General features: G+C 46.0%; 2 protein-coding genes across 7 annotated transcripts; one reads left to right on the top strand and one right to left on the bottom strand.

Annotated features, from left to right (window-relative positions):
- Positions 1-26,043: 26,043 nt before the first annotated feature.
- PTP4A2 (protein tyrosine phosphatase 4A2) lies at positions 26,044-46,208 on the bottom strand. 4 transcript variants are annotated; one of them, XM_083879705.1, is made up of 8 exons: positions 46,069-46,208; positions 38,163-38,287; positions 37,718-38,066; positions 37,521-37,603; positions 35,902-35,994; positions 31,445-31,575; positions 29,719-29,793; positions 26,044-28,875 (listed from the first exon to the last, which is right to left on the bottom strand). In XM_083879705.1, the coding sequence occupies exons 3-8, from the start codon at positions 37,743-37,745 to the stop codon at positions 28,767-28,769; spliced, it is 519 nt and encodes a 172-aa protein (XP_083735831.1). In that variant the 5' UTR covers positions 37,746-38,066; positions 38,163-38,287; positions 46,069-46,208; the 3' UTR covers positions 26,044-28,766. The 4 variants fall into 4 exon arrangements, with proteins under 4 accessions (XP_083735831.1, XP_083735832.1, XP_083735830.1 ...); XM_083879706.1 differs by having other exon boundaries at positions 37,718-37,813; XM_083879704.1 differs by having other exon boundaries at positions 37,718-38,287.
- A 3,047-nt stretch (positions 46,209-49,255) lies between these two features.
- KHDRBS1 (KH RNA binding domain containing, signal transduction associated 1) lies at positions 49,256-69,683 on the top strand (the record flags this gene model as incomplete). Of its 3 annotated transcripts, XR_014591872.1 has the most annotated exons (11): positions 49,256-49,553; positions 55,746-55,873; positions 56,522-56,638; positions 57,555-57,701; positions 59,600-59,736; positions 60,687-60,903; positions 61,758-61,825; positions 62,052-62,110; positions 64,209-64,260; positions 67,379-67,445; positions 69,518-69,683. XR_014591872.1 is itself a non-coding variant. In XM_083879465.1 (10 exons), the coding sequence occupies 10 exons, from the start codon at positions 49,256-49,258 to the stop codon at positions 67,392-67,394; spliced, it is 1,239 nt and encodes a 412-aa protein (XP_083735591.1). In that variant the 3' UTR covers positions 67,395-67,562. The 3 variants fall into 3 exon arrangements, 2 of the variants coding, with proteins under 2 accessions (XP_083735591.1, XP_083735590.1); XM_083879465.1 differs by lacking the exon at positions 69,518-69,683 and having other exon boundaries at positions 67,379-67,562; XM_083879464.1 differs by lacking the exons at positions 67,379-67,445; positions 69,518-69,683 and having other exon boundaries at positions 64,209-65,140.
- Between the last annotated feature and the right edge of the window lie 522 nt (positions 69,684-70,205).

Raw genomic sequence — 70,205 nt, 5'->3', positions numbered from 1 at the left:
ATTATATTATATACTTAAATATAAAAATTATTGAAGTTTTTTTTACTTAAATTTTATTGAAGTTTTTTTATTTATTTATTTAAATTTTGTTGAAGTAAAATTTATTTTACTTACATTGAATTTGAGTTTGGAGCTGTGAGTGGATGGATATGAGAGAAAGGATGAGGGAAGGGGATGATAAAAGGGAGAAAATGGGATTTATTAAACATCTACCTCCTAACCCAGGTGACATTTCAGGCTGTGGTGACACCGCTGTCCCCACACCTGGCAGCTGGCAGAAAACAAAAGCACTGACACGTTTTGATCCAATTAACCGTAATTTATTTCATGCTCATCAGCACTTTCCTGCCGGGGGAATTCAGTCTTTTCGCCGGGAATGTACGAGCTCCGCTGGGAGACCCCAGCAGGAAACTTTTCCCTCTTCCCATCCTCGAGGGATGCAGGAATCTCCCGGGTTGGTTTTATCCAGGGTTTTAATCAGGTTTTTATTTGAACCCTCGGAAATTCACGCCCCATCAGCAAAGATGCTGTGGGAGTTTAGGTTTTAAATCCTGCGTTTTTTCGGGGAGTAAAAGTGGGGAAAGTGGAGATTTTTCCTCCAATTTTCAGTGGAATAAAACTGGGGAAAATGGGGATTTTTCCTCTGCTTTTTAGGGAATAAAACTGGGGATTTTTCCTCTGCTTTTTCTGGGAATAAAACTGGGGAAAGGGGATTTTCCCTCCAATTTTCAGTGGAATAAAACTGAGGAAAATAGGGATCTTTCCTCCAATTTTCAGGGGAATAAAACTGGGGAAATGGGGATTTTGCCTCCACTTTTTCGGGGAATAAAACTGGGGATTTTTCCTCTGCTTTTTGGGGGAATAAAACTGTGGATTTTTCCTCTGCTTTTTGGGGGAATAAAACTGGGGAAAGAGAGGACTTCTCCTCTGCTTTTTGAGGAATGAAACTGGGGGAAATGGGGATTTTTCCTTCGGTGAGAATTGTCCCTTCTCCATCTCAGCCTGGAGACGGGAAACCTGGCCTGGGGGAGCTGGGGATGGATTTTTCCCTGGGAATAAATTAAAAATTAATCCCTGGAGGTGCCATTCAGGTATCTTTTCCCTCCGTCCCCCCTCCTGTCTCGCATCTGAGCAAGGTGAGCAGATGTTGTTTTCCTCCTGGAGGTTTGAAATTTACGGCCGCGTCCTCCCTGAGAGGGAAAAAGAGCAGGATGAAGGTCAGGAGGAAGAGGAAGAGGAAGAGGAAGAGGAAGAGGAAGAGGAAGAGGAAGAGGAAGAGGAAGAGGAAGAGGAGGGAGACTCGGGGCTGTCTCCAAGGAATCATCAGGATCCATCCCTGGGGAGTTCAGCAGCCACGAGAAATTGGGGTGAAACCTTAGGGCTGGGCTGAGCACAGGGGTCTGACAGGCCTGGAGCAGCTTCCAGCCCCAAATCCCGCTGGGATCAGAGGCCAGAGTGGGAAAGTTGTGGGGTTGATGGGCATCTCTGGCTGATCCCAGTGGGATTTGGGGCTGGACGCTGATCCCAGGGTGTCTGGACAAGCCCATAGGGAGCTTCCAAACCCAAATCCTGCCAGGGAGAAGCCAGGAAGGGACAGGGGAAGCCGTGGGGCTGTTGGGCATGGCTGGCTCAATTTCCCACCCCCAGGGAACAGGGATTTCAGATTTCGGGGCATGTTTGATCCCTTGCCTGTGGAGGAGATTCCTTTGATGCAGGAGAGGCTCCAAAGCGCTTTAATGCAGAAAATGGTGTGAAGAAAGGAAGGAAAGGGGAAAATCTCTTCTGTCTACGCCACTCGGGGCTGTGCAGGGCTTCCCAAAATCCTCCCCTCAGTCCCATTATCCCAAATTTCCTGATGGAAAAGAATCCCAAAGGATGGGACCTGCATCCTGTCACCCTGGCTGGACTCCGGGGACAGCAAGGATGAGGGAAAATACCTCAACCACCCAGGGACCCCCCAAAATCCCCTTGTCTTGTCCTCAGTCCAGGCAGCTGGGGCATGGGGAGATGTCCTTTCTCCCCAAAACCCCCCAAATCTTCCCAAAACCCCACCAAATCCCTCAAAATCCACGAAAATTCCCCCAAACCCTCTTGCCCTCTTCTCAGTCCAGGCAGCTGCAGCGTGGGGAGTCCCTTTCTTCCAAAATCCCCCCAAAACCCCCAAGTCCTCCCAAAACCCTCCAAAACACCTTTGCCTTCTATTCAGTCCAGGCACCTGCAGCATCAAGAGAGCCCCTTTCTTCCCAAAACCCCCACAAAACCTCACAAAACCTCACAAAACCCCCACAAAACCCACACAAAACACCCCAAAAATCAAAACACCCCAAAACACCCCAAAAATCCTCCCCAAACCCTCTTGCTCTCTCCTCAAACCAGGCAGCTGTGGCATGAGAGAGCCCCTTTGACCCCTCAAACCCTCCAAACCCCCACAAAAACCCCCACAAAACCCCCCATTCCCCACCCTCCTCCTCCTTTCATCTTGCCCTAGGCTGAACTTTCCTTCCTCGTAATCAAGGCCTGCTATTAATGATGCATCAAATTACTCCTGATTAAAAGAACCTTTTCCAGAAGCAGCAGCTCGATGGGGAAGGGGGATCACAAGGGTGAGGGGCACCCACAGGGGGGGATTTTTGGGGGTTTGGGGGGTTATTTAGGGGTCAATGGCTCCACTCCCCAAATCTTCCCGGCCCAGCTTTAATTAAGGGATCAACAAAAATCATCACAAAAGTTGGTGGGCAGCAGGGATGGAGCCCAGAGGAGACAGCAGGGTGTCACCACCTGTCCCTTTAGGGAAAATATCTTTATTTTTTTAAATGCCATCACCTCAGAGAGGACAGGAGGTAGTAATCACCCAATCCCAATAGGGAAAATCTCAGGGATAGGGCGGTAATCGCTGCCACGAGCTCCCGGAGACATTCCGGGGGGGGAATTTTGGGATGTACAGAAAGGATTGAGGAGTCATAACCCCCCAAAACCCACTGGGAGCAGCAGAAGGGTCAGCCCCGGTCCACACCTGGGGAAAGGTGGGGTTTTTTCGGGGGGAAAAGGCTCAGGATGTAGATTGAATCCCAAATGTTTTTTGGGGGGTTATTTTCCCTCTCTCTTTTGGGGCTGTGCAGGACCTCCCAAAATCCTCCCCTGGGCCCCTTTATCCCAAATTTCCTAGTGGAAAGGGATCCCAAATGATGGGACATCACCCTGGCCACACTCAGGGGACACAGGGATGAGGGAAAAGTATCTCCCCAAAATCCCGATTTTCCAGCGTCATTCCCTTCATTTCCTGCAGGATTCTGGCTCTGGTTAATCCATAGAATGTGGGAATTCCCAGGAATGTGGCAATCCCTGATCCCACAGAGCCACTGCAACCCACAAATCCAACCCCAAATCCCAAATATTCCCCAAAATCCCATCCCAAAACAACACAATCCCTTCCCAAAACAAATCCTAATTTTTTTCTCCCAAATCCCACCCCAAAACAACACATAATTCCCAGGAATGTGGGAATCCCCTGACCTCACAGAGCTGCTGCAATCCATGAATCCAACCTCAAATCCCAATTTTCCCCAAAAAACCCCCACATAATTCCCAAGAATGTGGAAATTCCCAGGAGCGTGACAATCCCTGACCCTATAGAGCCACTCCAATCCTAAATCCAATCCCAAACTCATCCCCAAATCCCAATTTTCCCCCAAAAATTTGCATAATTCCCAGGAATGTGGGAATCCCTGACCCCACAGAGCCACTGCGATCCATGAACACAACCCTAAATCCCAAATTTTGCCCCAAATCCCATCCCAAAACAACACATAATCCCCAGGAATATGACAATCCCTGACCCCACAGAGGCACTCCAACCCCAAATCCAATCCCAAATCCAACCCCAAATCCCAGTTTTTCCCCCCAAAATTCCTTCCCAAAACAACACAATGCCAAAATAAATCCCGATTTTCCCCCAAAATCCCTTCCCCATGGAGAATCCACAGGATTTCATCCTCTCCTCTCCCTCATGGTGGGGGAAAAGGATTTGGGATATTCCAGGGAATAAAAAAAAAAAAAAAAAAAAAAAAAAAAAAAAAAAAAAAAAAAAAAAAAAAAAAAGGAAAAGCTGGAGAGGGAAATGTCCAGGCCAGAATTAATGGGTTTTACCTCCATTAACCACCAGGGCTGGCAGGCAGGAATTTTCATTTCCAGCTGAAATTTTTTCTCCTCATTTTTCAAGGAGAGAAAAATCCAGAATAAAAATTATCCTGGTCTCAATTAAAAAAATGAGTCTCGTTTTATTAAAACTAACTCTAATTTATCTCTTTTCCCCCCTGATGGGTTTTTCTGCCAGAAATCCCAACTTTCTGGGAAAATCTGAAATTGTGGCTCAGAGTTGGGGCATCTCCAAGATTTTGGGATCAGGATCAGGAGATTTAGGGTTTTTTTAAATTTATTTTTTCAGGCCCTTTGTGGATCATCCCCGTGCAGATAGCAGAGAGAAGATGGGGAAGTGTAAGAGAAAAAGGGAAAAAAATTAAAATATTCCAGGCTGGGAGGCAGTGAGAGGTCTGGGAAAAGCAGGGGAAAAAAATTGTATTAATTAAGTAATATTTAAATATTTATTTAATTTTGTTTTTTATTATTTATTCTTATTTAAATGCTTGTTTTATTAATGAAGAAATATTTAAATATTTATTAAATTATCTATTGCTATTTATTATTATTAAATGTTTGTTAATTTTATTAATTAGAAAATATTTTAATTGCTTAATTTATTTTATCTTTATTATGTATTATTACCATTATTTTAAAATTTATTTATTAATTATTTATACTTTTATTATTTAAATGTTTGTTTATTAATTAATTAACATTTAAATATTTTACTTTTTATTATTTAAATGTTTATTTGTTTTATTAATTAATAAATATTTCAATATTTATTTATTGCCCAGCCTGGCACGGGGAGGGGGAGATGGAACATCCCAGATTAATTTGAACCAAAAATCCCCCAAAATATTCAATTTTCTGGCAAATCAGAGCAGTGCAGGAATCTGCTGGATTTAAAAAAAAAAAGAAGAAAAGAAAGAAAGAAAGAAAGAAAGAAAGAAAGAAAGAAAGAAAGAAAGAAAGAAAGAAAGAAAGAAAGAAAGAAAGAAAGAAAGAAAGAAAGAAAGAAAAGAAAGAAAGAAAAGAAAGGAAGAAAGCAGGGAAATGAATATTTTAATTTTTTTTCAGCTTTCTAAAAATATATTTTTAAAAGAAAAAAATAAAAATTGTCCAGGCTTGGAAGGAATGGTTTGGCTTTGAGCTTTCAGGGTTGGGGTTTTTATTCTTTTTATTCTTTTTTCATTGCTGTGCCAGCAGCGAGTGCTCGTCCTGCCGGTGCCCTGCTAATAATATTCCATTGTAACACTTTAAACATTACACTTTTTTTTTTTTTTTTTCTGTGTTTAAAGCCTGTGAGGGAAAAGCTCCTGCTGCATATTCAGAGATGTCAGCTCTGCCTTTTGGGGTCTTTTGGGGGGCTGAGGATGGAACCGATGGAAAAATAATAATAATAATTTGTTTTTTAAAATTAAATAAATAACAATAAAAGGCCAAGTTTAAAGGAGCTGCTGGAAAATCCAAGCCCTGGGATGTAGATCCTGGAATGGGGAAAAATATTGGGTAATTGGGATGTAGATCCTGAAACAGGGAAAAAATACTGGGAAATTAGGATGTAGATCCTAGAATAGGGTAAAAAATGCTGGGAAAGTGGGATCCAGGTCGTGGAATGGGGAAAAAGTCTGGGAAATTGGTATCTAGATCTTGAAATGGGGAAAATTGCTGAAAAATTGGGATCTAGATCCTGGAATAGGCTAAAAAGTTGAGAAATTGGGATCCAGGCTCTGGGATGGGGGAAAATGATGGATAATTAGGATATAGATCCTGGAATTGGGAAAAAATGCTGGGAAATTTGGATCACGGCTCTGGAATGCAGCAAGAGTCTAGGAAATTGGGATCTAGATCCTGGAATGTGGAAAATGTTGGAAAATTTGGATTCAGGCCCTGAAACAGGGAAAAATACTGGAGAATTGAGATGTAGATCTCTAAATGGGACAAAATACTGGGAAATTGGGGTCCAGGTTGTGCAATGGGAAAAATGCTGGAAAATTTGGATCAAGATGCTCAAATGGGGCAAAATACTGGGAAGTTGGAATTTAGATCCTGGAATGGGGGAAAATTCTGGGAAATTTGGATCTGGGCTCTGCAATGGGGCCTTGTGCAATCACGAAGCTCCCCCTCCTCTTCCTCCTCCTCTTGTTTTAAGATTAATACAGAAAAATAAACTCCTTTTTCTCGCAATTTTACATCATTTTCCAGTCCAGAAGAACCCAGAGTTTGTCACTTCATCCCTTCCCAAAGAAAAAAATCCTAATTTCACCCCATGAGCCTCCCCCTCATCCCAGACCTCCTCCAGGAGCCGACCCGGCACTGCCAAACCAGCCCTGGATGTTTTTTGTTTTGTTTTGTTTTGTTTTGTTTTGTTTTGTTTTGTTTTGTTTTGTTTTGTTTTGTTTTGTTTTGTTTTGTTTTTCCCATGGAAAACATCCCAAAACAAGGAGATGGAGCAGCTCCAGGTGCAGGATTTGGGACCACGGGAAAGGTCCTTCCTGCCTCAGCTCCAGTGTTTATCCAGCAAGCTCTGGAACTGCAAAATCGTTATTTAAATCATTTAAATAATTTAATATCTTAATAAATCCCATCACTGGAGCTGTTGGAGTCACCCCAGGGTGGGATTTGGGGGAGTTATTCTGGCCGGGAATGGGAGCAGAGCATGGCTGGGCACCCCAGAGATGAGGGGAAGGAGCAGGTTTGGATCCAAAACCAGGTGAGGTTTTGGTTGGGGAGGCAGAAAAACATCCCAGAAACCCCCAGGAAGGTGGGGAAATAATCCCAGAAACTCCCAGAAAAGTGGGAAAAACATCCCGGTAACCCCCAGAAAGATGGGAAAACATCCCAGAAACTCTGAGAAAAGGGGGAAAGCATTGCAGTAACTCCCAGGAAAGGGGGTGGATTTGGGAACCCAATGGAAAATGGGATTTTCTCTCTTTCCTCGCCTCCTGCCGAAGATTTTAAATAAATGAAAAAGTATTGCGTCAGTGGGGAGCAGAGTGAGGATCACAGGTGAGCTCGGAGCCTCAGCGCCAGGTCTGCCACGGCCCCAGCGCGGCGGGATGAGGCTGAAATCGCTCCTGGAAAAGTTGGGAATGAAGGGAATTGTCGGGAGAATCGCCGGGAAGCAGCGGTTTAACAAAGCCTGGCGTTAATGACCCGCAGTGCAGGCGTTAATTAATGGATGCTGCTCCCATCGCTCACATCTAGCCCCGGGTTTCACCCTCTGCAGCAGGTCCCGGAGATCCCAAATCCCAAATCTTGGGGCTGGAAGGTTGGGACCACCTTCTGCACCCCCCAAACCCTCCATTGCCAGGACCTCAAACTCCCAAATCCCTGTGCCAGGACTCCGAACTCCCAAATTTCCCTGCCAGGACCCCAAAGCCCCGTGCCAGGACCCCAAACCTCCCTGCCAGGACCCCAAAGCCCCGTGCCAGGACCCTAAACCTCCAAATTCTCCTGCCAGGACCTCAAATCTCCATGCTAAGACTCCAAATCCTCATGCCAGGACCCTCAAACCGCCATGCCAGGACCCCAAATCCCCAAACCCGTGTGCCAGGACCCCCTAACCCCCAAATCCCACTGCCAGGACCCCAAGACCTCCTTGCCAGGACCCTCAAACTCCCATATTCTCCTACCAGAACCCCAAATCCCTATACCAATATCCCAAATTCCCATGCCAGGACACCAAATCTCCCTGCCAGGACCCCAAAACCCCCAAATCTCCCCGCCAGGACCCCAAATTCCCATTCCAGGACCCCACGGGGCTGGCTGGGTGATTGACAGCTGTCACTCAACGCCGTCTCTTCCCGGCACATGAATATTCATGGCATGTTTTCCCGATGCTGCTGCGGGCCCCTCCCGTGGGTTCTCACCATTAACTATTCATGGAGCACCAGGAAAAAAAAATAAATTAAAAAATGCAAATTCCAGCAGGTTTGGAATCGGGAATCGGCTCCTCTAGGCCTGGGGAGGCCACCCTGATCCTCCAGGTGCAGAAAATGCTGGAAAAAAACAGGAAAATGTGGATTTCTGCCTTCATTTTCCGCTCTTCCAGGGTGCTGGAGACAGCCAGGGACACCGGAACACCCACGGGTGACCTTGGGTAGTCACTGCCACCACCCTGGATGTCCACAACCCTCAGCCCCTTTGGAATATCCCTGGAAGAGCCCAGAGCTCCAGCTGGCCCTGCCACAGGGATGTGCCCCCGTGCCCTGTAGAGCCCATTCCAGGATCTACATCCAAATTTCCCAACATTTCCCCCACTCCAGGATCTATATCCAAATTTCCCAGCATTTTCCCCCATTCCAGAGCCTGAATCCAAATTTCCCAATATTTTCCCCATTCCAGGATCTACAACTCAATTTCCCAGAATTTTCCCTCATTCCAGAGCCTGGATCCCATCCTGAACCCTCCACGATTTTGTCCTAAATCCAGCACCACATCCTGAGTCTCCAGGGCTTCATCCCAAATCCAGGGCCCCATCCTGATCCTCCCAGGGCTCCATCCTTGATCCAGCACCCCGCCCTCATTCTCCAGGGATTCATCCCTAACTCAGGGCTCCATCCCTGATCCAGCACCACATCCTGGACCCGCCCCCCTGTCCCCGCCCCCCCAGGGTTTTATCCCTAATCCTGGGCCCCATCCTGATCCCTCCAGGTTTCATCCCTAATTCAGCATCCCAGATTGAGCTTTCCAAGGTTTCATTCTTCCAGCGCCACATCCTGACCCCCCCCCAGGGTTTTATCCCTGATCCAGCACCACATCATGAGTCTCCAGGGCTTCATCCAGAATCCAGGGCCCCATCCTGAGTCTCCAAGGTTTTATCCCTAATCCAGGGTCTCACCCCGATCCCCTCAGGGCTCTACCCCCATCCCAGCCCGAATCCTTCCCTCGGGTGTTTTCCCATCCACGCTGGAACATCCCAAAGGATCCGACCTTGGTGAATCCCTGCCGGCCCCGCGACCCCCATCCCGAGGGGGCACAGAGGGGCTTGGAGGAAGAGGAGGAATCATCTCGGCCCTTTCCCACGCTCACTCCTCCCCGGCTCACCTTTCCCGGCACGTTTTTGATCGCGGAGAAGTCTCGGAGCGCCGCGATTCCGCGATTCCCTCCTCCCACCCTCCTCCCGGCTTCTCTTAGTTTAAACACACGGACGCATGAAAAATAAATGTTGCCGAGGAAAGACAGCGGCAGAGGGCTGGGAAGCAATTAGCATCCAAAGAGGCGTAATTAGTGCTCAGAATGCGAGCGGCAGAGAAGAAATAAAAGCGGCGTTCGGATGCGATCAGGGTCGTGCCTGAATTACAAACCGTTAACTGAATCGCTAATTAAGCGCAGGGTGTGAATCACGGCTTATTAAGGGCTCGGCGCGGGCTCTGCCAGCGGGGACTGTAAGGGGACAGAGGGACAATAATGGGACAGAGGGACCGTGATGGGATGGAGGGACAATAATCGGGACAAAAGGACAATGATGGGACAGAGGGACAGTGTTGGGGACAGAGGGACAATGATGGGACAGAGGGACTGTGATGGGGACAGAGGGACCATGAGGGGATGGAGGGATAATGATGGGACAGAGGGGTAATGATGGGACAAGAGTGGGACAGTGACGGGACAAGGGTGGGACAGAGGAACAATGATGGGACAGAGGGGCCATGGTGGGGCAAAGGAAGGTGGTGGGATGGAGGAACAACGATGGGACAAAGGGACTCTGGTGGGACAAGGGGACCATGGTGGGACAGGAGAATCTGCTGGGACAGAGGGTCCACCATGCGACAGAGGATGTGACATCCCTGGTGGTATGGCATGATCCTCAGTGACACTGTACCACCCTCAGTGTGGTGCGGTCCCTGATGCCATCCTCAGTGACACTCTGTGACCTTCAGTGATACTCTGTGATCCTTGGTGATGTGGTGTGACCCTCAGTGACACGGTGCCACCCTCCGTGTGGTGCTGTGGTCCCCAGTGCCATCTTGTGTCCTGCCTCCCACATTCCCATTCCCTGAATCCCAGTGTCCTGCATCCCTGTACCCCTGCACCCTCACCCCTCATATCTCCAGTTCCCAGCCCTGTTCCCATCTGCAGTTCCCATCCCCATTCCCATCCCAATTCCCAGCCCCAGTTCCCAGCCCTGTTCCCATCTGCAGTTCCCATCCCCATTCCCATCCCAATTCCCATCCCCATCCCAGTTCCTACCCCAATTCCCAGTCCTCATCCCTGTCCCCAGCCCCAATTCCCAGGCCCATTCCTAGCCCCACTCCAATCCCAGTTTCCATCCCAATTCCCAGCTCCATTCCCATCCCTGTTCCCATCCCAGTTCCCAGCCTCAATTCCCATTTCCTGCATCCCCACTCGGAGCAGGAGCGCCCAGAGCCCAGCCCAGGGCTGGGAATAGGGCCAAGGATTAATTAATAAATTAATTAATCAATCATTCCTGCTTTATTCACCCCAGATACGTCTCTCGAAAGGCCTGACGAGCTTTTCCTGGGGGGGAATCAGCTGCCCTCGGTGTCCTCCTTCTCCTTTGCTTCCCAACCTTTTTCCTTTTTTCTCCTCAGGATCGTTTTCATCTCCACCTTTCTCTTTCCCCTATTTTTCCCGTTTTACCCAGGAACGTGAAGCGTTTTCCCCGGGAATGTGAGGAGCTTTTTTACCCGGGAATGTGAGGAAATCTCCAACTCGAAGCAGGGATGAAAGGCAAAGAGAAAAGGTCCTGGGCGATCAAAGGGAGCCTCATCTATTTTAATGAGGCTCCTCCGAGCATTCCAGAGGGTTTGGAAAAGGAAAGGGGCTTTCCGGAGATCAAAACTCCGCATGAGGAGCTGAGGGGGGCTAGGAGAGGGAGAGGAAGAAGGGGAGGAAGGGAGGGGTGGTTGGGAATATAAAGATGGAGCTGCGGATACGAGAGATCCGTTTGGAGCTTCCCGATATCCGTGATGGAGCTGAGCATCGCGGAGGACTCGGGCAGAACCACCAAGGAACATCCCTGTTGCCAAATTCGGTGCCTTTCCCATCCTGCCACTCCCAAATCCGGGAACAGAGGGCTGGGGATGGGCAGGGACACGGGGACATGTCCCCACTTGTCTCTAGAGGACACCGAAAGAACGACACTCACGCAGTCAGGTCGTCAGGGCGAAAAGAGGGAAGTTTATTTTTCAACCTCAATTTATACAGATTCTGGACAATGACCAGGGATTGGACAAACGAGGTTGACACCTCTTCAACCACACTGAACCAAACTCGAAGTCCATCAATTGTCCCTCCTCCAGAGAGGAATGATAAGCAAGAAGAACAGTTTACAATGACATCACTCTGTTTACATGAAAATCTGTGAGAAACTCCACTAAAAAAAAAAAATGCAAACATCAGAAGGCTGAAAAAGATCAGGGTGACAGCCACTTGTCACTCTGGGAGGATCAAAGAGCTACTGGGATGATCACAGGAAGGGACAACCTAAAACCCCCCTGTCCACCAGCACATCCCACAAATCCCCAAGATCCAACTCCAAATCCCAGCTCTTGTAGGACACCAGAGCCAAGGGATGATCGCCAGGCTGGAATTTCTCCACCAGTAGGAAAAAAAATCCAACGGGAACAGAAGCAAAGTGGGAGAAAATGAAGACATGAGGAGCAGTTATCCCTCCCCAGATCCTTTGGAGATGAAATCTTTTCTTCTTTTATGAAGGATTTATCAAGTTTAGTTTGAAATCACCGAGGAAGATTCCCTGTTTGGATAAGCCTCTGGCTTGTGCTGGATTAATGTCCTGAGCTGGGAACTGGAGGATGCTTGGGAATATCATAATGAGGAACAGCAAACAGAAACGAGGAGAAATGATCTCACTGATTTTCTAGGGCCAGGAATTCCAGGGTGAGGCCTGGCAGGGACTCCTGGAGCCCTGGCTGACCCTTGGGATGCAGGAAACTGCTGGAGTGATGAAGATTCCTCGGGTTTTCTGTAACTTTGGGTTGTTTTTTGGGTTTTTTGGGGTTTTTTGTTTGTTTGTTTGTTTTGGTTTGTTTTGTGTTTGTTTTTTTTTTGTTTTGTTTTTTTTTTTTTTTGTTTTGTTTTTTTGGTTGGTTGGTTGGTTGGGTTTTTTTTTTTTTTTTGGGGGGGGGGCGTCCAGAGGAGGGAAAATGGGAGGAATCCCAGCACTGCTGCAGGTCAGATACCTGGAGCTTCCCGACCAAGGATTGTCACGGGAATAAAGCAATTCCCAGCTGGTGATCCCTCAGGCCTTTTCCCAGCTCAGGATTGTCATGGAATAAAGCAATTCCCAGCCAAGGATTGTCATGGAATAAGGCAATTCCCAGCTGATGATCCCTCAGGCTTTTCTGGGAATGTCACGGCTCAATCCAGCAGGGAGAGATAAGGAATAAACATCCCCAGGGAAAAGGGGAAATGCTGGAGAAGGGATGGGGAATGTGGAAAAGGGGATCCCCACAGGGGGATGCTGCTCCCACTCCCCAAGTCTGGTGTGTCTGTGCATGGGAAGATCCCAGGAGACCTCCGGGAATTCCAGGGGTTCATCATAGAACCTTGGGATGGTTTGGGTTGGAAAGGATCTCAAAATCCATCTCATTCCATGGGCAGGGACACCTCCCACCATTCCAGGGTGCTCCAAGGTGGCCTTGGACAATTCCAGGGATATGACAGCTTCAGCTTCTCTGGGAATTCCATCCCAGCCTCTCCTCACCTTCACAGCCAGGAATTCCTTCCCAAAAATCCCCAAATCTCCCCTTTTCCAATTTAAAGCCATTCCCTGTGTTTCGTCCCTCCATTCCTTGTCCCAAATCCCTCTCCAGCTCTCCTGGAGCCTCTTTAGGCTCTGAGCTCCCCCTGGACCCTTCCCTTCTCCAGGTGAACCTTCCCAGCTCTTCCAGCCTGGCTCCAGAGCAGCTCCAGCAATTCCACATCCTCCTTTTTCCAGGGAGGAGCCGGCAGGACCCTCAAATTCCAGGGCTGCGCCCTTCCTCCTCCTCCTCTTCCTCCACGATCCGCATTCCGCCCGCGGATCCCACAATAAGCCGCTGCCTGCAGATCTTGGGAAAAAATAAATAAATAAAAAATTAATCCCAATTGCTGCGAGCGAGGCACGGCGCGCTTGTAATTGCGGCCCGTTAATTAGGGCGCTGTAATTGGATCCGGCGCTCCCTCCAAATCCAATTACCTGGGATTGGAGCCGTGCCAGGGCACCGAGAGTGGGATGCGGCCACGCCAGGGTCTCCTCCTCTCGTTCCTAAAACTTTATCCCTGTCCTGTTTCGGAGAGGAAAGCTGAGAAAGTCTCCAGCTCCCTATCACAGCCCAAAAATCACTCCCCCAATCCCTTTTTTTTTTTTTTTTTTTTTTTTTTTTTTTTTTTTCCTTCCTGCTGAGCTGGGAAGGGTGTCCAGCTCCTTATCACAGCCCTAAAATCCTTCTCCCGATCCCTTCTCCCATCCCAGGGAGGCTGCCAGAGCCTCCTTTATTTAATAAAGATTAAATAATATGTATTTAAAAAAGGAAAATATTGAACTACACGGAACAATCGTCCCCTTTTAAAATCCACAGATAAAACCTGGAATTGTTTCCTGAGGAGAACGGGGAAATCCCGGCTATGGTTTTATGGAGTCGCTGCTCTGGAGTCTTCTGGAAGGTGGAGCAGAGGCTGGGCTGGGAGGAAGGAATTTGGGATCATTTTAGTTAAAGGCAGGTGGAGGGAAGGGAAAGGGAAATGGGTCACATCCCGCTGTGCCCACGCCTCTCCTGGGGCAGGAGGTGACAGATCCGAGCCCAGGGAAGCTCAGCCCCTGTTCTACTTCAGGCCTTGAATTTTCCCCCTGCCACAAACCCCACGGGAAGCACTTAGGAATCCAAACCCCACCCGGAACTGCTCATCCCCCGTCCCAGTGCCCCCCGAGCCCGCGGCAGTGCCCGGGCAGGCTACGGTGCCGCCGTGCCCAGCCCAGCCTGCTGCTGCCCTCTGCCGCGGGGAAGCTACTGCCGGGGAATTCCTCCTCCCGGGAAAGCCGCTCGCTCCCCGGGGAAAAGCTCCTGCCAGGACGGACCTGGTCGGGGCGGACAGCGCAGAGCACCCCGCTGGCTCTGCACCCAGAACAAAGATGCTCTGGATCCCAGGACAAAGATGCTCTGCACTGCAGGGTCAGGGATGTTCTGGACCCCTGGATAAGGATGTCCCACTCTGCAGGACAAGGATGCTCTGGACCCTGAGAGGAAGATGTTTTGGATTCCATGGTCGGGATGCTCTGCATCCCAGGACAAGGCTGCTCTGGATCCTAGGACAAGAATGCTCTGGGATCCAGGGTCAGGACACTCTGGATCCCAGCACTGGGAAGCTCTGGATCCCAGCACAGGGATCCTGCCCCACAGTAGCTTCGGGAGCCATGCATGGGGCAGGAGGGGTGAATGTCCTGGGAATCTCCCAGTCCCAGGAGAGGCAGCACTGCGGAGGGGGCGGGGGGCGCACAGAGGCAGCACTGCGGGGGGGGGGGGGGGGCGCGCACAGGGAGCACAGCAAGGGCTCCAGAGCTGGGGGCACCACCAGAAAATCCCTGGGGATGGGAAACTCCATTCCTTGGGAGGGGATCAGCCTCATCCCACGAGGAGAAGGCCACAGGTCCCCACCAGTCCCCTCAGCAGGGACAGGGTGAGGTCACAGCCCTCAGCACCCCCAGGAACCCATCCCCAATTCCCTTCACTCCCAATCCCATCCAGCACCCGCTGTGCCCATTCCTGCGTGTCTCCCCAGGGCCTATTAACATAATTAATTAAGCCAGAGGACCCATGGATGATCTAATTACAAACGAGCCCAGAACTGATTTCCCTTTTAATTAATTTGTATTATTTACACCCAGCTGCAACCCGGGCACAGCCACAGGAAATGTCTGCAAAGGGACAGGAGGTGACACTTTGGCGACGCTTTGGTACTTTGGTGATACTGAGACAAGGCAGGGACCCCAGGAGGGTGTGGGAAGGGGGGCACAGCTGATTTGGGACCTGCAAGGGGACACGGAGGGAGCATCACCAAGTGCCAACATCCCGCGGGGATGTGATGTCCCCAAAGGGAGGTGGGGGTGCCCTGGGGACCCCCAAGGGACACGTGGGGACCTCGAAGGGTCCCGGCCGCAGGACCTCACTAGAGGGCAGCAAAATGCTGCCGTTCCCAGGGCTGGTGGCACGCGACCACCCCCCCTGTGCTGGTGACAATGTTACCCTTGGGAACCTTCGGGACTTGGGGGTGGCTCTTCCCAGAACTCCTGGAAGTGCCATTGATTCACCTGGAATAAAATAATTGTCACCGGGAATAAAACCGGGATCACTTGGAATAAAACAGGGTTCATCTGGAATTAAACAAACAGGGGTCACCTGGAAAAAATATTTATCATCTGGAATAAAATAATTGTCACCCTGGAATAAAACGGGAATCACTTGGAATAAAATAATTGTCACCTGGAATGAAACAAACAGGGGTCACCTGGAATTAAACATGCACAGGGCAGGGGAGCACCTTGGCCAGGTTGGGTGACACCAAAGTGACATTGTCCCCATGGCTGGGGACCCTGGGCACTGATCCAGACCCCCACTCAGGATGAAAATTCCTCTCCCAAGGACAAGGATCCATCTGGACCCTGCACAAGGAAATGGGATCACCCAGAGGAGGAACTGGAGCCGTGGGAAGGAGATAGAACCTGGCCACGGCTGGATCTGGGATCCTCCCTGCTCGGAATTCCCGTGGTTGGGGCAGCGAAATTCCAGGAAAACCCTTGGGACACGAACTCAGCTGGTCAGCAGCAGCAATCAAAGCTGATCACCTGGAGTTAAATAATTGTCACCTGGAGTAAAACAAACAGGGATCATCTGAAGGGTGGCACAGGATGGTGGAGGTGGCACAGGACAGACAGGGGGTGGGTGACACTGGACAGTAAGAGGTGACAGAGGACAATCAGGGAGTGGCACAGGACAATCAGAGGGTGACACAGGACAGGATTGTCCCTGTCCCTGAGGCCACCACTGCCCTTTGCCACCACACCCTGCACAGGGATCAGGAACTTTTCCCGAGGGATGGATCCGTGCCCATGGACCGGCACAGATCCCACCTAGCCAGGAGATTCTCTGCCAAGGTCGGTGTCCTGCAGGGACATTTACCTTCCTTGCTGACACTTCCTTGGTGTCCCCCTCTCCAGAGGACTCCCAGATCCAACAGCTGCCGGATTTTCCCTTGGAATAATCCTGCTGAGATTTCCCTAATCCCTGGGTGACTCATCTGCCTGCCTGGATGTCCTGCCCTAATTACCAGCGCCCTCCTCAGCCTCGGCTCTCCCCCTGCACAGCCCCATTTTCCAGCAGGAAATTCCAGAGTTTTCCTGCTTTCCTAGACCTGGGATCACCCCCTGCCTCTCATTATTACATCCCAAAAGTTCCCATTTTCCACAGAACATTCCCGACTATTCCTGCTTCCCCAGACGTGGGAATACTCCCTGTTTCCCATTATTAACTCCCAAAAATCCCCATTTTCCAGCTGAAAATTCTGCCATTTCCTTCTTCCTCAGATCCAGGAACAATCCTTGCCTCCAATTACCTGCAAAAAATTCTCATTTTCCAGCAGAACATTCCCAAGTGTTCCCACTTCCCCAGACCTGGAAGTGCTCCCTGCCTTCCATTATTACCTCCCCTAAAAAATCCCATTTTCCAGCAGAAAATTCTATCATTTTCCTGCTTCCTCAAATCTGGGAACACTCCCTGTTTCCCATTATTACCTCCCATTTCCCAGCAGAAAATTCCAGAGTTTTCTGGCTTTCTTAGATCTGGGATCACCCCCTGCCTCTCATTATTACCTCCCCTAAAAATCCCTCATTTTCCAGCAGAACATTCCTGCTTCCTCAGACCTGGGAATACTCCCTGTTTCCCATTATTAACTCCCAAGGACTCTCATTTTCCAGCAGAACATTACCAAGTGTTCTCGCTTCCCAAGACCTGGAAGTACTCCCTGCCTCCCATTATTACCTCCCCTAAAAAAAATCCCATTTTCCAGCAGAAAATTCCAGCATTTTCCTACTTTCCTAGATCTGGGAATACTCCCTGCTTCCCATTATTACTTCCCAAAAACCTCCCTAAAAATCCCCGTTTTCCAGCAGAAAATTCCAGAGTTTTTCTGCCTCTCTAAACCTGGGAACACACCCTGTTTCCCATTATTACCTCCCAAAAATTCCCATTTTCCAGCTGCAAATTCCAGGAATTAAGTCATTTCCAAGGCAGGAGCTGGATGTGGAGCAGGAGCTCAGCCCCAGCCCCAATTTCCCTGGAGATGAACCCCTCACAAAGTTCCAACACGGAGCAAAACAAGGCCAAACTCCTGGGAGAAGCTCCTGGAGCCAAGAAATCCAAAAATCCGAGGAGAAACAGATGTCCACAGGCAGAGCAGGGGGATCAGCTTGCAGCAGGACAGGAATACAGAGGGAAAATACCCTCAATTTTTTCCTGTTTTGGGGAAAATTTTCTCAGGGATGGGAAACTGGGAGCTGGAATTTGGAATTAGGGTTTGGGTAGGAAAGGGGAATTTCTCCCAGAGTTTTTAGTGGGAATAATTGGAGGTTAAATTCCTGATGGATCCACATTAAAGCCATAAAACCCAACCCAAGGGATCAGAATCAAGGACTGTGAGGATTTGTTTTCCCAAAAGGCTGGGTGTGAACTGGCTGGTATGAATCCCAGAGTTATCCCAGGCCCTGCCTCTTCCCCAAATCCTGCCCCCAACAGTGCTGTCCCAATCTCATCCCTTCCCTGGCAAATCCAGGTCACCATCTGTTCTGCCTCCAGCCTCTGGCTGGGCGACAGCTCCTGCCTCTGCAGGAGATCCAGGAGCTATTCCCACATTCCCCTCCAGCCCTCATAATCCCCAAGGACACAAGAGCAGAGCATGCTGGTAATCTGTGGAATAACCAGGAACATCCTCAGGAGATTCCCAATTTCCAATTCGTGGAGGAATTCTCCCTGCTCTGTTTCCCAGATTTGTTTTCCATCTTCCACCCCACAGCGAAAGGGACACAGAGGAGACTCCCAGGCCTTCCAATCTCCACAATTCCAGCCTCTGGAGGAAATTTTTCAGGAGTTTTCCAGCCTTTTAAAGGCTGGGAAAAAAAAAAAAAAAAAAAAAAAAAAAAAAAAAAAAAAAAAAAAAAAAAAAGTAGGGAAAAGCTGTTTCCCCTCTCAGGAGCCTCCCGGGCCTGGAGCAGCTCCAATCTGGCTCCTTTCCCATCTCCTACTGCTTCCTGACAGTTATTCCTAGGAAAAATAAAGAAAGCTGTTCCTGAATGTTTTACCTGCTGGACAAGGCAGGTCTGGCCGTCCCTGAGTAACTCCTTCCTTGTCCCATCAGTGACAGCCGAGGGTGACACAGCAGGGGCCAGGATCCACATCCCAACAGATCCCATCCAGGAATCCCCTCCTGCATTCCTGCACCTGCCTCTGGCTCACAGGAGAAGGTTTTAAAGAATTAAAATTCAGGTTTGATCCGAAAGCTCCTCCCAGGGGTGGGGAAAAGTGAACAGACACAAATCCCGAATGTCAGCGAGGCACAGGGGCCGTTGTGGGGTGGAGGAAGCACAGGGAGCTTCTTCCTCGCTGGATGGAGCAGGAACTGGGATGGATACTGCTCTCCTGCAAGGTGTCCTTCAGCTGGAATCCTTTATTCCATCTGGAACCTCTCTATTTCAGCTGAAAGCCTTTATTCCACCTGGAATCTTTCCTGGAACAGCCTCATTCCAGAAGGAATCCTTTTATTTCTGGATAGAACCCCTTTATTCCACCTGTAACCCCATTATCCCACCTGGAACCCCTTTATTCTACCTGGAACCCCACTATTCCCTCTGTAACCCCTTTATTTCAGTTAGAACCCTCTTATCCTAGCTGGAATCCTTTTATTTCCTGCCAGAATCCCTTAATTCCATCTGTAACCCCATTTTTCCATCTGCAATCCCATTCTTCTATCTGTAACCCCATTATCCTGGCTGTAACCCCTTTATTCCAGCTGAAATCCTGTTATTTCCTGCTGGAACTCCTTAATTCCATCTATAACCCCATTATTCTATCTGAAACCCCTTTATCCCACCTGTAACCCCATTATTCCACCTGTAATCCTTTATTCCAGCTGAAATCCTTTATTCAATCTGTAACAGTTTAGTTCCATCTACAACCCTATTATTCCACCTGGAACCCCACTATTCCTTCTGTAACCCGTTTATTCCACCTCTAACCCCTTTATTCCACCCAAAATCTATTATTCCACCTGAAATATTTTTATTTCCTTCTGGAACCCCCTAATTCCACCTTTAACCCCTTAATTCTACCTGTTAATCCTTTATCCCTATTGTCACCTTTTATCTCACCTGTAACCCTTTATTCCATCTGTAACCCTATTATTCCACCTATAACCCTTTTATCCCACCTGTAACCCTTTATTCCAGCTGAAATCCTTTATCCCAGCCGGATCCTCTCGGTCCCAGGTGCCCCGGAGGCAGCAGCAGCTGTCCCCTCTCTGTCCTCAAGGGTGACACTTTCCATCCATCCCCTCATCCCGCCGGTTGCCGTGGCAACTCTTAGGCAGAAGGGAGCTTCATTATCAGTTTCTCTACAGAATCCATTAAAAAAAAAAAAATCCTCGGATGAAATTTTGTTTTCTCCCTTGCTGCCGTGAAATGTCACGGATTTGTTCTTGATCCTTCCCAAAGTGAATTTTTTCCAGGATTCTGAGAGAATCCCTGGGATATCGACTCATCCCAGCCTCGGGAATAAAGCAGAGAGAGCAGCATCCTGCGAAAAAAAAAAAGCAGAAAACCTCCTCTAGGCAATTCCCGAGCTTCAAGGAAGGCGTGAATCGTTAATTAAACAGCAATCAGCTGTTTCCAAGGGGGAAAATAACCTTCCCTGAGGAGCAGGGGTGCCCTGGAATCAATCCCGCTGAGCAATTCCCGGACATCCAGGATGAATCCCGGGAATGCAGAGCAGCAGGTTGATGAGTCGGGCGGAGGAATGTGAGAAAACCCGGAAGGAAATGCCAAACAAATCACAGATTCCCTTTTTTTTTTTTTTTTTTTTTTTTTTTTTTTTTTTTTTTTTTTTGTGGCGCTGCCAAGGCCTCATCCCACACAGGCCAATCCCACTCTTTCCCCTCTCATCCAGAGTTTTTTAGGATCTATTCCCACCTCGGGCTGACGTGTTCCCTGCAGGGTGTGACTCCAGGAACACTCCAGAGCTTTTGAAAACTCACTCAGGAAGAGGGAGCTGGGAAAACGGGAGAGTTGCAGCATCACTGATCCCTCTCTCTCCCAGGGCAGGAGATTCCTAGAAATGCCCATCAGCCTGGAAATCCCATCCCAGGGAAAAAAAAAAAAAAAAAAAAAAAAAAAAAAAAAAACCCACACTGGGAAGGAGTCAGCAAATCCTCGTGTTTCATCACGGTGGAGTGGTGGAGCAGAGCACATGGAAAAAGGGCCGGGATGAGGTTTGAGAAAGGTCATTGCAAATCCCGGGAGCGTGGTGGGGTTGGAGAGGGATCCCAGGAATTCTAGGTGGGATTGGCACTGTGCTGGGGACAAGAGGGCAGGGAATAGGTCTGGGAAGCAGGGAGGGGACTGGGAGCAAAAACTGGAAGCGGAGAGGGGACAGAGAACAGGGAAGGGACAAGGAACAGAGTTTGGAAACATGAGGGCACAGGGAGCATTTGGAAGCACAGAGAGGAGACAGGGAATAGGGTGGGGACAGGGAAAAGAGAAGGGACAAGAAACAGAGTTTGGAAGCAGAGAGGGGACAGAGAACAGAATTTGGAAGCACAGGGAACAAGGCTGGGAAGCAGGGAGGGGACAGGGAATGAATGGAAAGGGACAAGAGCTTGGAAGCTGTGAGGGCTCAGGGAGCAGAATTTGGAAGCAGGGAGGGCACAGGGAATGGAGAGGGGACAGGGAACAGGGCTGGGGACATCCCCTCAGCCTTTCTTGTATGGCCATTCCCAGCTCTCTGCTGCCTCAGCTCCACCACAAATGCCCAGGGAGACTCAAATAACGCAGATTTTTGTGGGTAATGCAGATTTTATAGAGCATAGACCCACACCAGGATGACAACTAAGCAGGCAGAGCTCCGTGTCCTGCCAGGAAATCACTTCAGGAGGCTCCAAATCCATTCTTCCCCCTCCTCCTGGGAGGTCCTGAGGAGGCCTGGATCAATCAGCTGTTGGATTTTGGGAGCAGCAGAGAGCTCCCATCGATGAGGGAGAGGCTCCTGCTGCATTGAAAGCCCCGTGGTCACTGTCAGGAGCCCGCCAGGAGCAATTCCTGGCTGTGTGATTGCATTTCCAACAGGAGATTGATCCTTGGGAGGTCACATTTATTTCCCAGCATCTAAAATTGGATGAGTGACAGCAAGGGCACCGCAGGGATCTCTGCAATAATCCCAGGAAGAAGAGGATGGAGCAGCAGGGAGCCTGTTGGTTTTCCACAGGGATGGGAGGGATGAGGCTCCTCTCCAGGGAGCTGCCAGATTTACAAAGCACTGGATAAAAGCACAGGTAAATCCTGATGAGGGAAGAGAAAAAGATGGAGCAGCATCCATCAAAGCCTGTCCTTCTCCAAAATTCTCCAATTTTGGGGGAATTGTGAGTTTTGGTTTGTCCCAGAACAGGGGAGGGCTGTTTCTGGCAGTGCTCAGGCAGTGGATACTCCAAGAGATTTGTGATCCAAGGCCTCCACCTGCCTGGAATGGTGATTCTCCATCCCCTGGGATTTGCAGGGAATAAAAACTGGTAGAAAGAAAAAGGAAAAAAAAAAAAAAAAAAAAAAAAAAAAAAAAAAAAAAAAAAAAAAGGAAGGGGTGTGAGGAAGAATAGGATTGTGCCTTTGCAGAGACAAAGGTGCTGAGACAGGTCAGGAATCCCAGATTTTGGGAAGGATTAAAGACAATAATTCAGCTCCTTTAAAAAAGCTCTGTGCCCAGATCCTGATTCAGCTCCTGAGGAAAGATTCCCTGCTTTCACAGGAACATATTCCCAGAGTTCACAGAGCAGGAAGGAGTAGCAGCTCGGGGGTTTTCCCCCCCAAAAGTTGAATCAATTTCAACAATTTCTAGGTGAAAACAGCCTCCTGCTATCCCAGAGAGTCCAGCATCCCAGGAATCACCTCAAAGCGAATTTTGGGCCAAGGAGGAGTGGCAGCAGCAGGAACGTGGCCAGGCTGGGAATGCTGAGGCCAGGCTGGGTGTGAAGTGTCCCGCAGGGTGCCCGAGCTGTAGCCTAGATCCATTTTCACTCCTCAGGATCCATTCACAGGGACAGCAGGGTCCCCTCGGGGGCAGGCCTGGGAGGAGGCTCAGCGTCACACCTGGAGCAAAGAAAGTAAAGAAAAAGAAAGAAAAGTAAAGAAAGAAAAGTAAAGAAAAGAGAAAAAATAATATATATATATATATATAAAGAAAAATAAAGAAACAATAAAGAAAATAATAAACACAATATAAAGAAAAAATAAGAAAAAAAAAAGAAAATATAAATTCTTGCTCAGCAGGAATTCCTGCACTCCTGGAGCTCTGGATGGGCTTTTACATGGGCTGGGAGTGGGATCTCATCACGATCCATCCCGAGGAGGTGCAGATCCATCCCTGAGGATGCCAAGGATGTGGATTAGGAATCCCCAGGAGATGAGGGATGACACTGAGCAGGCAGAGCTCCGTGTCCTGCCAGCCCCCAGCCAAGAAATCACTTCAGGAGGCTCCAAATCCATTCCTCCCCCTTCTGGGAGGTCCTGAGGAGGTCTGGATTTAATGCTGCCCCTGGAGCGATCAGCTGTGGGATTCTGGGAGCAGCAGAGAGCTCCCATCAATGAGGGAGAGGCTGCTGCTGCATTAAAACCCCATGGCCACGGTCAGGAGCCCTCCAAGAGCCATGAGGTGTGACAGTGTCATACCAGGACACCGCAGCAGATCCAGGCTGGCACCAAAAAATACTTAAAAATGGCTTTTTTAACCTTTCTGTCTCAGAGCTGATCCTGTTTCCTTAACTCCCTGCCACACAGGGCTGGTGGCTTCCTCTCCAATTGTTCAGCATTCCCTGTGGAGCAGAGCAGGGCAGACTTCTCTGATTCCCATCAGCAGCACCCCCTGAGACCCGGAGAAATCTCCTGCCCTTGGCTCTCCCCTCTGCCAGGCCAGAGCCTCTCTTGAAAAGAGCAGAAAAACCCATTCCCATCTCAAGCTTTGAGACGCCGGGGATAATTGATACACGGCTGCAGGAGATAAAGGATTGAGCCCTTCTTCCTTCTCCTCCTCGAGGCTCTTTGTGCCTGCAGGTCCCAGAGCTGGGCAGCCTCTGAGCCTGAGTTCCTGCATTAATGCTAGAGCAGGGAAGGGGCAGGGATATCAGGGAAGGAGCAGGGATGGATTTAGGGAAGGAGCAGGGATGGAGCAGGGATGGGGCAGGGATATCAGGGAAGGAGCAGGGATGGATTTAGGGAAGGAGCAGGGATGGAGCAGGGATATCAGGGAAGGAGCAGGGATGGAGCAGGGATGGATTTAGGGAAGGAGCAGGGATGGAGCAGGGATATCAGGGATGGGGCAGGGATATCAGGGAAGGAGCAGGGATGTATTTAGGGAAGGAGCAGGGATGGATCAGGGAAAGAGCAGGGAAGGATCAGGGAAAGAGCAGGGAAGGAGCAGGGATATCAGGGAAGGAGCAGAGATGGAGCAGGGATGGATTTAGGGAAGGAGCAGGGATGGAGCAGGGATATCAGGGATGGGGCAGGGATATCAGGGAAGGAGCAGGGATGTATTTAGGGAAGGAGCAGTGATATCACACACAGCCCTCAGCCATCCCCTAGGCTCCCCCTTTCTCCTGGTCATGCACAATGGCAGCTTTGTCCTCTGCTCTGGGCCTGTGGCTTTGTCCCTCCCTAAGATAAACTCAGACAAAAATGTCACCTGCTGCTGTGATCCCAAAAACACCCAGCAGATCCAAACAGGTGAAACAATTCCAGTGCATCCATCCCTTAAAATCTGGCAGAGGTTTTCCACCTCGCAGCTGATATGTCCGGGAAGGACAAACCCAGAATTCAGCTCCAAGGGCAGGAACACCCTGAACACCCCGGGGGCGACAGGCGACAGCAGGGGCAGTGCCAGCAGTGCTGGAACTTCTCTCCCGGAGGAATTTCCCACATCCCCAAGCTCTGGCTCAGTTGTCACCCAGCTGGCGGGCAGGGGAAGGTGACAAGTGACAAAGAGCTGCCCAGAGGAACCTCCCAGCCCAGCAGAATTTATTCCAAGCCGTTTCCAAGAGAAGGAAATTCCATTTAATTCCATTTAATTCCGCCGTTCTGCTTGGATTTTTCACGGAAATAAACGGAAATCTCGAGTTGGGATTTCAGCTGAGAAATCGGCCCTATAGGCACAGAGGGGACACCGGGGGCATTGCCAGGACACGGCCACAGCCCGTGGGTGTCACACCCGGGGCCAGGATAATGGGAATGGATGGAAATCTGAGCTCCCAAGGAAGACTCAGGATGTTCCACACTCTGGAACCAGATTCCCCCTCTCTACAGCACCAGAGCATCCCAAATTCCCAGATTCTTTCCCTCCAGAGAATGTTCCACATCCTGGGACCAGATTTCCTCATTCCACAGGGGCTGCACATCCCAAATTCCCTCTCTCCAAAGGATGTCCCACACCCTGGGAGCAGATTCCTTCCTTCCAGAGAATATTCCACAGCCTGGGAGCAGATTCCCTCTCTCCCTTGGGATTTCTAGAAGGATCCATCCACATCCAGGCAAGAATCTCTGAGATTTCCACTCCGAGGAGTCCCAGGATCGTTTGTGACCCGCCCCCCTCCCCCGCCAAAAATCCACTCCAATCCAGGACATCGAAACCACAGAAATCATTGAGTAATTCACCCCAGAGCTGCAAGAGTTTGAATGAAATGAAAGGATTTTTTTTTTTTTTTCATAAAATGAAAGATTTTAGTAAAATATTTTCAAGGGGAATTGGCCAGGTTGGAGCCTCTGGAATGAGCTGATCCTGGAGGTTCCCCTCCAATTCCAGCCTGGAATTCTCTGAAGTGATTCCTGCGGCTCCACCATGCTCATCATCCTTAATTGCTCCAAAAACAGCATTTTAAATGATACAAATTAAAGTGTTATCTCCAATTCCAGCACCAGCAGCTGCAGCTGCCTGGATTTTGGTGGGAAAAAAAAATGATCCAGAGGAAAAAAAGTGATTCCTATCACACAGGAATATCTCAGCTCCAATTAAGGGCCTGCTAATTTTTCTCTTAAATAGCCTTTAATTAGCAGGACATTTCCCTTTTAGGCATGGTAACAAAAAAAAAAAATTAAAAATTTTTTAAAAAAACCAGAAAATCTGAAAAACAAGAGTTTGCTGTTTAAAAAAAAAAAAAAAAAAAAAAAGGATTTGTACTTCCTGTCTCCCCTCACAGGAGTTTTATTCTTTCACAGCCAACAGGGATTAAAATTTTGTTCTGGGAGTGGGAAAAATCTGATAAATGCTGGAAATACAAGACCCATTTGAAAAGAGGAGATTTCTCTGAAAGCTGATCGTCATCAGTGAAAACCCAGGGGGAAAAAATGCACCTGAAATTAATTTAAATAAATTAAACAGATCCACTTTCTTTGCAAAATCCAGGGGAAAAAAGAATCACCTGAAATTATTTAGATGAATTAAACAGATTAACAGCATTCCAGGGGTGAGGAAAGAGGAAATATTGGTATTCAGGACCCCAAAATTCCCCTATTTTCACCCCAAAACAATGCGCCCCTTTCAGGTGCTGGCAGGTCAAGCGTTGTCCAGAAAAGTTTTGGCAACCGCTCTTGGGAAAGGTCAGAGCTGTTGTTTGGGTTGTTTCAAGGTAAGTTTCCACTTTTTTTTTTTTTTTTTTTTTTTTTTTTTTTTAATTTTTTAAAGAGATTAAGGGAGGGTATTTTCTCCGTTTCCCTGTTAAAAACAGCTTTTTCCGGTAGCAATTCCAAATGGTGGAGTACCAACTCTTGGAGATAATTAAACACAATTAAAGGCAATCATTTCCCATTTAATGAGCTGCAATGAACACATCACGAGGCAGAGGAAAAAAGAGATTTTACTCCAAGAACTTTATTGCACCACGTTGAAGTGCTGAGCCAGGGGTTGTGCCTGTGGGACACAGGGAGGGGGGCACAGTGACACCCCCAGCTCATGGGGACATGGGGATAATCCACTTTTTTTTCCACTGCTTCCCCCTCAAATTAAGGCTGGATAGGATAATTAAGAGATTATAAATCAAGAGGGGAGTTAGGGGAACAGGAGGAAGAACATGAAGTTATACATGGAGTGTTTAAAATTTGGTTTATTGTTTTCTTCAGGGGGAGCTGGGGGTTTCATCCAGTTCAGCAACTTCCCCTCCAGTGTGACTTCCAGGATTTGTCAAGTTGGTTTTAAAATCACCTTTGGCTAAAAAAAATTCATTTTTTCTTTGCAGAAAGGTGAGTTTTAATTTGCTCATCAGGCTGGTGTGGGAGGGGAAGGCAAAGGGCAGAATTTGGTGATTTTAGCACCATTTCCCGCCCATCCCGGGCATCACCAGCCACTCCCCAGAGCAGAATCCACTTCCAGGTCTCCTTGATCCATGGAAAAACTTGGGAATATTCCACAGGGAGGAGGGAATTAGCACAAGCACACACAGCTGGATGCAGGGAAACCCAGGGCTTTGGGGAGTTGACCCGAGGGGCTTGACAAGGACCAACATTTTCTGATTAAATCAATCAAAATCTCTCCCAAGGGGATTGGAATTCCAAAAATCCATTTATCCTGTGTTCTGGAAAGGCTCCTGCAGGAGTTTGGAAGAGGGAGAAATCCTGGGAAAAGGAGGATGAGGGGTTAGGAAGGGATGGGGCCTCACCTACTACAGGTACAGCGCAGCAACTTTTGGTGATCCCGCAGCAAAATATCCTGAGGGAACACGGCCCTAAACCTGCACCCAAACCCTTGCAAGGTTGGATATTATGGGAAAAATTATGGATATTATGGGAAAATATCCAGGAGAAGGTGTAAGATCACCCCTGGGGCACAGCCCTACAAAAATGTGTTCGGTAGAAGCAGCCTGGCTAAAACTGCTCCTAAAATGCCTTGATTTGTTCACTATCAGCCCCACAAAATCCAAGTTTTTATGAAGGGTGTCAGGATTTTGGGGTGGAATTTGAGATTCTTCTATCCCAAAAACTTCAATAAAAAAAAGAAGGCAATCGGAGCTTCAGCTGAGAAAATTCCCCCTCACACCAAGTGAGACCCTCCCCCAAAATCCCAATTTTCTGTGCTCAGCAAGGTGGATCCAAACCCTTCCAAAGGTGGAGATTCTGGAAAAATATCCCAGAAAAGGTGCTCAAGGTCATCCCTGGGGCAGCCAAAATCAAAAATGTGTTTGGTAGAAGGAGCCTGGTGAAAACTGTTCCTAAAATCCTTCGATTTGTTCCCCTGCAGCCCCACAAAAAGATCTCCACAATTCCTATTTTTTAGGGTTTGCTGATGAAGGGTGTCAGGATTTTGGGGTGGAATTTGGGATTTTTCCATCCCAAGAACTTCAATAAAAAAGAAGGCAATCAGAGGTTTAGCTGAGAAAATTTCCCCTCACACCAAGTGAGGCCCTCCCCCAAAATCCCAATTTCCTGTGCTCAGCAAGGCAGGGAATGTGGACAGCACCAGGAAAAAAAAATAAAATAAAAAAAAGCCTTTTCCATCTTTCTGACAGAGAAATTAATTTTAAATCCTTGTCTGAATTGCCCCTCGCTCACCCAGGACACTTTGGAACATCAGTCTTGTCTGCCAAGCATGGATTTTCTGTCTAAAATTAACATTTCAGTTGAATTCTTTAGGAAAAAAAATCAGACCGAGAATCACACACATACTCCCAAAAACAGATTCCCCAGAGGGTTTAGGCAGTGAGGTTCCTGTTCAAGCCCCCCCAGGAGACAGAATTCCATGGAAAACATCCCCCAGTTCCTGGGATGTGCCCAAAAAAAAGGGATTTAAGGCTGTCAGGCTGTTCCCAGCCAGCTCCTCCTCGTGTCTCTGCCAGGTTAAAAACAACTAAAAAAAAAAAAAAAAAAAAAATTCATTTTTAAAAGAGTTTTAAAAAGGAATCCACATCCCTGGCTGGGGGTGCTTTCTTCACCTCGAGAAAATCCTTTCTGCACAAGGTAATGCTCTGCTGCTTTTCCTTAGACATAAAGTTGACTTTATTTCTTTTTCTTAAAAAGTTAAAAATACAGAAGGTTCAGAAACTGCTTTTCTCCATGCAGACTGCAGCTTAAGGAGAAAACAATCCTCCACTGAAATGTTTCTCTTAATTGATTTTATTTTTTTTTTTAATTTTGGGTTTGTTTTTTTTTTCCTCTCAATCATCATCATCCTTTTTTTATTTCATTTTAAGGACAGAGGTTGAGAACGCTGACTCCACCACTAATTTAATGACTTTTTTTTTTTCTTTTTTTTTTTCTCCTTTTTTTTGATTACAGATTCACATTTCCAGGTGCCAAGAGTCCAGAGAAGAGCCCCCAGCTCACTTCTGCCTTCCTTTTTGAGATCAAATTTGGGGGTTTTTTTGGTGTTTATTTATTGAACACAGCAGTGACCGTTGGCATCTTTGAAGCGTAATCGCATCTTGGGCCGGTATTTCTCCAGATAAAGCAGCTGTTTGGAATTGAAAGCTCCCCTCCTTTTCCTAAAACAAACAAACAAAAAAAAAACAACAAACCAAAACAAACCAAAACAAACACAAAAACAAAAACAAAAACAAAAAAAAAAAAAACCACCAAGTGGATATCAATGGAAAAAGTAGCGTTTTTCTCACTTCAGAGCAGATTAATTATTGTTTTAAGGAGGTTTTAGCTTTAAAAAAAGCAGATTTTTGTATATTTCACGATAATTCAGGGAAATATTCAGGTTAAATTCCAGCATTTTAAAATTTTTAAAATTTTTTTAATTTTTTTTTTTTATTTTTCACTTTTACCTTTTTTTTTTAATTTTCCTTGGCTTTACTTTTCTTTTTTTTTTTTTCTTCCCTTTTTTTTTTTTTTTTTTGGTGAGACAAAGAGATAACAGGGGCCCACAAAAAGGAAAAAAATTTAAAAATTCAAAAAAGTCAGGAAAATCTGTTTGCAGCAATCCAAGGATAAATGTCACCTGCTGAGCCACATTTCCAGGGGTGTTGGCACTGAATTTTATTATTCCTGAGATTTCTGAGTAGGGAATTCTCCCTAAAATTTCTCCTGCAAGTGCCGAGCTCCGTTTCTTGGCTCAGCCTCAGGAGGACTGAATTTTTATTTTTATTTATTAAAAGTAATTTTTATAGCTCCATCCTTGACACTTTTACCTCACAAAAATCAAAATATTTGAGTTTTTTCTTCACATTTAAACCCCAATTTTAACGAGGTATCATTTATTTTAGGATAAAACTCCTAAAAAAAACCTTAAATCTTAAATATCTTCCTTAATTTTACCTCAAGCTGGTCAAAAACCAGAAAAAAAGATTCTTGGGGTGAAAAAAAAGTGAATTTTCACTTACTGCCTTATAAACTGAACTGCATCCTCATACTTCATTCCACATTCAATGAGAGCAAGTGCGACCAGAACAGGAGCCCTGCAGGAAAAAAAAAAAAATCAATATTTACGGAAAGATCCACAGAAATAATAAATGGAATCCTTCAAAATTCATCCAATTTCTTTCCCCAAACAAGCAGCTGAAGGGTTTTTTTCCTCTCAGTATTTCCTACAGAAAGGTGTTTTGCTCAATGTAAAATGACTTTTTTTTTTTTTTAAAGGGATTCTGCTTCCAAAGGAAATAAAAATCAATAGCAGCTCTTTAGTGGTCGGGGTATGAGAATAATTCTGGATTTTTATGGTGTTTTATCTCACTTTAACCTAATTTTCTGCTTTTTAACATCCCTGAAATGCTTTTGAGCGTGGATTGAGCTGTGCAGAAACAGAGCTATGGCTTTATAGATATTTATGTATTTTTCTTTTTTTAACTAATTCTGTAAAGGAACAGGGATAAGTAGAATTTTCTGCTTTGGGATCTTCATTTCAGAAGTCAATTAGGGGTAAATAAATTGGTTTTTAACAAGCAGGAATCCCAGAATATATTGATTTTTCTCTACCCCACAGCGCAACAGGCACCCGTAAGGGTGGAGTAAAAAAAGTATTAAAAAGGTGCCAGGAATTGGACAATTCCTGTGGCTAAAGCAAGAAAATTCAGGAGGAATAACTCCCACTATCACCCTGCACCTGCATAAATACAATTATTCCCTGTCCAAGTGTGGATTTGAAACTTCAAAGGTCACTGGACTAGAATGGAATGTAAAATATAGAATAAATATATGGAATAAATATACAGAATAAAATAAAACAACTGTCTCTTCTCTAAAGAACCAATCGAGCCACATGTGGGGCAGGTCCTGAAGATGTTCCTTGGATAAAAATAGAGCCCAAATGGAAAACCAAATGTTAATGGTTCCTGTGCCAGGAAATTTGGCCATTTCTCCTTTTGGCTTCTCATTTCCTCCTCTCTCCTCTTCCAGAGATGGAAATTTAACAATTGATGCACTCCCTACTCTTTGAATCTTTGTTTTCCTTAAATATTAACATCACATGGTCAGTGGAACAACATTAATACCTAAATTACTTTTTTTTTTTTCTAAGCCCACAGGATAAAAATCACAAAATCCAGGGGTTCCATTTGGGAATTGCAGCACTTTTTTTATCTTTGGGAAAGGTTTTTCCCCAAAGCTGGGAGTTGTGAGGAAGGAACTCCAGGTTGACTTCTCCAAACTGGAGCCACTTGAGAGAAAGAAAAATAATTAAAGCAGTGCTCCTAAATGGCTTTTTTTAACATCTCCATGAACAGTTTATCAGTGGAAAACAGAAGGAAATTAAAAAAAAGGAAAAATCCACCATTAAAAAAGTATTATATTTGTGTAAAATAGCACAGAAGGGTTTACTGTTTTAGCACAAATACTTTTAAATTAACAAATTCATAATATTTTTAAACGGATCAATTCACAACACTTTCAAATTAGTGAATTCACAACACTTTTAAACTGATGAATTCATGACTGATACAAGTGTCCTGAGTCATCTCTCCAAGGTTTTTGATCAATTTTGTGACACAAATTTGAGCTTGTTGGTTTAAATTCTTTGGGGAAAAAGAGAAAAATTGGTGTTTGTTAAACACCTTCCTGGCCAAATAAATGAAGTTTTAATCCAATTTAAAGCCCAGAGAGCAGGGCACTGACCTTCCCAAGCCTGCCACACAGTGAACAGCCACGCAGCATCCGGGCTCCTCCCGAAATTTGGTTTTTAAAAGGTTCAGCCAGTCCTCCACGATCTGACTGGGGGGTGGTGCTCCATCATCAAATGGCCAGTCCTGAGGGGAAAAAAATTCCATTAAATCCACAAGCCCCAAGTAAGAGAAAAATCCCTGGATTTAGCGAGAAAAAAAAAAAAAAAAAAAAAAAAAAAAAAAAAAAAAAAATCCCATCCTGACTTTTTTTTTCCCTGGTGGCACAGGGGCTTGCAAGTTGATATAATGCAACATTAAATGTTTAACAAGCATTTAATTGCACTTTGCAGTGAAGCCCCAGGTGCAGTCCTCTGCAATAAAGGATATATATTTTTTTTTAGAAAAATCCCTGCCCTTGAAATCCCATTTTATTTAACAAACAAACAAACAACAAAACAAACAAACAAAAAAAACAACAACAACAAAAAAAGAAAATCAATAGGTATTTTCAAATAAACATGGGAGAGAGGAGAACTCTGCAGAGTTCTGCCGGTGGTTGTGGCATCCTTTGAAAATCTTATTTTCAAAGGATATCTCAGGAGGTGAAGCTGTTCCTAAAAATGCCCAATTCCAACTGAGCAGTTCCTCTGGGTGCCAGGAATTCAGGGAGTTATCAATCACCTGGCTGGTTTTAATTTGAAATAAAAACCCATTTTCACGAGCAGAAAGGTGAGCAAATAATGGAAAAAAGTCACTCTTTTTTTGCTGTTGAAGGGGCAGCCAGCATTAAATCCAGGCCATATTTAATATCAAATAATTTAAAGTAATTATTTCACAGTATTTTAATCTCATCAATTTGATATGAAAGCAGCTTCCCATTTCTCCTGAGGACACACAACTCCCCTGGAATTTGTGCTCCACAGCTTTTCTTCCAGGCCCAAGCACAACATCCCACAATTTAGAATTTTCTTGGATATGGGGAGTGCCTGAGAAAGGATATAAAGGGAGGGGGGGGGAGAAAGTATTTTGTAGTTATTTAGTGCTTTTCTTTAGATGATTGTGATGTATTTTAGCAGCGAAACTCAAGGCAGAACCCTGGATTATTCCACAAACTCTGGAAATGGAAGGAAATTAGTTTAAAAAGAGCCCTCTCCCCTCATCAGGCACAAAAAAACCCTTTCCTGGAGCACTTTAAGAACAGGTTCTGACAAAATAATATCCCCTGAAAGCTGGAAACAGCGCACAGGAACAGTTGAAAACCACCAGAGCTTTCATTTTGAGATGCACTTCAACTCTTGCTGAAGAGCAAACACAGCTCAGAAATGTGCTGCCAGGTGGGAGCCAAGCCTGAGCTCAATAAACCCCCCCAAAAATACTGAAATCATTTTATGTGGGATTAATTCCCCAAGCCTGCAGAGTGCAGAGAAGTCCTTTTGTTAAAGTACTCGGAAAATTAAAAATATCTAGGACAACACAATGAAGTGAAAGGCCACAGGAATAAGATCATGGATCAAAATTTGTTCCTTCTAATAAAACGTTTTTAATGGGATTTTCCACTCAATCTCACACTGCTGGCTAGGTTATTTTAGGTCTGTGGCACCCCCTGCACCCTAGAAGAGAGGTACAGCCTGCAGGATGTTGCTTTTGAAAGAGGATTTCTGTCTTTAATTGAAATTAAATCTTTTCCTTCACATCCACAAAACTCCTGGGCTGGCATGAATCAATCTCAATAAAACACAGGAACAAGAATAATTCTGGCATTCCTTCTGGGAAGGAATCACAGCAAAGATTTGCAGCATTTTTTTTTTTTTATCCTTATTCTGAGTTTTGCCACTTCTGGATTCCTGTTGGACAGGACAGAAAAGTAAATTCTGAGCTGTACAGTGAAAACAGTGATTAATAACCAGGATTGCACAAAGGGGGAGAGAAGCAGGAAAGGAAAAGAAAGGGATTTATCCTCTTTTTCCTTTTCTTTTTGAATAGCACAACAGCTCCAGGACTGGCAACGCAGGTGGTGAAAAAGTGACAGAAGTTTGAGGTGATAAAGAACTTTTTCTTCAAAAACATTGGAATTAGGAACTTTCAGAGCTGCCTGGATGTGTGCAGGGTGAGCCCAAAACTTCCATTTCCAATTCCTCAGCAAGGAATTCCCACTTCCAACAGGGGCATTTCCACCTACCTGGGGCGTCCTTGTGGTGGTCCCTGGGGTAAAAAAAAAATCAGATCAAATAAATCTGATTTATTTACAGACGGTAAAAAAAAAATCTGATCCAATAAATCAAGGAGTGAGACAAGGAGAACAAGGAAATAACCCTCGGATCCTGAAGATGAATAAAGCCCCTCTGGCTGTCAAAAAGTGCCAAAAAAATCCTCTCAGAAATAAAAAAAAAAATCTTTCCTGGTTTTCCTGACGTCACATTCGTGCTCCGAGGACATAATTAAATCCATCCCCAGGAATTTAATCAATTCCCAGCTCCTGGATCCCATCCCTGCTGACAAAAACATACAGGGAATGGTAGTCCAGCACCCAGGGAACAGCTCATTCCCAATTTTCTCACTCTGCCATCTGGGGAAAAAAAAGCTCTGGAGCCGCTACGTTCTACCCATGACCCGCTCCCAGGTTTCCCAAAACATTCCCATTTTCATGGGTTTCACCATGTTCTTGACCCCAGCAGTGCTAAAACAGACATTAAATAGTGCTAAAAGAGGCACTCATCTTCCCCTAGGCTGTGTTTTTTAATCTTGAATGTTGGTTTTTAGTGTTTTTTTTTTAACAGGCAAATATTAGTTTTAAATAGTGAGGTGTTATTTTCTCAGCTGGGGGTAACTCAATCCCATTTCAGAGCAGAGACTCTGACTGAAAAAAAAAAAAAAAAGAAAAAAAGCAGGAATTCATGGGGAAGAGGAGCTGGATTTATCTCCCTCCTGGAGCAGCATCCTGAGGCTTTTTAAGCTGAGGGAAATGTCTTCAAACAGGAGATTCTGCTCAAAGTGAGAGGCTCCACACCAGGGCAGCGCTGCAGGAAACCCCATTTCCAAGTTGTTTTTTTTTTTTAGCAAAGCTTCCTCAAAGAGCAGCTTTCAGTTCAAACTTGAGGTTTTAAAGCTTCCTGAGAACCAAAAGCTTGAATTATTTCAGAAACAGGCACTCAGAGCACTGCCCAGCTCATGCAGCTGCCCCCGGGCCTGGAGAAGGTGGGAATTCCATCCCAGCTGGGAATTCCAGACCTGCCCTGGGAAGAATCTCCCTCGTGGCAGAGAATTCTCTCCCAAGCCCCAGCTTAACTCAGAGGAAATCCACAGCACAAATTTAATCCTCCCAGGCTCTGGCAGTCTGAGGAGTGTCCCAGGGAGGAGAAGTGTGTCCAAAAGCAGCTCCAAAAGTGTCCAAATCCCAGACAAGGTCTGGAAGGAGGAAAACCCCAATTCCAGAGTTCAGCCCTGCAAGGAAAGGACTTTTCCAACAACACCAAGGCCCATGTTGCTGCCTGGAACTGGAATAAAAAGCTCTGCATGGCTGGAAGCCAAAAAAACCTGCCTGACCTGGATATGGAATTTTCACTGATATGCCAGGATTTTTTTTTTTTTTTTTCAGGAGTTTTTCCTGTGGCTGAGCCACAAAAAGCAAAGAGAGCTGCAAGAAAGGATGAAGGTACAATTTCTGCCCTCACAACACCCGAGGTTGGTTACTCACTCCAGCAAAATAAACTGATTGTATCAGGCATACTCTAATAATTCCTAAGCATTGCCTGGAAAAACACCTCCTGGAAGCTCAGGGTGAGCACACACCTCTTAAAAAAACCTCCCTGAAACAGTTGAGACACCATTGCACAATGGCAGCTGTAAGTAAGCAGGGCAGGAATTCCACCTGCTGAACTGGGAAGCTCCACTCAAGAGGTCAAGAGGGCAGGGTTGGATGGGATTATTTTTTGGGGAGGAATTTTTCCCCTCTGAGGGTGGGAAAAGGGTGGGATGAATTTCCTGTGGTTGTCCCAGGAGTGTCCAAGGACAGGTTGGAGCAAGTTGGGACAGGGGGAAGTGCATGAGCTTTAAGGTGTCTCTTCCAACCCCAAATATTACAGGATTCTCTCCTGGAATTCCACAGAAATTTGTTTTTCTGTCACCTGCAGGCTCAAAAGTGGCACTTTCTATAAGAGCAATCAAAGGGAATATTATACACATCTTAAGAAAACCAAAAAAAAAAAAAAAAACAAAAAAACAACAACAACCCACGCTGTGCCCAGAGAACGAGGACCAAACCAGGCTACAACCACAGATAGAACCAAAAATAATCACTAAAAAAAAAAAAAAAAAAAAAAAAAAAAAGCGACAAATCCAAAACCACATAAAATCCCAGTGAGTTTCTAAAACCTGCTGCTAATTTACCTTTGGCTAAGCTGGACCAAGAGATTCCCCACAACTTCTAGACAGGAAAATTCACATTTTTAGCCAGTTTTAAAGGCAACTCACTAGAACTTGGATTCCTTCTTTCTCGATTGGAGCTTGATCATAAGTGGCATCACAAACTCGCACCAAGGTTGTCACCCCGTACTTCTTCAGCTCCTTGAAGAGAAAGGAAAACACCTGAGGCATTGATGAATGAGAAATCTCTCTTTTTTTATCAGCTATAAACTCCAACTTTTCCACAGCTTCAGGAGGAAGGAGCAAGTGATAAAATTTGTGAGGAAAAGTTACACACGACAGAATGAGAAACCTCTCTGACGGGGGGGAAATAGATAGCAATTCTGAGAGTAAAGTGAAAATAGCTGTTTAAATCCTCCATAGCAGCTTCTTCTCCTCTTTAAATAGAAGCCTGGGACTGTTTGCTTCAGCCAGAGTTGACATTTGGAGGCAAGTAGGAACAAACACACACCCCACCACACTCCAGCTTCCTGGTAATGCACTATAAGTAGCACTCAGTGCCAGATAAAGAATCAAGAGGATCAAACAAAAGCTGCTCCAGTTCACTCTGAAGGTTCAGAAACCACAATTTTCCTCTGCTCTGTTCAGGGCTGAATTGCACCTCATGATTAAAAGGAATATCTATTGAAGAGACAGTCCTGAAAAAGGGAGAAAATTCTCAATAATTGGAGGGGGAATAAAAACAAAAGGATGTGGCTTGTGAGGGGAAAACATCCATGTGAAGGGACACTCAGCAGCTGGAGGTGACAGGATCCCTCTGGAATGACAAAAACCTGCACACGGCAGATAAAAACCCTCTTGAGAGAAGCCTGAAGGGCACAAAGATGTGAAATGCACTGTGCTGCTGCTGCTGCTCTGAAGGCTGGCCCAGAAAATTTGAATTTTGCAGTATTTAAGATGTTGCTGTGTCAGTCACGGAGTGACCCAGCCCAGGCCACTTTTCATGGATCAATTCTGGATCAATTTCATGGACCTGAAACCCCTGACAGTTCTGGGATGGACACTGGAGTTTGATAACTCATCTTGTAAACTTAAACTTCAGTTTGAATCTTTTATTTCATTTTCTGAGAGCAGAGAAAGCTCAGTTCCAACTCTTAACTGCCTCTTGAAGAGCAGCAGCTGAGCAATGGTTGATTTACTAAGAACAGTGCGTTACTTCATGAAAAAGAACATTCAGAGTCACAAAATATTCAGAATAAGAACACCAGAATCATGGAATGGTTGAGGGGGGAACTCAAAGCCCAGCCAGTTCCACTCCTCTGGCCTTGGACACTTCCAGGGATTGAGGGGCAGCCACAGCTTCTCTGGGAATTCCAGCCCCTCCCAGGGTGGAAATCCCTGTATTTTTAACCTAAATTTCCCATTTTTCTGTTTGAACCCATTATCTTGTCCAAGGATGCCTTGATGGAAAGGCAGGAGGTGTTTGTATCCCAAAACTGAAGCTCTTCCAAGCCAAGAAATGAAGGAATTCAGACAAAAAACAAACAAACAAACAAACAAAAAACCAGCAGTGATTTTTATACTGTGAAGAGACTGTGAAAAATAAAGACAAAAACTCCTTAAATTTCAGGTCACCAAGCACCAGAGGTGAGGAAGGACTGGCCAGCAAATTCCTGCACAGGAATTTTGAGGAATTTGGGGATTTTTTTTTTTTTTTTATTCCTTACCTCAATGAACTTGCTGAGGGTTGCATTGGTTGGGTTGTGAGTGATCAGGAAACGCAGATTCTCATAAGTAATTTCCACAGGGGCTGGACGGTTCATAATGGCAAAGAAAATGTGTGAGCGGCCAAAAAAAAAAAAATTAAAAAAAAAAAAAAAAATCAAAATAAAGTGGGTTAAAAAAAAAAATAAAAATCAATGACCTTGGAAACTTTTCACAGCAGAAAACATCAAAAAGACCACTAATGTGCCTGGGATTGATCAGAGCTTGTTTTGTTTCTCCGGGATGATTTTTGCTCCTAGAAAAAAAGCAGATTTAGCTTCTGAATTCCTGAATTCCTGGCGGGGTGTTATCCTTCAGACTCCCAAAATTCCCACTGGGCAGCCTGTTCTACATCGAGGCACTGGTGAGGAGAAGGAAGTGAGGGCAGGGTTTTTGTCTCCACTTGGGTTTTCCTGGCCTTGAATCCTGCCAGAGTCCGTGACAGGAATCTGCTTCCAACAGGCAGGAGAAATCCCATAAAATCTGAGCTTGTTGAGTTGTTGGGAAGTCTTGAAAGGCAGAAAAAAAATTTTAAAATAAAATAAAATAAAATAAAAAAATTAAAATAAAAAATAAAAAGGGAATTCGGGAATTCTGGCACTCACAACACACACGTGGGGAGCCCCCTTTGAGCTCACTTGGCAGCCAGGGTGCTGTGCTGGGCCTGGCAGAAGTCTGCCCTGATGCTCAAAATCGCCATAAATGTGCCAAGTATCCTCCAACAGAACACCTGGAATGAGGGGAAAAAACAGCAGGAAAAGTGTCAGTGGGTTCTGTTCCCATCACTGACCCACCCCAGAGAAATTCAAATTAAGATCAACACTTAAAAAAACTAAATAAATTAAAACCCTGATAGCCCAAATCACAAATATTGTGAATATTGTCTGTAAATATTGTGAATATTCTCTGGGGTTTGTTGTAATTCCTGCTCCTGGAAGCACCAAGAACTAGAAACTCAAATTAAGATCAACACTTAAAAAATTAAAGTTCTGATAGCCCAAATCACAAATATTGCGAATATTCTCTGTGAATATTGTGAATATTCTCTGGGGGTTTGTTGTAATTCCTGCTCTTGGAGGCACCAAGAACAAGGAATTCTGTGTTCCCCTTCCCAGTGAGGTGTCCTAGACTAACAGAGAACAGCACACAGCCAAGCACACACTTGAAAATGTCATGGCCACAGCCCCACCTGCTTGGATTAATCCCAAATATATAAAAAACAGCACTGCTGTGGCTCTATTTTCTGAACAAAACCAGCAGCAGGAGCATAAGTAAGAGCATAATAAATAAAATAATACAATATAATATTTTTTCATGTATTTCAGCTCTTGCTAGCAGATAAATTTCACCCAACTCAAAATATTCCCCCAGAAATCTATCAAAGTGATGGCCAAATGGTCATTTAGCAGCAATAACTTTTAGTTATTCTTAATTATTTCAGTTATAACCATAATGACTTTGGGTTGTTCACAGCCTTATCTCTATTTACAGACCTGGGCTTTAAAGGCAGCCACAGCTCTCAGCTTGAAGAGCCAGAATTCAAAATATTAAATTTTGGCAATGAAGGATGGAACAAAGTCATGAAATTATGGGGATGAAAATGGGAGTTGTCCCAAAGTGAGACTGAAATACTGAATTATCAATGTGGCTTTTTTCAGTGCTTTTTTTTTAAAAAAATGAAGCCAAGGAATCGCTGGTTTTTTTGAGGGGGAAAAGAAGGCAGAAATCAGATGGATAAAATCTCAGCCCAGAGGCAGAAATCACAGACCTGCAAGTGGAGTGGGAAGGTGGAGGTGGCACGCTCAGGATGAGGATAATTAGGGAAAAACACATCCCCACAGAGCTGCCACCCCAAACTCGTGCAGTGCCCAGGGCTTAATGAGATCCTCACTTTCAAACAGGCAAATTAAGCCCCACGAAATTACCTTTTTTCACTGCCACCCAGCCAAAAATCACCCAAAGAACAGCAATTATTCCTTTCAAGTACAGCTCTGCAGTGCCAAAAATGATATTAATTAGCTTGCCAGAGGCAAGGGAAAAAGCTCTTTTCAATCACCTCCCCCGACCTTAAAGCACCTCCTGCTCTGAGTGACTGAAATACAAATTTCCACCACGAATCCTGGAATGTTTTATCCCCTCCACACACATCAGACTCAAGCCCTCACATTCATCAATTAACTCACAGATCATAGAAAATCAAGAGGTGAAAGCCCAATTAGAACTTAATTAAGGATAATAAAAAATGGGGGGGGGGGGGTTTTATAAATAATTTAATGGCAAAATGAGGAGAAAGGAGAACTTCCATGCCTAGATTTTTCTTCTCAGCATCAGGTTTGGTTGGAAGAGCCTTACCCAGAGCTATTTTTGCCCTGGAAATTGTGTCAAATCAGGGTCATTTTGGATCCTCTCCAAATCAAAGAGGGAATTTCACCCCAATTATTTTAAAAGGCAGCTGTACAAACAATTTACCAAGTGATTACGAAGTGGAATATTTCATTTCCACGTGTCCCGAGAGTGGCAAGGAGTCACCAGCTCCTCTGAAAAACAGGAATGACACCAGCTCCCCTTCCCAAAGGAATATTCCTGAAGCATCTAATTAGCTCCTAGCTCAGGAGTGATTAAAAAATGTAAAGCACTGTATTTAAGCCTGAAAAAAAAAGTTATTTCCAGTAGGGGTTGATGTAGCACACAAGGCTAATTTTAAAAGTTCGGGTTGCTGAGAGATAACAAGTTTAAAAAGAAAAATCAGGCTTCTAATTAAAAAAAATAAAACTTACTGTCTGCAACTTCTGATTTTTCCAAGTAAATATTTAAAACATCCTCTCTCCCTGTTGTTACCAAGTAAATTTGTACTTCAAAGCCCCAGGGGAACCGATGAGAATAAACTGTAACCAGGTCTGTGGACAGCAGCAAACGAGGAATCGTTTTTCAGGCAATTAACCTCCAGATTTTCTAGTCAGAAAGTGAGATAAGGCATAGAGAGGAACAAAAAAAAAAAAAAAAAAAAAAAAAAAAAAAAAAAAAACAACACACACCGACAAGGCTGGGCTGGAAAAGGGAGCAGGAACATCCAAGGAGGAAAAGCAGGACAAGAAACATTCCTGGAGCTGCAAGGATGTGCCTGGGAGGCAGCTCCGGGTGGTGTTATCAGGGAATGGGGATCGATCCTGATGTTATCTGATTAACCCAGATGTTATCTGACCCACCGAGATGTTCTCCGTGCAGGCAGGAGGGATTTAGGGAAGTTTTCACTGAACACACACACACAGATCCCACACAGCTCCCCTTGCTCATAGACTGATCTGAGGGAAACTGGAGAGTAATTTCTTTTCAAAAAAGCCAAAAATAAGCTGAAAAAAAAAATAAAAATAAAAAAGGGCAAAAAAAGGCTGAAAGGGCAGTCATTAACTAGCACTAATTAATCAAGGCAAGAACTAATCAAGAGGGATCAGGGATTTAGGGAAGTTTTCACTGAACACACACACATCCCACCAGGATCGGGGCTCCCCCTCACTCACAGCCTGATCTGAGGGAAATTGGAGAGTAATTTCTTTTCAAACGGGCAAAAATAAGCTGAAAACCTTAAGCTGAAAACAAGGGGCAAAATTAAGCTGCAAAAGGCAGTAATTAACCAGCACTAATTAATCAAGGTAAGAACTGATCAAGAGGGATCAGGGAAATGAATTCCTGGCTTGACAGGACCAGGAGATGGCCGGGAGTGAAACCCAACACACCCACAACCATCTCAAATTCCAGAGGCTGCTGTGGCACCGATTCCTAAATCAGAGATTCCAGCAGAGCCAACAGCTCTGGACTGATCCAACAGCAGCCCAGGGTGAAGGAAAAACAAGGAATGACACCGTGAGGAATTCCCAGTTCCATCAGCTCCTCCAAAACTGAGCTACACAGAGAGAGAGAGGGAGAGGAACAGCTCGGGACAGCTGCAGCTTCTAGGGATTGCAAAACACGGATCCCCCTGGAAAGGTCACCGGGATCCCCTTTCCAATGCCCCAGGGCACAGGATGCACAGCACTCCCTGCTAATTTGTTACTCAGAATTAAAAGGATCCTTGGGAAGGCCTCGAGCAATCCCAAATCGTTTTGTTCCTCTAAGTTGAATTCACGAGCTGTTGGGTTTTCCTCTTTTGTAAAATCTTTGGTGTTTCCACAGGTGAGATCAGCACCACAACAGGATGCCAGCAAATTTCCATCCTGCCCATTAGGATTTTGGCCTTTCCTGCCACTCTGTCTATGCCAGAAAATCCTGAAAATCCCCCACCGAGTGTCCCCTCTCTATCCCCTACACCACCAAAATGTTTCCCCTGCAACATTTTCCAAGTGAAAGAAGTCAGAGACCTCCAAAATGAGCCTTAAAACTTACAACACTAATTACTCTAAAAAAGCCCTTTTCTAAAATATCTTCTCCTATCGTAGGGAGAAAAAAAAAAAAAAAAAAAAAAAAAAAAAACCTGGAACGAAATGGTTTCGGACGAACTCTTTGGAAAGCCTCTCTGAAGGAAGCTTGCTCAGACTGACACGTGCCTGCAGAGGGGTGAGGTCCAAAAAAATTTCACTGTTCCACCCTTGTCCACCCCTGCGGGCGGCTGCAGCTCCTTCCCAGATCCCTCCCAGTTCGCTGACAAGCTCTGGGGGTGACTCACTCGTTTCCTCTAGCACCAAAGCCTCGGCAGCAGATACGGATCTGCCCGAGTAGGAACACAACAAAAAATACAAAAAAACCCAAAACACCTCGGCATGAAAAGAAGCCTCGAGTGTGGCAAGTGACACGTCAGGAAACGGTGACAATTGTCACCTGCTCAGGGGAAGGACAAAAAGCTCACAGAGTTGGGTTGTCATCCCTAAATAGGAATGGATGGAAAAATCACCCTGGGAGGCAGCTGGACACTGAGATAATTTTTTCAGGATTATGCTCTTCCCTGTGAAAACGTAGTTCTGACACTGGGATTATTTTTTTAAAAACACCTTCCCCACCCATCACTTAAGTTTTTAGAGGACATGTTCGAATGGTATTTGCATTCCATGCCCAAAATGTTGAAAGTTGCTAAAAGTGTTTGAAGTTGCTAAAAGTGTTTGAAGTCGAAAGTAAAAGGCTCTGCTAAGAAAAAAAAAAAAAAAAACCACACAAAAAAAAAAAAAAAAAACCCACCCTACAATCCTGTTTAAGCCACGGAATTACATTCAAGTGAAATCAAAAATTACTTTCCAAAATTTGTTTGTGACATCAATAAAAGTCTTTCCTAAAAACCAGAACGCTGAGTTGTCTAAGTTGGGCTTTGAAAACAAGGCCCTGCCTGATCAACAACTCAGCCTAAACACTCTCACACTTTCAGCCCAAATATGAAACCCAACACCAAAACCCCATTAACGAGTCAAGCAGGACTTAAAAGCAACTTCAAAAAAATTATTCAGGAAAAATCATCTACAGAAGCTGCAGAGTTGAGTCACTTGCACCTCGCTCATCTCCTTAATTTGTGTTTCCATCCACCTCTGCTTGGAAAACGCCTCAGTTTGGAGCTGAGGAGTTAAAGCCAGGCTGACAGCTGAGCCTGGGGCTGACTGATAAATGTCACTGCCCGGCCACAAAGTCCCAATTGTTCCCAAGCATAGCCCATTCTCCGGGGCACACAGCTCGGTTTTCAGCGTGAGAGCAAAGAGCTGAACTTTTTTAGAGGGGCACAGAGAGAAAGAAACGAGGCAACAAAAAGCTGCAAGTAACAGCGACCCAAGCGGAGCCAACCTGGAGAGGTCTGAGAGCTGAGGAAGGAGATTTCAGACTCGTTCAGCCCTTCACCATCAGCAAAAGGAGCAGTGAGGTGATAGCAGGGTCACAGGCACTCAAAAGGGGTTTTATAATTGCTATTTAACAGGTGCCAGGCTGCCCTCAGCTCATCTGCCCCAAAAAGAGCAACCTCCATACCACTGGGGCTGATTTCCAAGGTTTACAGGGAGCTGCTCTAAACCCGCGGCTGTCAAAGTGACCCAGAGGCACCGAGCTGTTCCCTGCCAGGGCAGGAACATCACCGAAAATGTGTTTTCCCATCCCAAAACACACAGCCCACAAACATCATTGGGAATGCCAGGGTGGTTCAGGTGGGAAGGGACATCTCCCACCATCCCAGGTTATTCCAGCCTGGCCTTGGGCACTTCCAGGGATGGGGCAGCCACAGCTCCTGTGGGAAATCCATCCCAGCCCTTCATCACCCTCACAGGGATGAGGTGAATCCCGTTTAAATCTCAAAATCCCACCTAGACCCACTCTCTGTCAGCGTGAAGCTATTCCCCCTCGTCCTGGCACTCTTGTAGGAAGTTCCCTGCTTGCCCTGCACTCCAGAGTTCCTTTCCCAGGTGTGGATCACCCTCCTGGAGCCTTTCCATGAATCACCCAGGCTGCCCCACAGGTAACAGATCTGGAATTCCAGAGCGGGGCAAAGTCCAGGCAGGAGGCAGGGAAGCAGCCTGAGCTCTGCCCTGACACAGAGAAAAAGGTTTGAGCACTGCAGGGAGGAAGAGGAGGATGGATCTCTGCAGGGAATTCAGCCTGGAATCATTCACTGGAATTTATGAGGGGGTTTTTTTGTGGTTTTTTTTTTTTTTTTTTTTTTTTTTTTTTTTTTTTTTAGAAAAAAAAACACAGCTAGACCCTGAGTAAGACCCACATTCCTGGCTGTGCATCCATACTCCTACCTTAACTCCAGCTGAGTGGATTAAATCCAAGTATTTCTACACGTTGAGTCATAAGGAGACAGAGTTTTCTGGCTGCTGCTAGTGGTGGGTTTCTCTCTTTTTTTTTTTTTTTTTTTTTTTTCCCTCTCCTTTAAATCCTAACTGCAGTTCTGAGTCAGACCCTGCCTGTTTCGTTCGGGGAGTTTCGAAGCGAGTTTCCATTCATACAGGAGCTTTTTCAAAGCCAAATTTCTGCCTTCCTCCTCCTCCTCCTTGCCCCGAAACCAGCGAGCACAGACTGCCCCGGGAGAAAATGCAGATCGTGACTAATCACACCCAGGAACCATCATGCGACTGACTGGAGGAAAGCCACTTCCAGCACTTCCTCACAGCCTCACCTGTGCTCCAAAACCCCCAAAATCCCCAAGCTCAGCTCCTTCTCAAACCCAAAGCACGGCTCGAGCCGACATTCCCAAGAAATGCGCCCCTCCCTGACTCAAACCTTCCCGCAGGTCACACTCACAGCACCCTGACGCACGCCAGGACTTTTCCCGAGGCGTCGCTCGTCCCAGAATTCATCGGCTCCCCCCTTTTTTGCAGCCCCAAATCCCACAGGGCAGCCCTTTATCCAGACAAACCGGCCCCGGCAGCCCTGCCCCCATTCCCAACCCCAGGAAAGCCACCACATCCTGGTCACCCTTCCTTTCCTGCTGCATCTGCCCCCCTCCAGCCTGAGAAACTGTCACCTCGCAGCTTTTTCTCCCCTCCATTGTCCAGCCCTAAACACAAAATAAAAAATCTTGCAACCTTTATAGACCACCTCGAGGTTTCTCTTTCCCACCCCCCTCAAAAAATCCCCAGCTTTTTTCAAATTTGTCCTCTTGCCCATACAGGAATCAGTTATGTCCCTCACCTTAAAACACAGCTGCAGATGCTCCCCAAAACCAGGTAAAACCCCCCAAACCATGCAAAAAAAAACAAAAAACAAAAAAAAAAAACAAACCACCAGGTACAAACCTACCCTCAAAACCAGGTATAGCCTCCCCCCAAAAAAAACCCCCAAAACCAGGTACAAACCCCACATTCACCCCTCCTGCAGCCTGTCCCCGCACTGTTTCAATCCTACAGGAAATGCCCTCCCTTGCTGAACGTCCCCCCAAAACCGGGTGCAAGGGGGACTTGGGGACCCACACAAATCTGGGGATGGGCACTGAGCCCCCCACATCCCACAGGTGAGGGAGGACCCCCCTAAAACCAGCCCTGCAGGTATAAGGGACCTCCAAAGCTGCAGGTCAGGGTCACTGTCCCCAGCCGGCCCTAGGGACCCTCCACAGGCACAGGGGACCTCCAAAGCACAGGAGGTACCCCACAGGGGACGAGCTGCCTTCAAACCTCCTCCTGGCACGCAGGGAGCCCTCAAAGCTCCCAAAGCCCCCCCAAATAAACCCCACAGGCCGGGAGTTTCATCTACAACAGGAAAGATTCCAAGAACCAGTCCCTCGACCTAAACAACGCCTCGTGGACCCCCAAATTCCCCTCCAAACGAGCCCTTCAGCCCAGAGGGAGCCTCCTGGACCACCAAGCCCACTCCAAACCAGCGCCTCAGCCTTCTGCAACCCCAAAACCCTCCAAAACTGTCCCCCGGAGCACAAAAACCCCTCCAAACCACCTGCAAGGGCCTAAGGAGACTGCAGACCAGAGAGGCTCCCCCAGAGCAGGGAATCCCCTCCGAGCACGCCAAGCAACACCCGGGATTCCCCCTCCCCCATTCCCCGCTCCCAGGGCGGCGCCTCCAGCATTTCCCCCGGTTCCCCCGAAGCCGCCTCACCCTGGGCATTGAGCGGGCCGGGGGCCGGGCGGGGTCGGGCGGAGTCGCGGGCGGGCGGCGGGGCCCGTAACGGGGCTGGGGCTGCGCTGGGCCCGGTCCGGCCGGAGACACCGAGAGCCCGCGCGCCGCCACACGGCTCCTCGCGCACAGGCCGCGCCCCCCTCTCCCGCCCGCGGCCCCGTGGTACAGCCCGCCCCTCACACCCACGGCCCGCACAGTGGTACGGTCCGCCCACACGCGCCCCCGCCCCGGGGCAGCGCACTGGGCGCGTCCATTCGAGGCGCGGCGGGTGGGTGGGGGAAGAAAACAGGGAATAGAGCTGCGTGAGGCTCTCGCAGGACTTTTCAGTGTCTGGAATGGCCTCCAGGGAAAACGGAGAAACCTTCGTCACGAACTAGCAGGGATAGGACAAGGACCAATATAGGTTAGGTGTGAAGAGGAAATTCCTCCTTGTGAGCGTGGCGAGCCGCTGGCACAGTGAAATGCCCCGAGGCTGGAATTGTTGAAAACCAGGTTAGATAACACCTTGAGCAACCCGCTCTAGCGGGAGGTGCCCCCTCTCCATGTAGTGGAGAACGGCTCTTTCCATCCCGCTGCTTTTCTAGCAACCCCCCTTATATCCTATGGTACGGGCCTCTCCCCCCCTTGGGCATTGGAACGGCCCGGAGGCGGCTCGCCCTGACCAGGCACCGAGCGTCCCTAGTCATCCTTGGTACATCCTGGGCTCCCCCGCAGCCCCCGCGCACTTGGACAGGCCCTCTGGCTGCACGTGCACACGGAGCCCTCCACGCCAGCAATTCCCCCCCCACCCCCCACCCCGCCAGCGCAGTGGTACAGCCCGCTCCTCCCCACTGCGGTCGGTGGTTCGCTCCTCCCGGGGGTTCCCACGGCTTCCGCTTCCCTGGGATCGGGACCGGGATCAGAGAACCGGGACGGGGATCGGGACCGGGATCTGGGAACCGAGATCGGGAAACCGGGACCTGGGTCAAGAACACGCAGGGTGCGTCCAGCTCTGACCCCCTTGGAAGCACCGTGTCCCCCGGGAGCGCCAGCACACGGTGAAACGTCAGTAAATTAATTAGCCGTGGATCCGCTTCCCCGCTGCCGGCTGGAGCGCGACATTCCGTGCCTCAGAGCGCGGTTGGGAGCAGGATCCTGCCCGGCCGGACACCCCACAGCTGTGCGGCCTCAGGCGACCCAAGGTGGCAGCCCCTGCGACGTGGCCAGATGTAACAGTGCTTGTGTAACACTTGCTTCCCAATCCCACTTGGAAAAGGGAGGCCGTTCCCGTCACAATCCTGCTGAGGTTGTGTCAGAACCCACTCAGAGCCACCAGTGCCAGCTGGGGCCACCAAGTGCCACGTGCAGCCAGCGCAGTGTCCCCAACAACTCACAGCTCAGGGAGAGGTGGATAAATAAGAATCCCTTGTTTCCTGGACAGGCTGGAGGAGGTGTGTGATTTCCCCAATTTATAAAAGATGTTGTCTTCCCATTTCCGATTGTCGAATTTATTAATAGAGGGCCATGTTTTATACTAATTTAAGCGGCTTCATTGCCTGGAATGTGTTTGTGCCAGTGAAGTGCTGCCTCCACACACAATAACAGAAACCCCTGCAAAAAAAAAAAAAAAAGGGGGGAGGGGGGGTTGTATTTATAGAATAATGGAACACCTCAAGTTGGAAGGGACCCATAAGGGCCACAAAATCCAAGTCCTTGCCCAAACCCATCGGCAAAGAAACTGAAGAATTATCCACAAAGGGGCAAAACTGAGGGTGGATCCCCAGCAAGAATAAAAGGAACCAGCAAACCTTTGTCCCTCAAAATACACAGAGAAGCTGCTCAGTGCCACTTGCTGGGTTTTAATGACTCTGCAAAGTCATAACTGGAGTCACGTAAACTCTTGAGAATCACAGACCTTAGGGCTCTTGTCTTCTTCAGCACTGTGTGATACTACCTGACACGAGCACACCTGCTCGTCCTTCAGGGGGCCAAGACAGGGACACCGAGGGCTTGTCCTCAGAGCGAGCTCTGCTCCACAAGAACATAAGGGCAGGGAGGGGAAAGCTCAGCTCCCACAAGGGCACTGCCAAGGCCCTGCTGGACTGTGGAGGCCGGGGAGGGGCACGCTGAGCCCTTACAGCGGCACTACCCCCGTACCTCAGGGCAGCGCTGTGACCCGGGTAGGCAAAAGTCTCGGTCTCCATGGCCTGGTCCCGGTCCCGAACCTGATCCTGGTCCCAGTGCCCACTGAACCCCTTCCCGCGCCTCAGCGCCGCCGCCTGGCGGGAACCCGGAGCGCGCATGCGCGGCACGGCCGGGGCGCAGTCCGGGCACAGCCGCCAGTTCGAACCCTGCAGTCGGCGGTTCCCTTTTGCTCGTGGGTTTGAATCCCGCCTGCGCTGCCATTATCGGTTCTCTTACAATTTTATGATTCTATTTACTCCGCATGGATGAGGTCGCGTCTGCAGTACTGCGTTCAGTTCTGGGCCGTTCAAAGGTTCGTGAAAGGTCAAATAACATGTCTTATGAGGAGCTGGGTTTAGTCTCAAGAAGAGCCTTAGCTCCGCACAACCACCTGCCAGGATACAGTCTCTTCTACTGTGTGAAGAGTGAGCTTACTGAGAGGAAACGGCCTCAAGCTGAAACAGGAGATTCACAAGTAGATACTCAAAGTCTTTCGCCATCTGGGCGGGCAGACATTGGTCGGGGCTGCATGGGGAGGTGTTGAAATCACCGCGTTTAGACGTGATGCAACTTAGGCATTACAATGGCAGCGCTGTGCGGACGGAGAGGATGAGTTGTTCTCTCCCCATCTCCACCATTCCCTGACTCCATCATCTCCTCGCTTCTACAGCTCCCCTCACGCCACCAGCACCCCGCCATTCTTCCCGAGGGGTCCGGCAGCACCGTGCGCATGCGCGGGGGGGCCGCGGGGGATGGTCCCGCGAGGGGGTCACCACACACACACCACACACACACACACACACACACACACACACACACACACACACACACACACATACACACACATACACACACACACACACACACACACACACACACACACACACACGGAGGGGGCGGAGCTTCCGGCGCGGCACTTCCGGCCCCGGCGCTGCGCGGGCGGTGTGGCGGCTGCGCTCCCGCCGCTGTCCCCGGCCCGCCGTCCCCTCCCCGCCACCGCCTCATGCAACGCCGCGACGACCCCGCCAGTCGCCTGTCGCGTGGGCAAGGTCCCGGAGGTCGCGCTCCGCCGCCGCGCCGCCCTCCCCGCGGCGGAGGGTCCCGCGGGGCCGCCAGCGGAGCACAGCCGCCGCCCGGTGGAGCCGTGGCCGGCGGGGCCTCAGGGGCGGGGGGCTCCGGTGGTTCGGGCCCGATGGCTGGCGGCAAGATGGAGCCTGAGAACAAGTATTTGCCCGAGCTGATGGCCGAGAAGGACAGCCTGGACCCGTCCTTCACGCACGCCATGCAGCTCCTCACCGCAGGTACCGGGATCGCCGGGCGGGGCAGCGCCGGGAGAAGGGAGAGGGCAGCGGTTCCCGGTGGCCGTTCTGGCTCCGGTGCGAGAGGAGGTTAAAACGAGCTATTTCCCTGCGTAATAGCAGCTTAATCTGTACAGCCACAAGTTTTGTGCGTGTTTTATTGGTGATTATATTATATTGTGTTAGCCCTTGTGGTGTGGCCTCAGCCAGAATCAAACGAATCAAACCCCTTGCGGGTTGAGATAATCGCTTAATAATTGAAACAAAATGTGATGGTGATAGTAAATACGCTGATAATAATGATAATTGCGATGTTGAGAGGGAATAGAAGCGATGCCCAGTTCTTCACCTCCCCGTGAGCGATGCCCACCCCATCCCCGAGCTCCTTCCAGTTTCTAGGGTGGGAATGATAGTCTGGGGGATGGAATGTCCCTTTGGACCATTCGGGTGACCTGTCCTGGCCACGCTCCCCCCGTGGCTTGGGGACAGCTCTTCTCCTTCACTGAGAAGTCTTGGAGTAAACGCTGCTCGGGAACAGCCGAAATATCAGGCTGTTGGTAATGTGATTCCCATGAAAATCCCTAAAAACAGCTGTTAAGAAGAAAAGGAGCTGAAATCAAGGCAGCTCTTTCATCCTTTGGGGACAGAGGAGCTAAAAAGAAACCTTAAAAACCAGGGAAGGGTTCCCACCTAGCGATGCTTAAATCCCGGCGAGCCATTCGTGGGATTTTTTTCCTCCGCAGCAAATCCATGCCAGGGCTGGGCTGGTGCTTGTGCGGAGCCCGGGGAAAGGAAGGCTGGAAATGGCAGTCTTTGTTCTGTGCCCAGCCGAGCCTTTCTCCTTCCCCGAGCGCCGCTGTCCAATCGCCTGGCAGCTCAGATTTCCCTGGATCTCCCTCTGCAGCTGTCGAACCGCCTTCGAGGCCTCCATCCAGCCCACTCCGCTGCTCCCAGGCGCTGGAGTCAGCTCAAAAAAAATGGGAATGAGTTCAAATATTCCCAGAGCAGAAGCTCTCCGTCCCTAGAGCGAGGATCTGTTCAGATTTCGTCTCTTCAATGCTTAGTGTAATCCTTTTTTTAATATTATTTATTTTGTCGAGGCTTAAAAATGCAGAGTTTTCAAGGTTTTATGCAGGGAAGAATAATTCTTGGGAATTGCAAATGGGAATGAGTTCAAATATTCCCAACCACTTTCTGCTCTCCGTCCCCAGAGCGAGGATCTGTTCAGATTTTGTGTCCCCAGTGCTTAGTATCCTCCTTTTTAAAAATTATTTATTTTGTCTTAAAAATGCAGAGTTTTCAAGGTTTTACGAGCTTGTTTTATGCAGGGAATAATAATTCTTGGGAATTGTTGTCAATTCCATTGTGCAAACACCGAGGAGAGATCGTCACGGCATCACCCACTGGCATCTTCATCTAAATAAATGAGGTTTATAATCCGATTTTCTGTCAGTTTAATGGGTTTGATTAATAAAATTCTTCAGCCAGCTGGGTTGCGATGCCTTCCAGCCAACGGAAATCCAAGGAGCTTGCAAATTCCCACACAAAGCAGCGTCTTGCAAAGCCTCCTTCACTTGGGGGGTGTAACAAGGATTTAGGAGGGGGTTTGTTATTAATTTAAAAATTGCTGATTGCAGCTTTGGGAGATTTAAAATTGAAGCAGCTCCAGCTGTGGGTATTTTGAAAATAGTTTTTTTGGGGGGGGTTTTTTTGTTTGTTTTTTTGTTTTGATTTGTTTTTTTGGGGTTTTTTTGGGAGCATACACAGTCCCAGTTCAGGGTGAGTTGAGCAGGAAAGCAGGTTTAGGTTAATTTTTTTGCCTGAATGATCCCCAAAGTGCTCTGGATTCCTTGGAATTTTAGTCTGGGCCAAAGCTGTGATGCACAGAGCCAGCACAACTCCAGCAATATGATTTCCAGACACAGAAACGATCCTGAGTGTCAGCAAAATTCCTATTCCAGTCTCTGTGGAAGTTGCTCAGCCTGCCTGCCTCGGAGAGGGAGCCCTGCAGGAATTCTGCATTCATTTCTTTCAAAACAACATCTTAAAATTGTCTAAAATACTGTGGTGGTTCTGTATTTTTAGAGGGAGTTGGCTTTTTTGGAGAGCAAGGGCCTGGCAGTGATGAGATTCTTACTGGTTCTGTGGACTCTGGTGTGGAAGTGGCTACACTGAGGGTTCTAGTCTCCTGAAGAGAAACTGAAAACTGGGATTTTGTGCATTTTCTAATACAATCCATGTTTTCCTCCTGGGATTTGGGTCAATGTGACCTTCCTTTTCCATATGAAGAAGAAAATCTTTTTTTCCCCTTTGGATTTATGCTGTGGAAAGAGCAGGGGGAGCTGCTGGTGGTGTGAAGGACTCTCTGCTTCCCTGCTTTGGGAAAATGGGAGTTATCCCACCTGTGTGTTAGCCAAGTCTGGGGTTTCGGGTTTTTGGGGAATTTTAGCTGGTTTTATTTCATGGAGAAGCTCCAAGGGAAAAGAGCTGAGCTTCCCAAGGATGTGTGAGCTGTGTGATTCCATGTGGGGTGGGAATGAGAGCAGGAAGGAGCAGTTGGAGCTGGAGCAAAGCTGGGAGCAGCTGGAGATGCTGGGGGACTCCCACACAGAATCCCCCTGTGGATTCTGGCCAGATTGAGGCTGTGCGTTCCTGGGAATGGGAAAGGGAATGTCACAGGGGTGGGTGGTGGCTCCTGGACCCAAGAAGAGGGATTAGGGAGGGCTGAGGTCACTGAGGATGAGAAGTTTCACCCTGAAGCTCGTTTCATGTGGGGTCCGGGCTCTCCTGACATGGAGACTCCCTCAATTCTTGTCTTTCCAAGTGGATATCCTGCCCCCAAACTGCCCCCTTAAAATGTCCCCACCTGTCTCAGGCTGGATTATTCTGAAACCATTTCACTGTTGCCCTTTTAAATTTCTCCTTTGTTCAACCACAGCGACATTCCCAACTGCTGGCACTGCCGTGGCCATTCCCATTCCAGGGCCATGGCCATTCCCATTCCCAGTGCTGTGGCCATTCACACCCCTCTGGCCATTCCCATTCCCAATGCCGTGGCCATTCCCATTCCTTCTACCATCCCAGGAGTTTCTCCCACCTGTGCCAAATTCCAAATCTCACCTTTCCCTCCCCGTGCCCCTTCTCCTGGCAGTGCCCTCCCTCCCTTCCTAGCAAAGCCCCAAAAAGCAGAGCTGTCTGCCCAGGAATCCCAGACTGGAATCTCAGGGGGGAGGGAAATAGTGGGATTAGGATTGCCAAATTCTTGGAATCCAGCCAGGAACTGCTTCCCTTTCCTGAGAAATCAAACCAGGAAGCAGGCGAGGATGGAGGTTTTGCTTTCCTCAGAGGTGCCACCCCCAAATTCTTCAGGGTTTGGTGCTTTTTAGGCGTCAGTATTTTACTTTTCAGGTAATATTTTCAGTCTTACAAATCTTACAAACAAATGTGCTCCCAGAGCACAGCTTGGATGTTGATTTTTTGATTTGGATTTTTAAGGAAGAGCTGGAGCTTAGCTCAGGAGCAGCAGCAGCATTACCAACCCCCTTTACCTGCCCCATAGGAGCCCTGCTGAGCCCATCCCTGCCCCTCAGGAAACCCTGGAAAAGCCACTTGTGCCTCCAGCCTGCTGACATTCCCTGTGGCATCCAGGTAACCTCTTAAAAAACCCTCTGGAATGGGCCTGGATCCCTCCAGGTATCTGGGTTATCCAACAGCTGCTGGTGGTGCCACATTCAGGTCACCACTGCTGTGATTTTATCCTTCCTCACCTATTTCTAGACTCTCTCTTGGATCTGGAGGTGCCCTGAATTTCCAAAGCTTGGAATTCTTCTGCTGCTTTTTCTCTCTTATATTTTATGTTTCATTTCAAGGCGTGGAGCTGCTGCTGCTTTGTTTTTGATCAATTTCTTAATTCCTTGTGGCCCTCCCAGCCCAATTCCCAGATGTTTCTGCGACTTTGGGAGGAGGCAGAAATGGATTTTCTGGGGTGTTTTTTTTTTTTTTTTTTTTTGGGATTCACTGGTTTGCAGAGTTTTTCACCCAGTCCTGTGGTGTTTTCAGGAGGCAGAAAATTCCTGTGTTTAGTTTCATTTTAATTTTTCAATTTACCATTAATTAATTCCTGTTTAGTTTAATTTTATCAAGGAAGTTTGAGGATGTTTTTATTCTGCATGTGTGTGTAAAAAACACTTCTTGTTTATGTGCAGGATGCATTTTCAGAAAGGGTTTTAGAAAAACAAATTATTTAATGGTTTTAAGTTATCCTTAAACAGGCAACCAGTGCAAACTTTCGTTTCCAAATCTTAATTTTTTGCTCTGTTCATGGAGCTAAAATAATAAAAAAAAATCCATAAAATGAATCAAGGCAGCTCCTTTGTCTTATTTTATAAATTGGGCAGTGCATGAATTTAAGGGGTTTTTACTTTTGCTTTGTATCTTCAAAAAAATAATTCCTTTTTAAAGAGATTTCTTTCCATTTTGAAATGTAAGACATCATGGTAACACTTTTGTGAGGGAGCCAAGGGGCTGCTGGGAGTAAAAATACAAAATTCAAATTTTTTAACACAATACGGTGTCATGGTTTGAGCCCAACTGGCAACGAGGCCCCAGGAAAATCACTGATTTCCAACTAAAACCCAGTTTATATCACTGGGCCCATAACAAAAATATAATTAAAATAGAGATTTTTTGATGATTTTTCTTTGAGGTTAGTTTTGGTTTTTTTGGTCAGAAATGTTTCTCACCCAAGGGCTTGTTCAGGAGGGTGCTAATGATCCCTTATTCCTGCTTGGATGATCCAAAGATATTCCCTAATGGATAATACCCCAAATATCCAACATTTTTAAGGTTGGAAGAGACCTCCAGGATCATCAAGCCCATCTGTGAGGCACATGGGGCTGGGAACAGGAGCGTTTTCAGGCTCAAGCAGGTGGTTTGACGTGGCCAAAAATCCCAGGAAATACAAAATATTGCAGTCGCACCATGCTGGAAATCCTGTTCATGACTAAGCAGGCTGCACTTTGCTCCCCCAGCTCATTCCCAGTGCTGTGGATAATCTTGGCAAGTGTCTCTTTCCCTTGGAAGAGGCTCAGAAATTAAATTAACAAGCCTTGGGTTTGCTGGTGAAATGGCACAATTTTATTTTTCACCAGGGTCTTCTCTTGATAAGTCCTGAAATCAGGATTTGGGATGGATATTAATGATGTGATCAGTTTGTCTTGTTTTTTTTCTGTTGGACCAAAGGATCAGCAGTGATTTGGGGTTGTTAACAGTGGATTGACTCCAAAATTTGAGGGAATTTGTCATGGGGTTGTCAGCCTTGTGAAATAAAAATTGTGGTTTCATTACCTCTGGAAAAGGAAATTCAGGCAGCTGTGTGCTCTGTTCTTCTGGAAAATGCTGGGGGTTATTCCTGCACCAGGAAAGTGCATTCGTAATTCAGAAATGCCTGGGAGAGGATTTTCCATCTCCATGTAGGTCATCTCCTGCCATTTCTTAGTGAAAACTGAATTTCCAAGAGGTGTTTGTGTACCAAGCCCTAATTAACTTCCCTTAATGACCTCATTCCAGGTTATTGGGACTGTCCCAGCTCTTCTCAGGCTGCAGCGTTCCTTCCCTGCATCCAGGCTGCCTCAGTGGAGTTTTAAAACTCATTTTTAATTTGCCACAAGCAATTAAAAAAAAAGAAAAAAAATCTTAATTTTGAGAGGCTAAATATTCGTAATCTCGGTGCTGAATGAAGAATTTCTGGGACTCGCTTTTATGGCTGCACACCGAGGGTTTAAAAACCCACTTAGGAATGATCTCTAGGATAAATCTGAATTTATTTCATGAGGTGAGGCGGGGAGAATTTCCTAACCCAGACCACACTGGTGTTTATTGGGAACATTTTCAACTTAACTGAACCTTGTCATGCCTGGAGGTGTTGCCACCACTGATTAAAGGGCAAATTTCAAATAAATTTGAGTTGGATGATAAAAAACTTGGTCATTTCTGTCACAATTTAGCAAAAATATTGATTTTTTTTTTTTTTTTTAATGTAGCTTGGGCTGGTTTCTTTGCAGATTTAGGGGCTGTCAGAGGAAGGCACAAGAATTTCCTTTTGGTGTTTGTAGGGTTGTGTCCTTGTCATGATTCCATCTGACCTGATGTTTGTTGAAGGAAAATATAAAGCAGCCCTATTTTTATCTTGTTTAGAAATTGAAAAAATTCAGAAGGGTGAGACAACAAAGAAGGATGAGGAAGAGAACTACCTGGATTTATTTTCCCACAAGAATATGAAACTGAAAGAACGAGTTCTGATCCCTGTCAAACAGTACCCCAAGGTGAGGGCCAGGAAAAAATGACCAAGTCTTTGGGATTTGCTGATTTTCTGTGGGATTTCGTGCCTGGCAAAGTGTCAGCAGGAGTTAAATCTTCTTTTTAAAGCAAAATTCAAGAGATTTCTTTTTGAAAAGTAAGGAGGTGTGGGGTTTTTTTTTGGTTTTTTGTTTGGTTGGTTGGTTTTTGGTTTTTTTTTTTTTTTTTTCTTTGCAAGTTTGCAGGGTTTTTATTTTTAATATATTGAATTTCTAGAATCTCTTGGGATTAATGGTGGTGCATAGCTGGGATCTTGGATTTGCTGGAACAGACAATTCCATATGTGGAGCTTTGTGTTTTTACATTTAACTTCTTAAAGATTTGCCGGAAAGCTGCTGCAGGGTAGATGTTGGAATTGAAACACTTAATTTAGCTTGATTTTTCTGCTGGGGCTTTTTTTTTTTTTTTTTTTTTTTTTTTTTCATGAAAAGAAAGCTTCGAAACCTACATTTTCCTCTTGAAACTTAAATTTTCTGTGCATTTTTTTAGTGAGGTGAGGAGAAAATGGAGAGTTTGTTGGGTTTTTTTTGTCAACCAATAGAACAGAAATTTTTTGTTGATGTTTTTGAGCTCTGGAGCTGATTTTTTGTTGTTGTTTTTTTCTTCATTTCCAGTTCAACTTTGTTGGGAAGATTTTGGGACCCCAAGGCAACACTATTAAGAGACTTCAGGAAGAAACTGGTGCTAAAATCTCTGTGCTGGGGAAAGGTTCAATGAGAGATAAAGCCAAGGTAAGAGAAAACAAAATTTTCTTTATGGTGTGAGAATTAATGGCTCTCCAAGCATTTTATTAAAAATTCAACTAAAGAAAGCTTCAGTAAAAGATGAGCTACAAAGTTGATAAAATAAGGATTAATCTCCTGAAGAGCCGTTCACTGAAGGGATATTTTCCCCCTCCATAAAAAGGTAAAAATCCTTTTTCTAGCTGCTCCCTCTGCAATTCTTAAATTCTCCTGGTTCGGTGGAGATAATAGAGCAGTGTGTTCCTGATAGTCTTTGCTGAATCACAAAGTACCAGGAGGGGTTTTTTTTAACAGCAAAAAAAAAATACGAAAATAATGAAAAGAAACGGGTTTTATTTCTTCCTGCTTATTTTGAAGCTGAGTTAAGAATCAACGGAGCTGTAACTTTAATTCTGATTTTACTTGAGCAGCACAAAAAAGGTTTTATACTTTCAGATTGTTTGTAACTTCTTATATAAGTGCAAAACAGCTTGAAAAACAGAAATATATTAAAGATACCTTAGAGTAGAGGCAGAGGAGCTGTTGGAGGCATTGGTCTCCATGAAGTGGTGTGGAAGAAAGTATTTAAATGTTCTGAGGTTAAAATTTTGCTGGCACCAATTAAAAGACATCGATTTGGCAAGAAATAAACCAGCTGAAGAGGCAGCAATGAAAAAGTGAGGATTTTTTTCCCTTAGAAACTCCTAGACCCCTCAAAAAAAAAAAAAAAAAAAAAAAAAAAAAAAAAAAAAAAAAAGCTTGAGGAGTCAACAGCAAAAAGGTGGAGAGTTTTTCCTTTTAAAGAAAAATTGCCCAAAATGCACTTACACACCCTGTTAAAGCTTAAAAAAGAGGCAAAACAAGAGAGTTTTTTGCATCTTAAACAGATTTTAGCTTCTTCTGCTGTGTTCTTTTTTTTCCCCAGGAGGAAGAGCTCCGCAAAGGAGGGGATCCCAAATATGCCCATCTCAACATGGACCTGCACGTTTTCATCGAGGTGTTTGGGCCCCCCTGCGAGGCCTATGCCCTCATGGCCCACGCCATGGAGGAGGTCAAGAAATTCCTGGTCCCTGTGAGTGTCCTGATCCTTTTTTTAAAATTATTTCTGAGTTTTGTGTATTAAATATTTACAGATAATGGGGCGGGAGTGCCTGCAGACATCCCTTGACATCAGTCTTATAACAGCACCTAATAACAACATCTCCCCCTTCTCTTTGAGCCTCCAAGGCTCCTTTAATTGCTTTTTTATTAATCATTTGTTAAATGCATCATTATCAGCACAATTATTACAATTCTAATTTTTTGATACACGTTCCTTAAGTCGTTGTGTGCTCTTATGGATGGATTCTGAATGATCAGATAAATTCATACCACACATCCCTTCCAAAATTTCCATATCCACGTGCTAATAAGAGAATTCAAAATTTCCACACTCATATCCATGTGCTAATAGAGAAATCATTAAATGCAGGTTGAATTACAGAAATATGATGACACCAATTAATATGAGTTTTGTATGTAGAGTGGTAGGGAGAAACATCCTTGACCAAAGATTGATCTTTTCCTGGAGAGTTAAATTTGGTACAAAATGTGATGTTTACAGGGTGAGGCAATTGAAATATTTTAACAGGGTGAGACAATTGAAATATTTTAACAGGGTGAGACAATTGAAAGATGGCAACAGCTCACGTCTTGCTGACAGCAGCTGAAATTCTCTGTGTTACAAGGTCTTTTAAAAGTTTTCTAACCAACAGCAAATTGTTAAGAGTTTACAGACATCTGCATAATCATTAAAATTGCATGTATACTTTATATCTAACAATGGGTGCTTGTTTCATATTTTTTGCTATTCAGGAACTTTTTATACTCTTCTATAAACAAAGGACAAAGCCTTATTATTAAACTTCTTTATTATCTTGCTTAACGTAATTTTTTGTGCTTGCTAAAGCCTACTCTACACAGCACAAAAACACAAACGTTATTGTTCTGTCTCCTTAATCTGGTATCTTTTTCCACCGCTTTGTAAAAGCTTTTCTGCTTTTTCTATTTCCCACACCTGAGGGATGGATCTGCCTTGGGATGGGTGGGATTTCGTCCTCCTGCAGAGATGAGGAGAGCCGGAGTGGTCAATGTGCATAGCAGCTTTGGGAAATCCTTCAGGAAGGTGCTTTTTTATTCTAATCGTGACTAAAAAAAAAAAAAAAAAAAAATTCACAGACAAAATCCTTGGAGCAGGGATTCCTCTTTCAGGACAAGCTGTGGGTGCTGTGTCCAGCTTCAAGTGCCAATTTTAGTGGGAATGACTGGAAAAATCCAGTTGGAAAACCTCATTGTCAGGTCAGGAATTAAATCCAGAGGTGTTGGAGAGCATGAGGATGAGGAGGGTGGCTACCCAGGCAGATCAGTAGTTCAATATTGTGAGTTTTTTCCTGAGTTAAATCAATATTTTTACAGCTTTAAATGTGGAAAAAAAACCCCAACCTGTTTTTGCAGAGCAGGTTTTTCTACAGGTGCCACTTGTCACCTGCTTGGGGATGTGTTTTCCTGGTCACCCTTTTTTATGCCTTCATGGCCAAAGCCCTGGTATTTTCTGCCAGTGTGTGACAGGATTGTACTGGAATTTTTCCTCCAAAAGTGGCAGAACTTGGAGGATCGTGTTTTTAAAATTAAAATCAATTGTTAAATTTGGGGGGGGGGGGGGGGGGGAAATGGGAAAGTTCACACATCTGGTGGGAGGTCACCACTAAGATCTCCAGGGGGCACTGGGATGGTTCTGGGATCACCAGGGAGTAATGGTGATCCTTTATTTATCCTTATTTATCTTTATTTTACCCTTTATATATCCTTATTTGTCTTTATTTTTACCCTTATATTATCCTGTATTTTCCCTTATTTATATCCTTATTTACCTTTATTTTTACCCTTACTTTATCCTCCATTTCTCCTCATTGATACCCTTTTTTTCCCCAGGATATGATGGATGATATCTGCCAGGAGCAGTTCCTGGAGCTCTCTTATCTCAATGGGGTCCCGGAGCCCAACCGAGGCCGAGGGGTCCCTGGGCGGGGCCGGGGGGCAGCCCCACCTCCGCCTCCACCTGTTCCCAGGTATTCTCAAAATCCCAAATTCCCTGCTTAAACTGTTTCTTCTTCCTCATCATCTCCTGGGCCTGACCTTGGGGTTGAGCCGAGGTTTTCCAGCCCATTCCGAGCACAATGTTTGGAATGGAATCCAAACTTTGGGGTGGTTTGGGGTGGGTTTAATCCATAGTTGTGGTGCCTTGGGAAGGCAGAGCTGGAACAGAGACTGGACAGAGCTGGAGAATAAAGTAGATATTTATTAAAAGGCCTTTAAGGTACAGCTTGGGCAGGACAAGAGCCTGGCCAGGGCTACACCCAAGGTGGACCAAAAATGAACTCAAAATGGGCAAATGGTCACGAGGTCTCACACTTTTTTATAAGTTTTGGTCCATTTGCATATTGGGGTTTAATTGTCCAATTACGGCTCCAGGTTAGGAAGTCCCATCCTTCTTGTTTTCTCCCTTCAGCCACCCTTGTTTGTGCTTTTGGGCCTGAAAACTTGTCCCTGTTGTCCTTGGTGTGCAGCAGGAAAAGGATTTATTTTGTATCCCTGCTGTGTGCAGAGCTGAGTGACACTGACTGTGAGCTCAGAACTGCACCCCTGGGCAGCACTTAATCTGAAATACATCAAAGGTAAAACTTGAGGCGTCAGGAGGGTGGCAGGAGGAGGTGACACGGCGCCCTTTGTCCCCTCAGCTGGGTACTGTCCCTCCCTCACCTCCACTGTGCCCCAATCGGGAATTATTTGCACTTAAGAACAGAAATACCCTGATAAAATCAAGATAAAAACGGAAATTAAGAGGCTACAAATGGAAATAAAGGGGATAAAAGATGAGCTGGGGCTTTGGGAGGCACTGAGACTCGTGACATGCTCAGAACCGCACCCATGGGCACCAGCTGTTTCTCTACAAAACCCAAAATCCTCAATCCTGGGGCTCTCCAAACAGCTGACAAACCTTTTTCTCTCTCCTTTTCAGGGGCCGCGGGGTTGGTCCTCCTCCTCCTCCCCCCCCTCGGGGTGCCCTGGTGCGGGGAGCACCAGTGCGTGGGGCCATGGCCCGGGGGGCCACGCTGGCGCGGGGGGTCCCACCTCCCCCAGCTGTGAGGGGCACTGCTGCCCCCCGGGCACGGGCTGCTGGCATCCAGAGGATACCCCTGCCCCCTCCCCCTGTGCCAGAGAGCTACGAGGAATATGTAAGGAATGGTTAATTAACGCTGATTAATGATTAATGGGGTTTGTGGTTTCCAGGCAAACGGGTGTTTGGATGGGTCGGGGGGGGCTGAGGGGAGGTTGGGGTGGGAGAGGGATCAGTGGGGTGGTGCTGGGATCACCAGGGAGTAGTGGGATCACCAGGGAGCATTGGGATGGTGCTGGGATCAGTGAGATCACCAAGGAGCACTGGGATGGTGCTGGGATCACCAGGGAGTAGTGGGATCAACAAGGAGCAGTGGCATCACTGGGGATGAGTGGGATGGTGCTGGGATCACCGAGGATCACTGGGATCACCAGGGATCATTGGGATGGTCCTGGGATCACCAAGGATCAGTGGGATCACCAAGGAGCATTGGAATGATTTCTCCTCTCAGCAAAATGGGGTTTTTTGCACTGAAAAAATTCAGAGTTTGGGGGTTGTAAATGTGTGGTTTGGATGACACAGAATCATGGAATATCCTGAGCTGGGAGGGATCCCTTGGGATTATCCAGCCCAGCTCCTGGCACCCAAAAATCCCATCCAGTGCATCCCTGAGGGCTCTGGGGAGTCTGTCCAGTACCCAGCACCCTCTTGGGAAAAAAAAAAATCCCTTTTCCCTGCTAACAATTCCAGCTTTCCTGTCCCATGGATTTATCCCTGGTGGTGGAATGATTTCAAATATCAGCATGATTGATCCCTGTAGGGCACCACAGGACTCTCTCTGCTACCTCTGTGTTGTGCCTGATCCTTTCCCTGTGGCAGGCCAGGATTTCCAGGCTCCTCTGAAAGCTCTGTGGGTTGAATTTACTCATTTTTGGTCCTTTTGTGACACTTTTTTGTCCCCATCCTTGTCAGGGCTACGATGACACGTACGCAGACCAGAGCTACGAGGGGTACGAGGGCTACTACAGCCAGGGCCAAGGGTGAGTTAGATTCCCTGCTCCCAAATAAATGCTGCCTGGCTCTTTTTCTTTCCCCTTTTTCCCCTTTTTTAATCCCATTTGAAGCCAATGGAAACATCCTTGAGCTGTAGAATTCTGCTGGAATCCAGGGAGTGACACTGAGCATCTTGTTTTCCTGATTTTTGGAAAGTTGTGGCAGGGTGGGGTTGGGATTTCCCTGTGTGTAACCACCTCATTGCTTTTCCAGGGATACAGAATATTATGATTATGGACACGGGGAGGCACAGGAAACCTATGAAGCTTATGGTATGTTTGGGAATTCTGGGAGAGGGAAGGGGGTTGGGAATTGCCTTGTGGTCAATTTTCTGGTTTTCCAAGATAGCCCTGAGTGGTTTTTGTGGTGTTTTTATTTTATTTGCCCACCTCTCTGTGGGTTTAGATTCCTCTCAATCTTGATTGCCTCAAAGGTGATGCTTAAAAAAAAAAAAAATCAATTTTTTAACTCTGGAAATGTCTTCATTTCTTTGTAACTTTAGAATATTTTGGGAGGTCTGGATTTCCACCCACAGCACTTGTGCTGCAGTCTGCTTTTCATAGGCTGGATTTTATATGGTTCCATCTGCTTCCTTTATCCTGAAAACCCCCTGATCCTGACTCTGGGCTGTAGATCTGCTCAAAAAATGGATGGAAATGTCATGAAGAGGCCTCTCCTCGGCTTTATGCAGACTCAGTAGGCAAAGCTTAACTAATCTGAATTACATAGAACTCTACATAGAATGTAGGCTGGGCTGAGCCAAAATTTTGTGATTTAACCCCAAAGGGCCACCAAGCCTCCCTCCCTCCCCAATGATGGGATGGGGAGAGAATTGGAAGTGTAAAAGTGAGGAGTGAATGGTTTGGGATAAAGTTCACCAGGAAAAGCAAAGTAAAACAAGGAATTAATTCCCTGCTTCCTTGGGAAGACATTCCAGAGGTCCCTCCTTGCCTCCTGCTCCCCTCAGCTGTTGCTACAGTTGTTTTTGAAGCCAGTTCCATATCCAGGCTTGGAATGGCATCTGGATTTGGCAATAAGAAGGAATCCTTGTCCTCTGTCCCTAGACCAGCCTGGGCTGGGCCAGAGTTCATTTTCCTCCCCATTTCCTCTGGGATTGACTCTGGATTTGTGCTGATGATCCTGAGGAGTTTTCTTGTTGCTGGGCAGGGCTTAGACACAGCCAAGGCCTTTCCTGCTCCTCACACAGGGAAAGTGGGAGGAGACCCCAAGGAATTTTCCAGACCACGTAACATCCCAAATTCCCAAAGCTCTCCTTTCAGCTGCTTAAAATTCCATGTGAGTGGAACCAGCCCCTTTCCCAGCTGAGTGAGTGCAGTAGTGACATTCCTGACCAGCTGGAGTTCCCTGGAAGTTGGGAATTCATATCCTGGCAGAATTAAGGAAGCAGAGTTGTTGTCTCCTGCTCACCCTGCTCCAGATTTAATCCCAAATCCAGGAGCATCAAGGCATTCCCTGCTCCAGGTTTGAATCCAAATCCAAGAGCATTGAGGTGTGAATTGGGCTCATCTTGGGGGATCATGAGCTCATTTTGGGAGAGTTGTTTTGGAGGAGCACATGCTGAATTTTGGGGGAAAACATGACCTGTTTTGGTGGATAACTTTGGGTGGATCATGAGCTCTTTTGGTGGAGCTGTTTTTGGGGCTCATGAGCTGTTTTGGGGAAGCTGTTTTTGGGGGATCACTTTTTGTGGATAACAAACAGTTTTGGGGGATCAAGGGTTGTGGTGGATCACTGGTTTTGGGGGACCAGGAGCTGTTTTGGGAGATCACTTTTGGTGGATCGTAAGGTGTTCTAGTGGAGCTGTTTTGGGGGATCACAAACTGGATTTTGGGGGACCACGAGCTCTTTTGGTGGAGCTGTTTTGGGGGATTACAAAGTATTTTGAGGGAGATGTTTTAGAGGATCATGAGTTGGATTTTCGTGGAGCTCTTTTGGGGGACCACAAGCTGTTCTGAGGGAGATCTTTTGGTGGAGCAGTTTTGCTGGATCGCAAGCTGGATTTTGGGGAACCAGGAGCAATTTTGGTGGATACCAAGCTGGATTTTGGAGGATCAGGAGCTATTTTGGTGGATCACAAGCTGGATTTTAGATCAGGAGCTGTTTTTCTGGATCACAAGCTAGATTTGGGGGGATCGGGTGCAGTTTTGGTGGATCACAAACTGGATTTGGGGAATCAGGAGCTATTTTGGTGGATCACAGGCTGGATTTTGGCAAACCAGGATCTGTTTTGGTGGATCACTTTTGCTGCATCACCAGCTGGATTTTGAGCACTCCCACCACGTTTCCCAGCCCATTTCTCAGACTGTCCCTCCCTCCATCCCTGACTTTATCCTCCTTTTCCCCCCACAGGCCAAGATGACTGGAATGGAACCCGGCCCTCCCTGAAGGCCCCCCCAGCCAGGCCAGTCAAGGGGGGCTACAGAGAACACCCCTATGGACGCTACTAAAACATAAAACATCAGGGGAAAAAAGCCACAAAAAACACAAAAAAATCCCAGTTTAGGAGCAAACAAACAGTTGTTACTGGTTCTTGTATCTCCCAGGATTCCTGTTGCTTTACCCACAGCAGACAAGTAATTGTCTCCCTGTTTTTCTTCTGGCCCTTTTTTTTTTCTCCCACTCCATCCTCACCCCTTTGCATTTTTTGGCTTCTGTATGTAGTGACTTTCTGGAGATGAATTTAAATAGATTTTTAGAGGGATAAAACTTTTTTTTTTTTTTTTTTTTTTTTTTTTGGGGGGGGGGGTGATTTCGGGTGGGGGTTTTTTGTTTGGTTTTTTTGTTGTTGTAGGGGGTTTTTTGTTTGGTTTTTTTTTTGTTTGTTTTGTTTTGTTTGTTTGTTTGTTTTTTTCTTTCAATGTGTAGGTGGCTTTTCTTTCTTTTGTCATTTTAGGTAAAAAAAAAAGCTGTACTTTTTTTAAGGAAAAGAAAACACAAAAAAAACCCCTTAAAAATTTAAAAATGTTAGCTTCCAAAGTGACATGCTTTGCTTAGTTCTGAAATTAAGGTTTTGTTAAAACTTTTAAAGTTTGTTTTAAAGGAACCCATAAAGGTTGTAGTTGCAGAATCCCAAAGTAGGCTACATTTCAAAATTCAGGGTTATATTTTTAAGAATTAAAATCATAATGTAACAGTAGTGGCTGCCACCATTTTAAAGAACCAAAAAAAAAAAAAACAAAAAAAAAACCTCAAAAAACCAAAAAAACTTCAGATGCCAAACCTTTAAAAGGAAGAATCTTGGTGAATCTTGAAGTTTTAAATTTTAAACTAAAGAATCCTCCTCCAAACAAATTAAATAGCATTTCCTAAAGAGAATTGACTTAAAAGGAAAAAAATTAGGTTGATAAAAAAATTGACTTTTCTTATGTGGATTTTGAAATCTAGCCCCCTGTGCAGTGTTGAGATATGCTTGGGAATATTTTTCCAGTGGAAAGGAGTTTTAGTTTGGTTCTAAATGATCACTTTTTAAGGGGAAAAAACCCCCAGAATATGGCTCTAATTGCCCAGTGTTTGATAGAAAGAATATTCTATGGCTAGGTCTGTAAAGCTCTCATTTTTGTAGCATTTTGGGGCAGAAAATATGATAAAAATTTCAAACTTGCCCCAAAAAAATCTCAGTTTTAAGCAGTCCCAGCCACTTGTTCAAGTGTATCTCAGCACGAGCTTGACATAAAAAGGGACACTGCAGCTGTAAAAAAAAAAACAAAAAACAACTAAACAAAAACAAAACAAACCAAAAAAAAAAAAAAAAAAAAAAAAAAGACAAAAAATCCTAAAAATTTCACTTTGTACATAAAAGTCCTAATTGGATTTTGTTACACTGTCCTCCCACTCTGTTCTGGAAAAGAAAAATGCTACATTTTGTGTAAAGTCTGCCTAACTAGGTAGCTCAAAAAAAGTGTCAAAAAATGTCTTGTCTCAATCTGTCAATAAAGTTTAGTCATTTTTTAATCAAAGTAAATGTGATGAATTGTCATTTGTTTTTTGGAGGTTTTTGGTTTTTTTCCAAACAACTTTAAATTCATGCTAAACTTTAATTTATCTTTTTATTATAATTATTTATTTATTTTAAAACCTTGGAGGCATTTTAAAAAAAATGCGGGTTTTTTTGGCAATTCTCGTGACAAAACAAAATTTTTTTTGAGTTTAAATTTATTTAAAAAAAAAAAACAGCAACAAAAAAATTGGTTTTTCACCCCCTGGAAGTTGCTGAAAGCAGTTTTCAGCCAGAAATCTGAATTTGGAAAGCATGTGATGGTTTATTTGCTTGATGATTCAGATTTCAGGTAGCCTCAGAGAATATCCCAGAGGCTGGATTAAGTAGGAATGCTGAAAATTCCAAGCAAGTTGCTTTCTGTAACCCCCTCCTTGGTTAAGATGATGCTTCCAAGCAGCTTTTCGTTGGAAAAAAACACTTTAAAAATGAATTTTTTTGTTGGTGGACAGTGCTGCAGCTGCTCCTTAAATCTTTTCTGAGAGGGTGTGGATGTAGAGATATTTAATATATTTTTATTTCAGAAATAAATGTTTTTCATGGTTTGATATTTCCCATCCAGCAGATGAATTTGGAATTTTTAGGGGGGAGAGGATTAAAACTGCTCGGGGGTGAAAAATAGAATTTTAGGGGAAAAAAACAACAACAATAAACAAAAATCTGCAGCACATGAACTGAGGGGAATATTTAAAAAATAAAAACAAAACTACACAAAAAAAAGTTGTATTTGTAGATTGTTATTTAAAGTGCAAATAACTGAATTTTCAACACCGGTTTGGAGTCAGCTTTCAGGGCATAATGTGATGAAAAGCTCAGCCTATGCCCCCCCTTTTAAAGGAAAATTATCAGGATGAAATCAGGAGCAAATCAGGATGTGTAAAGCTAACAGGCATCGCAAAGCCCAAAAGGTAAAACCTAAATGTCTGATTTTAATATAGCACATTTCTCTTTTCCATAAACCTGTGACGTAAAACTTTTGATACCCAGCTGACCCTTCAGATGTTAATTTAATGTAAAAGGGGAAAAAAAAAAAGAAAAAAAAAGAAAAAAATTAAAATAAGATGTTTTAAATATAAGAATTTAAAACCAACCCACATGGCTCTGGCATAAATTAGCAATAACTTTTTTTTTTTTTTTTTTAATAATGTGCCCTTGGCAGATGCACTGGGGATGGAATGTGGGCCAAAAGGGATCTTTAAATATCCTGGATTTTGTAAAGGAAATTGTAAAATGAATGTGAATCCAAGCTAGTCCTGCTACTGCCAAAAAAAACAAACCCAAACCCCAAAACCAAACCCAAATTCTGGTCAGTTGTTTGAAAGTATCAATTTTTACCCCCCCCTGTTTTGGTGAAATGTCCATAGCTCAGCTGAAGTTGCATGTTTTTCCTTCATGTGTAATTGCATGCAGGAATCTTTTTCTTTCTTCTTCCTTTACATTTTTTATTTTTAAAAAAGATTTTTTGGTATCTCTGCTTCCATTGAGGATCTTCATGATTTTTTGGTTTTTTCCCTTTCATTTGCAGGAATTTGGGGCTGTGACTCAACAGGGTGAGAAGGAGGAGGAGGAGGAGCAGAGGCAGCACCAGCTGGGTGAGTTTTGGGGATTTTTTACAAACCCCTTGTTGAGTTCCCAGTGTGGGGGTGGCACCATCTGAGCTGCTAAATTCCAGATTTTTTCCTTGGATCTACACACACACACACACACACACCCCCACCCCCCCAAAAAAAAAAAAAAACCCGGAAAAAAAAAAAAAAAAAAAAAAAAAAAAAACCACCTGCTGCTCTGGCAGATGGCATGGCATGGAGATGGAGGAGGCTCCTGAGTCAAAGTTTTATGGGATTTTAAGAGATTTTTGGGATAAAATCCATGAAGGTGGAATTTGTGAGCAGGGATTTCATGGAATCACAGAGAAGCCTTAAGGGTTCTGTGATTCCCAAACTCTGGGGTTTTTTAGCCCATGCTCCAGGTGCAGAGCAGGCTCCGGGGATGGTTCAGGAATTCCCAATCTCTGGGAATGGTTCTGGAATTCCCAATCTCTGGGAGTGGCTCAGGAATTTCCAGGCTCTGGAAATGGCTCAGAAATTCCACAATCCAGTAGAAATCCAGGCTGCAGATCTTTAAACCTCGCCACTTCCACCCTTTCCACTTCTCACCCGTGGCCTCTGCAATGGGATGTGGCTGCTGGGATTTGTTCTTATGGAATCCTGCCAGGGAATCTCCCTCAGTGATCCTGGGATGCATCCCAGAACCCCAGGATGATTTGGGGTCAGGGGCAGCCTCAAATTTCGCCCCATTCCCATGGGCAGGGATTCCTTCCCCCATCCCAAATTGCTCCAGGCTGGCCTGGGATGGAACAGAGGAGACGCTTCCCTAAAAAATTACTTTGCTGAGCAGCTGGGGGGTAATCATATCAGCAAGGACACAATTCCCCCATCCATGGGATTCCTTTGGGAACAGCAAAACGCTTCCCCTGAGAGCCCTGGAAATCTGAGCCCCATAAATAAAAATTACAAAGGAATTTTGTCCAGATCCCACCCTTGAAATACAGGAAAAGCCCAAAGCTGAGCTGAGCATAAAAGGACAAATCTAATTTGATGGGGAATTACAAAGCTCCCAAATGAGCCCCTCTTACCTCAGGAGCATCAGGAACAGGGAAGAGCCAATTTGTGGGAATGCTGCAGCAGGGAGTTCACCCTGAATTCCTGCACTTGACAATTACATCCTGCCAGGAGGGAAATGATAACAGGCCTGGATTTGTGGCCTGGCTATCAAATCCATCTTCATCTCCAGCAGAATTGGGACATCAATTTCTATGGCAATGCACCAGTCTTTCCCATTTCTCTCCTAATAGGCCCAGCTTTTAGATCAAGTGGAAAAAGATTGGCTAGAGATCATCTCTTAGGATGCAGTTTATTCCCAAATTCCCAAATGGGTCTTGTGATCCTGCCTTTGGAATAACCCAGCTCGTGCCTTGCTCTTTTTTTTTTTTTTTTTTTTTTTTTTTTTTGTGGGATGTTGATGGGAAAGCCTCGGATGTTATGGCAGGATTGGAAACGCGAATCTATCAAAATAACTGGATGTGCTTGGGAGTGTTGTGCAAACATTCCTTGGAGTAGACAGCTCCCTCCCTCCTTCTTCCAGCCCCGATTTTAGCCCTGGAGCTTGCCAGAGCTCATTTGGAGATCCCAAAATAACCCCTCAGCATGGGATGTGCCTCTCAGAGACGCTCTAATTAGCCAGACATTCCAGGGTGATGCAGGGATTTGGGAGATTTCCTGGGAGTCTGAGTCACCTCGAGAACCTGCAGAACCTTCCCTTTGCTGCTGGAATTCTGCTCCCAAGTGCCAGGCATCTTTTCCTCTCCCTGTTTTCCCCAAGGGGTTCATCCACATCTCATTATTTGTAGGATTTTGGGGAAAGAACCCCAACCCAGAGAAAACTCCTCGTTGTTCTTTGCTCTCTTCATGTGTCCTCTCTGGAAGTTTTTCCCAACAAAAACCTGGTTTTGTCAGGGGAAACTTGGCTCTGGGAACATCCTCCTCAGCATTCCCACCTTCCCTGAGTGGGAACAACTTTTCCAGCCTCCAGTGCAGCCCTGGGGTGTAAAACCTCAGCCTGGCCTTGCTGGGAGCTGCCACAAAAACCTGGATTTTGTCCTTAGGGGGGAGTGAATCCAAGGGAAATGCTCCAGCTGGAATTCCAGAGGCATCCCCAGCAGCTTTACCTGGGAAGAGCCTCATCCCCTGCCCATTCCTTACCCCTGCTTTGCCATTTTCTGTTTGGATTATTTCAATAAAGCCACTGGCTCCAAGCTTTATTCTATGGAATCATGGATTCAGAGAATGCTTTGGGGTGGGAGGGACCTTAAAGCTCCAGGGCCACTATCCCAGCTAGCTCCAACACTCCAGGAACACTCCATGGATGGGAATTTCACAGCTTTTCTGGGATTTTTTTTTTATCTCTCAGCCTCACTGAAAGCACAGTGGTTTGATCTTTTTACCTCAATGCATCCCTCCAGAATTCCAGCTTGGAGAGCACAACTGGATTCCCTGTCCAGATGCTTCTTTTTTTCCACAGAACAAATCTGAAATTCGGAGCATCTGCCATGAGCAGAGCCCAAGAAAAACAGCTGGAATGTGCATTTTTTCCTTCCTTAACCCCTTCCTGCTGCTCTCCCAAAGGAAAATTGTCATCAGGGTGATTCCAGCAGCCTGGAGAGACCCTGGAGTGGCCCCAGAGCAGGAGGAGGAGGAGGGAGCAGCTGGGAGAGGCAGAGCAGAGCAGGGAATGCTCCATCTGCAGCTTTTGGGCAGGAAAACAGAGCTCAGGGAATTTTTCCTCGAGGGATC

This window comes from Zosterops lateralis, assembly GCF_965231275.1.
Source record: "Zosterops lateralis genome assembly, chromosome: 28".
In the NCBI taxonomy this organism is placed as follows: domain Eukaryota; kingdom Metazoa; phylum Chordata; class Aves; order Passeriformes; family Zosteropidae; genus Zosterops; species Zosterops lateralis.
Note: the sequence above shows the minus strand (reverse complement) of the source record. Positions and strands in the feature narration are given on the sequence as shown.

Coding starts and splice junctions, on each gene's coding strand:
- PTP4A2 (XM_083879704.1), bottom strand. CDS start 37,745: ATGTTTTCTGCTGTGAAAAGTTTCCAAG. Junction 35,995..37,520: donor CCCTCAGCAAGTTCATTGAG/GTAAGGAATAAA, acceptor TTTCTCTTCAAG/GAGCTGAAGAAGTACGGGGT. Junction 28,876..29,718: donor GCAGTTCAGTTTATAAGGCA/GTAAGTGAAAAT, acceptor TGTTTGTTTTAG/GAAAAGGAGGGGAGCTTTCA.